This window comes from Diospyros lotus, unplaced genomic scaffold (genome assembly GCF_014633365.1).
Source record: "Diospyros lotus cultivar Yz01 unplaced genomic scaffold, ASM1463336v1 superscaf1, whole genome shotgun sequence".
NCBI lineage: Eukaryota > Viridiplantae > Streptophyta > Magnoliopsida > Ericales > Ebenaceae > Diospyros > Diospyros lotus.
The window spans coordinates 887979-948926 of record NW_026267104.1 but is presented as its reverse complement, the minus strand read 5'-3'; the positions used below and the strand labels follow the sequence as shown (position 1 = coordinate 948926).

Below are 60948 nucleotides of genomic sequence, written 5' to 3'. Positions count from 1 at the left end.
AAGGATAGTCGACTATGCTATTTCATCTGTCGACTATTTTTGTTCTGTAAATTCAAAATTTTCTTCACATTTTTGCAATAGTCGACTATGCATATGTATCTGTCGACTATGAGATTTTTGTGTTATAAGATAGTCGACTATGCTTTTCTGTCTGTCGACTATGGCTAGTTTTATTTGATAAAATAGTCGACTAACCTAGTTGATCTGTCGACTATGTGTTTCACAGAAACTTACAACGGCTAATTTTTCAATCTCCAACGGCTAGTTTCTCATTCTCCAACGGTCACAAACGACCTCATTTCTCTTCAATCTTGTGAGAAGCTTATATATACATATCAAGGAGATCAAGAGAAGGCTAATGGACGGGAACGAATTGAATTGAGCTTACATTTTATATTCATTTGTATTTACAGTGTTATGTGCTTTCATTGTTAGACTTTTCTCTCCAAGATTTCGTTCTATTATTGTTAATACATTCATTTAAGCCTTGTTTAATTTTGAGAGACGTTGTAACTAAGAGATTCATCTCTTAGATTCTCTCTCATTCTATATTTCTTATGCTTCCTAGCTTGTGTAGCTGGAGGGCCCATTTTGAGTGGGAGGTTTTGTATTTCCTAGCTAAATGCTAGTGGGCTTGCTTGTATAAGCAAGAGGTTGTAATTCCTAGTCTTGGACTAGAGGACCTACTTGGTTTAAGTAGGGGGTTTTAGTGGATGGTTTGAAAAATCCTTAGTGAGGAACTAAGGTAGTGGATTAGGCTTGGTTAAGCCAAACCACTATAAATCCTTGTATTTTCTTATGCTTGTGTTCTTTGATATATTTATCTTTCCAAGCATTTCATTATTCCTCCTCGGTTCTCATATTTATCTTTATTCATTTGTCATTTTTATGGTTTACGCTTTAAAACTTTAAAACCTCAATCTGTATCAAAAAAATTTTTATTTTAAGTTCTATCATTTAAGTTTTTAAAATAACCAATTCACCCTCCCTCTTGGTGTGTGCCATAGAACCTACTGTTCTAACAGTTCCTTCTAACGATCAAATAAGTTGTTTTTTTATTTTTTAATTTCAATTCAATTAGCTTAATTAAGTTTAATTAATTTAATCTAACTTGTTATTTGTGAGAGAAGGGGCTGTTCATGTAAAAAATTAAAACTAGGACCTTCACAGTCATTTATAAGGCTTACGGGTTTCTGTGAAAACTATTCAAACGATACGGTTTGTGTGCAATTCATTCAATATATTATATATATAAGTATAGACGTATAGATGAGTATTATAAAATGACAAAATTGAGAGAGGCGGATCCAGCCCATGGACAGAGTAGGTTTCAGCCCACCTAATTTTTTTTTTAAAATAAACTTTTTGACCTATAATTTCTGTTTCCAAGCCCCCAACAGCCCAAGCCCAACTCCAAGGGGAGCCAAGCCCAACTCCCCCCCCCAACCCTTTCTTTCTTGTCCTTCCCATTACAATCTCTCTGTCTCTCGTTCATTCTCTTTCAAGAGCACGTCTGTAAATCACAAATTTTGTTAAATCGAACCTTTTGATCTTGAATCCGACCGTATTCTCACCGTGAAAGCAGCCCCAATCTACAAGAAGGTAAGTGTTTTAGTTTTATCAGCCTTATTTTCAGCATAAATACATGATATATATACGTATATACGCGCGTGCTAGGTTTGATTGAAAGTTTAAACTTAAAGCTATAGAGATTCGGCCGTTGGATCTTGCTGGTTTGTTTGTCGATGGGGATAAGGGTGTCGAGTGGTTACCCCTGATCGCCGGAAACCATTGTCTATGGTTGCCGGTGGCGACTGCTAGTGTGTTTTTCAGTTCTAGCCGAAAATTAAAAAACAGATCTATGAAAATCCAACCGTTAAATCTGTCTCATTTTTGTGTATGTTAGCCCCCTTGGCTTGGTGTTTCTAATGCTAGGCTCTGACCGTGGAAATCTCCGACCAACGGTGGTCTTCGGTGGCTGCTGGTGGCGGCAGTTGAAGCTCACTGTTGGGAAAAAAAATTGAAGCTCCGCCAGATTAAAGATCCTAGCTCCGCCCTGGATATACAACAAAAATGTTCTCTAAAACTCAAACCTTAAATTGAGTTTTGGCCTTAAAACTCACTTTACCACATTTTGGGTTTGATTATAATGAGTTTGACTTAGCAAACACACAAATTTGATGTTCGGAAACAATCTCTCCAAGCGTTACTTTCAAACTTAATGTCAAATACACTCCAAATGTACTAATAATATCTCTCACTTCACCACATTTTGGGTTTACTAAAATGAGTTTTGAGTTCAGCCAACACACAATTTTGATGTTTGACCCCATGGCCCCACCGTACTTCCAAACTTAATGTCAAATGCACTTGAAATACACTAATAATATCGACTAGAAAAGTTTGGTAGGGACTCACAAGTTGGATACGAAATATATTTCTTATATCCATCCCAATGTAGCATTTTTGTAATACATTTATGGGGCAAAGCTCAAACACATTGAGTACACCCTATCCTAACACATGTATTATAAACTTTTAAGATAAAATTCTAGAAGTATCTCAATATTTCTGCCAACTGAGTGGATCACATTAAAAAATAAGAATTTAAAATAAATATCCTTAAATTTTTAAAAATAAAATTTTAGAAGAATCCCAAACTTTCTGCCAAATCATCATTTTAAAAGTATCTCAAGTCATCATTTTACTGAGTCGGTTGCATTGGAAAACAAAAAAAATTAAAATAAAATATCTTGAAAATTGTAAAAGAAAAAAAAATCTTGATATTTCAAGAGAGTCCATAGGGTAAAAATTTCATTTAAGAAATAATTTCCGTTTATAAAATCGTGGGATTTTAGATTTACACTATGTCCCGTTTAGAAGAAGTGCAGAAATCTGAGTCCCCTCTGGAAAGCTCTTTGAACTCTCTCTCCAAATCAATGGCGGGAAAGCAGCCCGATGGGGATGGTTTGCCAGCGAACTTCGTTGGAATGTCAAAGAACCAACTCTACGAGATCATGTCTCAGATGAAGGCAAGTATCCATTCATCTTTCCGTTGAATTTCCTTGTCATCTTTCTTGTTCTTGCTATGTTTCTAGAAAATCGTCTCGCGTGTTGAAAATCGTCTATGTGGCAGACTCTGATTGACCAGAACCCGGACCAAGCAAGACAAATTCTTGTCCAGAATCCTGCCCTTACCAAAGCTCTCTTCCAGGTATCTTATCTAGGGTTTCAATTTTTTTTCTTTATGGTATTATCTTTTTAAATTCCGTGCATAATTTTAAATCATTTTCAATTGAATGTTCCACGAGGACTCGTGCGTATTTAGGGTTTGAAGATGAAAGGCAGCAATCGCTGCATACTGGTTCTTAATTCACAAAACATTAATAACTCATGTTTTACGTCGGAGACCTAGGCCTTTATTCAATACAAATAGTCTGGCATGTTTAGTGGAAATTACTGCACCGCAGCAAATTGTTTAGATGAATTTCTAGGTCCCTGTTGTCAATTTTAAGATTTTTGTTCCCAGTAAACCTTGTACCAGTTTGACTGTTGAATTTTTTTTGTCATGGCACATGGAGACCCTCTTAACAAGGACACTTCAGTCTATAGAATTGGTTATTCTCCTCTGATGTTGTCTAGAGCTGTTAACTGCAACTTTTCTTCTCACTAATTTTCCTTTATTAATGCATCCACTAGGCGCAAATTATGCTTGGAATGGTGAAGCCTCCTCAGGCGGTCTGTCCTTCATTCCTTCTGTGGGCCCTACTTCACTTGGTTTAAATTTGTATAGGAGCACCTGTTTAATTAATCCTTCAATTTCTTTAGGTTCCAAACATCCAGCCAACTGCATCACAGTTGCAGCCTCCTACAGAATCATTGCAGCCAGTTCAGCAGGCACATATTCAGGCCAGTCCTGCTTTGCCCGGACAAAATGGTTTGCAAGACCAAACTAGTGCATCTCAGGCCCCAGTTCCCATAAGAAAGCAACACAAAACTCCACTTATGCCAATTTTATCTACTTCGCCCCCTTTAAACCTCCCATCACAGTCCTTGTCATCACATGGCTTACAGTCAGCACAGCAGCCCAAGGGACATATTAGTTCCCAAGCATTACCTGTGTCACTTTCACAATCCTCTCAAGTCCTGAGCATTCCTCCACCTCCACTTCATTCTGTTTCACAGCCTCCTCCACTTCAACCCCCGATGCCTGTTGGCTCCACCCAGTTGCAGCAACCATCACAGACAAGTGGCATGCAGCATCTGGCACTACAGCCCCCACTGCCACCACAACCCAGACCACCTTTCTCCCATCAACTTCACTCTCAGATGGGACCAAACATGGGTTTCCAGCAGTCTGGTGCCCCTCAGCTGCATCATTCACAACCCATGTTTCATGTAAGTTGCTTGCAGTTTGTTGGATAAGCAACTAATTAAGTTTTCTTTATACGACATTTTTTAAAATATAATTTTTTGTTCCTTTATTCAGGCAGGTATGAAACCTCCTCTGGGCATGGGGCCTTCGTTTCCCCAAGGACAGCAACCACTTCCTAGTCAGCCTCCAATTCGGTCACTTTATCAGGTGTGACATTAATTATTCACTTACTAAAGCTGTGATCAAGATGAATTGGATCTTTAAGGAATGTAAACTTGTGAATGCCTAAGTTTGTTCTCATGACAAAACTTGGGTTGATTGATCCTTGTGCATTACCCTCATTGTGGCAGCAAGGTTGCTGGAGCTACAAATTGCATGCTTTCCTTTTTATGTATATGATATCTTATCAGAAAGCATGTTTTCAGCCATATGGTTACCATGTACTCTATGGAATTTCACCGTAATAATAGTTGTTATCATGTGAATAATTCTCTCTGCTAGTGAATTTTCTGTTGGACCATGATTGTTAATGATGATTGGTCAAACTCCATTCTTCCCCCCACCCCACTACACACACACAACTGAGAAGATGAACGGCCTGGTAAACGAGAGTGAGAGAAAGCCTATGGCCTTGAACATGCGTATATATTGAGTTTGTTTGCATTTGGCAGGCATATATGATTGGTCAAACTCCATTCTTCCCCCCACCCACCACACACACACAACTGAGAAGATGAATGGCCTGGTAAACGAGAGTGAGAGAAAGCCTATGGCCTTGAACATATGTATATATATTGAGTTTGTTTGCATTTGGCAGGCATACCACCTAGACTTACTTTTTGCTAATCCAACAAGGCTTGTGATCAGAAATTATTATATTGCGATCTATACAGAAATTATATTCAAAGATGCAATTAAAATTAACATGAGGCCCTCTGGGAATGAATTTGCTACTTAAATTGCTTGTTTAATTTTTATGATGCTCATGGGTAAGTATGATGGATGGTCAATGTAGGATTGTTCGTGTTGAATTGAATTCAGCCCTGGGAGGTCTTGCTAAGGGCATGTACTCCTGTTGCAAGTGCCTTATGTTCCTTGAGCCTCACCTCAAAAGACTTTTTAGTTTTTGTTCCTCATTTTGTCTACCATAAACCTGTTGTATATTTTTGTTCCATGTGCCAGCAATCTGTTGGGCTTCATATGTTAAAACCTCCATTGTGAAAATTACTTTGTTCATCCTTCAAAGGCTGGAAAATAGTTCTATAGTTACAAACTAAAACTTACTATTGACTATGTTTTATTGGCCCCTCTTCATCAGCAACTGTGATTTCAAGATTCCCAGGTGAAACTTGAGTTCTACCATCAGTCTAACACATTTTAATATGCATTTTACATGTCATTGTTAATTTATCACGTGTCTTCACAAATCTGTAACACACACCATTTGTTTTCAAATCTGGACCTAGCATAAGGCTACTTTCTCTCTAATATATTTGTTTGTTTTGAACTTCACATATAATCATAATGCAATTGGAGAAAATCATTATTTGGAACTTTGTGTAGTCATAATGGATAAGCTTACAAAATTAACTTAATGTGAGGGCTCTGGGGCCTGTATTTAAAGCTTCATAGCCATTTTCAGCCAAGTGATATCATGACCCAAAGGAGCTTGGTTGGATATTTGATTGTCTTGTATTTTTCTTTGTACTCCTAACTGCTTGATGCATGCTCATAGAAGCTTATGCAAGAGTGCCCAGTTGAATTGTATTGCCAGTAAAGCTAACCCATCCATTTAACTCCAGCTGCTCAGTTGACACTTTTACAAGATAAACACAGGCACCTAGTAAAACTGTTGAAGTATGATTCAGAAGTAGCTGATTTGTGCTTTTGTCTATGGGATAATTATGGTATTCATTTGCTGATAACATTAAAATTGCCATGCTCTCCTACTGATGTACACAAATGTTGCAATTTGTTTGATACTTCACTGGCAGTTCACCATGGTCCAACAGTAAATCGCTCTTTTGCTTGATTTTATTTTATTTTTCCAATTTTGGTTGGAATGATTATAGATCTTTGCTGTACTTGTAGTTGTAGAACTAATAGTTAGGATCTATGGTGAATGCCTTTATGCTGCAGGTGGGAGGTTCACATTTGGGGTCGGAGTTCAGTCATGCTGAAAGCTCCATGCCACCCGACAGAGGGCCAGCATGGATACCCGGTTTACAAGATAATGCAATGGGAACACATATGCCAGGGCCACCGCCATTGGCTCCCCCTCCAATGGGCCCGGGCAATCAGCCTGCTCATGCCGCATCAGTAATTTATCCACTTTTTTTTTTTGGCCTTCTTAAATATCATGACGATTTCAAGTTTTGTAAATGAGATCGTTGATGTTTCAGTTAACCCCTGAGATGGAGAAGGCACTCCTTCAGCAGGTCATGAGCCTTACCCCAGAACAAATCAACCTGCTCCCACCAGAGCAAAGGCATCAAGTGCTACAGCTGCAGCAGATGTTGCGCCGTTGAGGGGTAGGTAAATTACCCTTTCTCACCCAAAAGCATTGCTTCCTTTGTGGGGGCGTCATCTCTGGCTTATTCGGCTAATCCTATCAACCTGGGCCCATCATCCTTGCAGACTCTGGCAGTTTTGGTTGTCAAGTATGAGACATTTCATAACAAATTTGGGGATATGTATATTTTGTTTCGTCAGTTTAGGCATGGCAGCATGCATGCTGTGGTCAAATTAAACATACGAAATTGGTATCACCTTGGTTATTGCATTTGCAAGTAACTTGTGAGAGAATTTGTGTAAAATGGGAAAGCCTCTTCTTTTTTTTTTGGGTTTCCTCCCAATAATGAAATTAGAAGTTAACTGAAGACTTAGATGTTGTGGCTACTTTTTACCTTGTTATGGTCCCATTAGTAATGTCATTTGACATGTGAAACTACCTGAACGTTAATAGGGCCAGAAAATGAAAAGCTCATTCGGGTCATCTGATCATTCCTCCATAATAGAGACCAGACAACTGAAGCGGGCAATAGTGGATACAAGTCAACAGCTTTCTACACTGCAAAATAACATTTTCAGATTTTTGAATGAGCTATTTTAAGATTACATTATGGTAAAAATAATACGGCATAACAAATAGCTGATATTCAGATGCAACTCAGATTGGTGATTCTCCTGTTTTCTTTGAATTTTTGGTTAATGGATTGTGGATTGTTCCCCTGAGCATATACAATTAAGAACATGCAGCAACCTTCCACGGAGATTGGCATTTCCCCATGAAGAATTGACGAATTGCCACCTTACATAAATGGGACTTGAATCAATCGGCCAAGCATTTCAGCCCCATTGCAGAGTACCCGAACCATCAACAAATTAGAATTTGATGGGAATAGATGATCTCCTTCAAGGCATCGGCCTGTTGGGAATAGTGGAAAAAAATTAGAGAGAATTGTAATATACAAACTGTGAATAAAATTTTCAGCTCAATTGATGCCCAGTGAATTCCAGTTCTGTTATTATTAATTAAGAAAAAAGTTGCATGCTGAATAACTCATGTTTGGAATCTCTTCATACAAATTTCACCGAACATTAGTGCATGTCTATTAAATGATGTATAACTTGAAAATTTTTCTCATTCAACACTACCATCTAGATTGCTTCCTAATCTCTCCAGATTGGTAGGAACACGTCATCAAAATAGTCCTAGTCTGAACATACTCCCATCGTCCTAGAATGTGGGAGTAAAGACCAGTCCTCCATTCAGGTTCAATGTGTGGCTCAGCAAGGAAGGTTTTGTGGAGCGGCTTAGAAGACTAAAGTTTGGACTCTCATTTTAAGGATAATCTCCGGAGCCTTACTTGTAAATCATATATACAAGTTCGGTGTCCTCTTTTTACAGGGTTTACCCCTAAAGGCAATTCTCCTATTCATAACCACATTGTTACTGAACAAAAGAAACTTCACACTCAATGACGGATTTCCTACAATGGGAAACCAAAATATTTATTTTGTTGTATTTTTTTTTTTCTTGTCATATAAGTGTAAATAAAGACACAAAACTCATACTTTACTCAATGTAGCATAGCCCATGAAAGAAAATCTAACCAGTTACTTCACTGAACAGGAATCAAGTCATCAACTCTTGCGGCCAGAAGAACAATCATGGTTCTGAAGGCTCAATTAAGGCTGTCTTCATTAAGGAAGATGATTCAGATTCATCTTCCCAATTAAGGCTGTCTTCATTACCATCAAAATGACAACGCGAAGGGTAGTGGTCTCCACCCTGCAAAGGAAATAATTAACATTTTTCACTTCTTACAGTTGAGCAAATATTTCCACAGCTACTCCACTCCCACATCAAAAACATAAAATAACTAGATAACCAAATAAAACACAAATAATAAAAGAAAAATTAGGAACAAGTAAAAAAAGGGAATAAATGAGGGGTCTTTAGTGGGATGAGTTCAACTGTTACCAAGCGACAATAGCACTAGTCTGTATAAATAGCCATGAGAACTCACTTGGTCACTGTCTGAGATGCGATCAAAGTCATTGTCTTCTTTTTCAGTATTCTCGTCTTGCAGAGATGTGTCTTGTACATCCTTACAATCACCCTGTTGCAAATTAGCAAAATTATCTTCTGATAATCTGACTTGTGAACAGGTTTCAGATGAATAAAGATGATGATGGCATGATAAATTAACAGGAATCTAAAGGAACCATTCAAGTAATAAAAAAACAATACATCAAGCCTTAATGTCACTAGGTGGGATCAAGTACAAGTAAAAAAATAATTATTTGTATCTTTAACAAATTTGTCAAAGTACTTTGTGACCCAGTTAAATCCACTGTGGCTATTTTCATAATCAAAACATTAAAAAAAAAAAAAAAGGTGTCCTCTTTGCACGAGGAACAGTGTCTACGTCAAGCTGTATTCTCAGCTCAAAAAAGGCAATTGTTTGGAAAGTGAATATCAATAAGGTAATGATCCAAGAACATGCTTCAGGTACGTGCATTTGAAAAGTATAATAACATTAAGGTTGTGAGCAAGCACAACTAGGCTCCAAGTTACATGGCAACTTCAAATAACTTTAACATGAGTACAAAGGCAGTCCGCTAAAGCTTTGTCTCTGACTTTTAAGATGCTTCTGCATTCAAGTAGATTTTCTTTTCCCTGAACATCAACTGCATGCCTACAATGTGCCTCACCATTTAAGATGGGACCTTGCAAAAGTAATGTTGACCTGTGTGTGTCAGTTATCATCCCAAAATTTCAAAAGATGTGTCCTCAATTTGGCAAGAGAATCATAAATCCTAGTCCACTTAGAGGCAGATTTCCCATTTAAGGTGGTTATTTGGATTTCCAAGTAATCACATTTGAACCCATTTCTCAAGCTTGTATTCAAATTAACTTCCATCCTCTTGAGAGGCAGTGGTGTGATCACACTTCTGTAGTGAGGGAGGCTACACCAATATCTTTTGGCTGTCAAGGTCATTGCATGATCCAGCACAGAAATTACCAATTGGTGAAATGGTCCGGCAGGATAGGCATATTAACAGGAAATAATAATGTCTGGCACTAAGTACACCAGAAATTGGCTGTAGGGTCAGTTTTTTAGGATACCATATCTGGAAATATTGATTAGACAGACTTTAGTTAGAGTAGTGGAGGGGTATATGAATGTTACTCTAGACCTAATTGTCTCTCTTGTCTTTCTTATTCATAAATGCAGCCCTGTAGGCCTGTTACCTGCTAGGAAATAAAACCAATGAAATCTGCCAGCATTTTCTTTAGCTTATCTGTGAACACTTAGTTTAGTTAGCAAGCATCATCAGTATTAATCTGGTTATCAAAACTGGTCAATGAGGTTTCCATTTTCTCTTAGAGGTGTTCTTCTAAAAGCAGTTCATTCCACTTGACGAGAAAAGCTGCACAGGGAACCAAATGTATAAAAATAATAAGAACTTAGGTCACTGACCTTGGAGTTCAGTAATGACTTAGAATTAATCAAAAAGGTCTAAATTAAGTAAAGCTGAAAGAAAATATTATTTTACTTGGCCCAAAAAAAAAGAAAGAAAGAAGAAAAGGTAAAGGCCTATGGAAATATATCTGTTAAAGTTTAAGTCATTATTATCATCATCCCACTGTGAACAACAGGGAGATTAATGGATTTTTAGAGATAGCATTAAACCAATCACAAATAACAAGCCAAGCTCCATGGTCAACGTATGCACAGAACTAATTGAGCTGGAAAAAGTAGCACTTACAATTTCAATTTTCATTTGCTCAATTGTTTTCTCCAATTCAGATATGTGTTGAGCGAGAGCCTGAAAAGTAAACATTTCAAAATTAATGTACAGGACATCGTATGGAAATTGTAAAGGATTATTTGTGAATATAGAACCACAGTCAACAAAATAAAGCAGGACAACACCTCATGTCGCTGCGTGGCAATTGAACGCTTCAATGCTTTGGCCTTTGTTAGAAGGTTTCTTGGCCTCAAGCTAATTGGTCGCCTATAGTTCTTTCCACGATAGTAAATAAGAGCATGACCTTTTGGGACTCTTTCTATTGCCACTAAAATTCCACCACTTTCATACTCCAATAATCTTGCTGTTTCCTCAACAAAAGCAAGGATTTTTTGCTTGGATATCAACTTTACAAGTTCTCTATGCTTCCAATGCAAGTGCATGTTCTCAATAACACCATCAAAAACACCGCGAATGCCTAGAAAAATCAAACAGACCAACCATCAATTTTTTAATTTGGTGTAGAAAATTAATAACAAAATAAAGACAACTCACCAAGAGGTAAGTATGCCTTCATTCTTAATCCAACCCTGCGAAACATCGAGCGTTCCTCCTCAGTGATTGTTTCCTGGTCATCAGAAGGTCCAACAGGAACCATAGATGCTTCCACCTTTGCTAACATTTTCTCAGCTCTAAGCAATTTGTTCTGGGCCTGTTAGCATTCAGTCCCAACACATCCAATTTAGATTGATTGAACCATGAGGTACTTCAACAGAATGACAACAGAGCAAATGTAGGCTCCAATATTAGGCAAAATGATAAAAAGGAATTGGCAATTACCAACCAGTGACTAGGACACTGCAATTCCTTAGAAGCATAAATATTAAAACGCATGATAAAAAACATAAATATTAGTCTCCGTAGATTTTTCTTTTAAAAAAAACTGTTCAAATGCACTCACACTTTTCCGGATATTACAGAATGCAAGTGTCTAAGAAAAATAGACACCAAAATATGACCACATGTTCTAAATTATGCTGGCCTTGGAATTGCAGAAATGAAACAATCAAAGGATTGTTTGCAAAGAACCATTCAATTAGAAATGTGGGGTGATAAGATTTTGGTTTGATTGTTGGTGTAGCTCCAGACCTTTGAGTGAATTATCTCCTGGTTTGTGTTACTTAGCTAGATAGATAGGCTTTTGTGAGTAATTATTTTCCTCTCCTAACTGGTAAAGTTGTTTCATACCCTCAACAACTAGGAGGTTGTTTACACATTGATTTTCTTTTGAGTCATATCACACTCATGGTAAGGTAGGGGAAAGATGGGCAAATCAGTCTGAGTCAGTCAAAAAAGGAAACTTAGGCTCTTTGTGACAAAATATAAATTGGTTTTCTTCAAGTTTCTTCATACACATATGCTAAGGCAGGGGAAAGATGGACAATCAGTCTCAAGTCTAACAAATTAGGGCACCTAGGTCTTTGTGACAAGAAAAATTGGATTTACCATCAAAATTTGTGGATGCTGAAAGCTCATCCCAAGCTTGCATTTATTTGTTTGGACCGCCTTGCATGGTGCCATTTTTATAACTAATAAGAAGAGGAGGCTTACTTTGGTCATTGGTGCCACATCTGTAAGAATTTTTTTTTTTTTTTGCATTTCATGGGTGACACAAGCATGTTCTTTAGATTTTTGCATTCATGAGACTGAGTTTGCGATATTTGATCTAATGGATGCAACCCTCTTCTATCCAGGCTCGGGACAAGCAGTAAATAGGAGGAACACCTCATAAAAAATGAGAAGAAGTCTGAAAGATGCATCTATGAGGCAAGTAGATGAAACGGAAGAAGTCAGTAACAAATGGGGGAGATGAAGACCAAAGAAAATTTGGTGGGAAACCCTTAAATTTAACATAGGACATAATGGCCTTACAGGACATGAGTATGAATAGCGATGACTAGAGGTCTAGAATTCATGTAACTAACCCAACCTAAAGGGATTAAGGCTAGTGGTTATTGTCATTGTTGTTGTAGGGCTTGATCTTGTCCATGTAGAATTTTTGAGTTTTGAATTATTATTTCTTCTATTTATGTGGCTTAATTGGAGAGGAAATCTCGGAGAGCTGTTGAAAAATTTAAAGTTTACTTTTTGTCTTAAGAGGATCATTTCTTTGAGTGTAAGAAGGAATTTGTCTTTATCTTTCTAGTCTTCTGTAAAGTTTTTGATGATCCTCCTGTCTTAATAGTTTTGTGGTTGCTCTTGTAAAGTTTGCATCCTCAAGGTGGCTTCTATGTATATATTTCTATTTTCAGGTAAAAAAAAAATTTAAAAAAAAGTTACAGAGAAATCTATGGAGAAAATGTAAGAAATCCCAAGTCATTATGAAACTTTAATGAATAGAGAAGTCATTATACTGTCAAAATATAAACTACCTCTACACCTGGATTAAAACCAAGTGTGATACTTGTATCGAGTAGAAGAGCAACTTTGTACAAATGATAAAAGCAACACTTCCTGTATGGCACAGAACTGATGCAAGTGCTTTAGCAGTTACCAAACCACTTACTATTTTTAGCTTATGTTCCATCCGCTTGACTACCCTAGCTCTCTCAGTTCTTGAAGCTTCTCCCACCATCTTCTCATGTTCTTCAGCAGATATTTCTATTCCCCACTGGGCCTGAGCATCGTAAAATTCAGCCAAAGTACCTGCTTGCACCTGTCCATCTTCAACTACAAAATCTGATTCTATCATACCATTCCGCACTTTTTCTTCAACATCTTGAATCTGCTTTGTCATTTCCTGTCTTTCTGCTAAAGCAGAAGCCACACTTGTTGGCAGGAAATCCTTCCCACGATATATGACTATAAAATATTTGTTTCTGAGCAGTAGGACACCTCCTGTAAGTTTCTGTAATAGTTCAGGAATTAAAATGAGTTTTTTTTTTTTGGGGGGGGGGGGGGGGGTTCCCTCATTTATTCAAATTTGAAAATCTAATTTCAAATTCAAATGAAAAAGTATGGACATCAGCTAAAATAACCATAATCATAACATGTTTGATATTACAGGTGAGAATAAATATCTTTCTAAGGCTTCAATTCAGATAGATAATGCTTAACCTTCCTCCCCATTTCATTCATGTTTGTTGGTGAGCAACCTAATGGAAAATTGCCATGTGTTGAATTTCTTTGACAGAAAAAGGCGTAGAAACAAAAGAGTAAAAACAACAAAAAATAATTGACCACATTCCATTGTTTAGTCCTGTTGACGTTAAGTCCATATCACAGCTTCAGAAAGTGATAACAGTAGATGTTACCTCTTTCCAAGTTCCAACCTAGCTTTTTAAGCAATAAAAGGTTTTGTAAATTAAGACAAATAGGTGAATGCCTTAAACTCCAACAATTGACTGAGAAAATAGTTTGATAAATAAAACATAAGGACGAGGGACTTGCACTCAGACAATGGATACAGAAAAAAACTCTCACCTTCATGCGGGCAAAACAAATTGGCATATCATTTAGTTTTGATCCACATAAAGAAAATCCAAGGTCAAGTTGGGTTGAAAATTAGCAAGTCAAACTTCAATGCATTCATTAATACTTTGACCACAGTTACAGCCAAGCTCCAAACAAACCCATGGTCAACAGAATCAAAATTATTCAGCTTGACTCTTTATCAACTCCAGAACACACTGCAATCAGAATGTGCAAGTTACAACTTCTACAGCACCCCAAAAGCCTCCCCAGACATTTTGCCAATAATTTTACTAACCTGATCCCTATAAAAAGTTGAAATTAGGGGGCACATCCTTGTCCTACTGTAATGTTTGGCAGCTTTATTTTGGAACAGTGGCTTCAACTAATAAGATATATAATTGATTATACACACTGTATAACATACCTTAAGCTCCTCTGCCATTAACTTGTTGTTTGTGTTCTGGATTCCACGTTTAACAGCAATTTTTGCAACTAGACTTTTCTCCCAAAGCTTGATTATAGCAGCAGCCAAGCCCTGATGATTTCTGTTTCTCCCTTGTGAAAGAATTAACCATGAAATTTAGTATCAGAGATAAACATAGCAGCAAAAAAGCACAAATTATGTAAACAATACCAAGGGCAAAATGACAGGGAAGAGATTTTGCAAGTTTTCGCAAGCTGGTCAGTTCTGCATTGGTTAGTCGTGGCCGCATTCCAGTAGGAAGAAGCCTGAAAGGTGTTTTGTAGCCAGGAATAGTCTGCTCGAGCAAATCAGCATCAACAGGAAGTATTCCTGTTCCCCACCAATCCTCAAAACGTGGACCTAAACCATCTAGAAGGCTATTGAACTCAGCTTTTTCTTCTGTCATGCTCTCTGCATGATTTGAAGAAACAGGTATTTTGCTCTTTTCCATAATTGACGGAGAACCATTCACCATGCTGTCCTTCAGGTTGGCAGCACTAGAGACATCTGGCACAAAAAGAGAATCACCTTCTCCATCCAAAGGTTTTGGACTCTGCGAGGGCCCTTCATAGTTATTTCCCCGGTACACCACCATAACACTCCCAGACCTCCATAAGACTAATCCTCTACTACGACGCTGACCATCAGAACAGGAAGTTAGTAAAGAGTATAGAAATTCAAAATGGCTTTCAATTTTGCACAAGTATGATGGCTAGTAACTCAGAATAAACAGCACAAGATGCTACAGAAGTCATGATCATTATAAAAGACAAACAAATATAAGAACCCTATTCCAGCAAATGTCTCCTGGTAGCCTAATGATCGTGATACAGGCAAAGGCATAAAAAGTGCTGCAAATGAACAGAGCCACTTGCGAGTGGCCCGAAACTAGGCTCAATCTAGGCTCATTCTAACTTGTTTATTCAGTTAACAACAAGCTTGAGCTTGATTCTTTTAGCTCAGTTAGTAAAGAAGGTAAGCTTTGAGCTTTAGGGTGCTCAAACCAAGCTCGCCTCATTTGAGCTCATGAACAAGCTCGGTTGTGGGCTCACTCCTAAATAGTGTGTGTTTTTCACAATTGATATTCTTATCATATAATTTTTATTATTTAAATTTTAATAATTTTTTGTTTTTCCCCCTAAGTTTTCTATTATTTTATTATTTTTTAAGATTTTGGATGTTAATAGTATTGGTTATTGATTTGAGCTTTAAATGAGTCCAAAATCAAGTTTTAAATTTAGAGCTCATGAACAAGCATGTTTGAAGCTCCCGTATAAACAAGCCGTGCCTGAGTCTGACAAAATTCTTACTAAAACAGCTCAAACCTCAAATTTGAGCTCAAGCCAAGCAAAATTTAAAACAAACAAGCCTGAGCCTTTATGGGCTCGGCTTAGCTAGGGTTTTTTGCAGCCTGAGGCATAAACACTCATTTCAATGGTCTCAGTTGGGGGGGGGGAGGAATCTAAAAACAAAGCTTTATCTTAAAGACTTCAGCATATTAAGAAACTAAGTTCAGTTCCAAAAAGGCAAGACCACATCTGCATTTTGTCAGATAATTCAGTTATCAAAATCAACCAACCTCGACAATTTCATGTGCAGTCTTCATGTCATGTGCCAAGCTCTCGTGGAATTTAAGCCTAACCAACTCCGACTTCCTCCACTGATCGTGAATCTTTTCCAGCACCGCCCCAGTAACCCCAGCCTTAGGGACACTAATCCTCTCCCTGATCATCATCCCAAGACGCCTCAGCCGCCTCAACTCAGCATCCTCAATGGTCAACTCCGCCAAAGTCGGGGCCTTCACCGTCCTCTTCTTCTTCACCTCTTCCTCACTCTCCCTATCCTCCGCCCTCTCCCACGGCAGCACCCCCTCATTCTCGCCGTCGTCGATCAACATTTTATCAGGCCTCACCCAGTCTCGGCTCAACAAATCCCCCAACTTCTCCTCGCCAGTCACCGGCATTACCTCCTTCTCCTCCTCCTCATCTTCATCGTCCGAACCCAACCCTAAATTCCGCAACCGAAGCACAATTCTCTCAATCGCGCTAGTCCCGGCCCTGGACTTCCCGTCAAAGTACCGGCTTTCCGCCGCGTCCTCGGGCCGCTGCGTATTTAAATTCGAATTGACCGGGGCCTCCGACGAGGGCCATTTATCCAGCCAAGATGAAGAAGAAGGCTTGGGCTTGGGCTTGGGGTTAGGCGTAGGGTTTTGGCTAGGGTTTCTGTCGTCCCAGGGATAGTGCGTACTAGGGTTATCGGTTGTCGTGCGGAGAGAAGAGAATGACTTGAAGAGAGATAAAGACGACTTCTTAGTACCGGCTGTGGTAGCGGAGAAGAGGAAGCGGAGGCGGAGTGAGTACGAGGAGTTAGAGGTGAGTGGGACCGTGCTTCGGAGTGGCATTTCCGTTATTCTCGCTGTTGATACGGCCATTCTTGCTCGTGATATCCCAATTTAAGCTGTTGCGTCTTCGTCTCCTTCCCTTAGCTTCTGTAGCCACATAGCTTCACGCAGAGAGATTGAGAGAAGAAGAAGAAGGAGAAATGACGATAAGATTTTCCCGCAATGGATATTTCATTCGGCCCGGCGCTAAACGCAACAGAAATAAAAAGTAAATTACGTTACCACCCCGATATTTTTTTTGTAAATGCTATTTAAAAAGAAATAATATTATTGGTACACTGTACATCTTGGACTACACAAAAATATACCAATGATAAAAATGTCCCTCATGAGACGTATAGAGGTGAAAGGTATTTTAGTCATAATACCCCTTTATATAGTCTAAAATGTATAAAAATGATGTCTTATACTATGTGTTTTAATCCTTTCCCGAGAAAAATTTCTTCTAGAGAGCGCGCTGAGAAGAAGTTTCTCGAAATAATTCTTCTGAGATAAGAAGTTCTTTTAGAAGAATTTTTTTAAAAAATTAATTTTTTTTATAGAATTATTTTACACAGCACACTAAGTCAAATCATTATTTTGAAAATGTTACAATAGAACTCGTTTTCCACACAACTCTAGCCCACATTGTCTTGCACAACATGACCCTTCTACAATAGGCCATCATTCATTCGAGAGCTTTCTCTCGATAAAGTTTCTTATCAAGGTCTTTTGAATTTAACCCCAAAATAATTATATGTTCCCAAAAGAACCACATGTCCTACAATTTGAGAAGTCACTTGTCTTTTACACATTCATATCACGTGTCCTAGATATGACCCATGGCTATAAATACTCATCAATCATTTGTGTTTTGGGGGAGTTTTTACCAACTTTTCATTCTCAAGCACTTGCACAAGTCATGTTAGAAAAATCCTTACTTTCTCTTAAACGATCATTATTGGATACTTTATTTGCACAACATCTGTATTTTTATTTTACTATAATAGTATGTGACTTAAACATTAAAGACTTCGTGTATGACAAATTCTTACGTGTCTTTAAACTATTTTCTATTTTGTAGACACTTATTTCAAATTCTTCTTAACTTTCTCAAATAATAGATCAAGCATCTCCACAACTACAATATAATTCTTTTAAATAGGTCTTGTATTATTGCCTGGCCTTGCCGACTTCTTGTCAAGTTTTTTCAAAAACAAATATTAATGTTGTATTTTAGCTACAACACTATATATTATATTAATATAACATATTAATGTATGATATCAATAAATATGTCAAATTTAAGTGTTTAAATAAATTTTTTTAAAAGTAATGCTAACCATGCCTGAGATAAAGGTTAAGTTTTTATAAATACACTTTATTTTGGAGAAAATGTAATTATTATACTTTATTTTTAATTTAAAAATATTTTTATTAATTAATAATAAATACATTATATTTTATAATATTTTATCAATTAACAAAATTTATTATAACTTACCCGTTAGCTTATGCATTATCCTTTTTTTTTTTTCATTGCACAGTGGCATTATTTAAGATACAAAATATTACCTTGATACCCTTATTTTTCAAAACTATTGCATAACCTTCCTTATGGTGCTAGAAATTGTATACCTCCCCTCAAAATGGCTTTTCTCATGCAAATTAGTAAATACTATTTGAGCCAAAAAAATTATTAACAAATTTTTACAAATAAATTGCAAACTAAAATATTGCAATATGTTAAAAATATAATAAAGTTGTTTTTTTATCATTGAAAAGTAATAGGTTATGATACACAAAAACGTTTTGAGAGTGCTATTTCAACATTTGTTTTCAAAACGTTTCTTGTATCAAAACGTAGAAATATCAAAAGAAGTTTTTGAGTCATTTTTGTAATTTCAAAAATATTTCTAAATCATCTTATAATATTAAAAAAAATCATAAACATGCATAGTTTACAAAAATTTTATCTCTAACCTAATTATAGATGAAATTTTTGTTCATCTCTAATTTAATTTATTTTAAAATTTATTTGAATATATTATAAAATTTATATATTTTTTTAAATTAAAAAAATATTTTTTTATAATTTGTTATATTAAAATTATATTTACTAAAAACTCCTATTTTTTTTTCCAATTTATACATTTCCCTTGCATTTTTGTTTTTTATTTTTTTTAAAATATTATTTCCTCACTTCCATTTTATATCATATCTATTTTCTGTTTCCAGTGTAATTTAAGTCGTAGATTTAAGTTGTGAAAATACTTTACTTATAAAAAGATAAATAAGATATTACATATAAATAAGAATCTTTACCAACTCTTCCAATGCACAATCGGTCGAGATCATATAATGTTATTTAGAACACATCACAGTATCTAAATGAATTACCTAACTGGCATCAAACAATAGTTGATAGATGTGCAAAGACAAACCCCAATCACCACCAAGCAAGAGGCGATCTTCACTTCCATAAGGCTCATATATAGCCTAGCTAGTTAGGCTTCTCATATCTTGATTGCTGGCACAGAATATACACACAATTCTGAATATATGATCACATTTACACAGCATAAGGGCTGCACCGATGCTGAAATAAATCACCTAACTTAAGTTAAAAATAAGAAGACATTATTACCCAACAAAGAACTTAAAAGTGATTATGGATTGAAATCCTATCGAAGAACCAATGCATGAGAGTAGCATTTGTATCGAGCGTTCAATTCGTGGAAGATCTCCTGCTCAGGCTAGGCGACGAATTCAAGATTTCCTGGCCAAGCTCGTTAATCTTGTTGAGTAACAGCGTCTGCTCAGTCTCCAGCTGTACCACGTACTCCTCTTGCATGTCATGGAGGCTTTCAAGCTCGCTCAAGGTTGTAGATAGTTCATCAAGATTATCATCTTCCATTAGAGATTGTAACTTGATCATCATTTGTTTCATCTGTCAAATGACCATTTTGAACAGGAATTGTAAGACAGCAATTATGCAGTAGTAAGAAGCCATTGAGCATGCGACAATGAGGCTAACTTTCAGTTGCACAAATCAAAAAGCATTTTGAAGCAAAAACAAAAACAAATAAAGTTCGAAGACCCAGCAATGCAGATCCAAACTATAAAGAAATCTGTAAATTTTCTTCCAAGTTGTTCTGATGAGATGTTATTAACACATAAGTTCAAATGAAATAAGACAAGCATAAAAAAAAGATGAAAAATCATAAAACGGTAGGACCGGATAATATACCAATAAAAGCATGAAAATGCTTGGGAGAAGAGGGCATCTCTTAGCTAACAAAATTATTTAACACGATCCTTAAATAAAAAAAGATACCAGATGAGTGAAAAAAGAATACTTTGGTTCCTATATACAAGAACAAAGAAGATGTTCAAAATTATGAAAATTACAGAGGAATTAAGTTAATGAGCCATACCATGAAACTCTGGGAGAGAATAATAGAGCAGAGGCTCGGAAAAGAAACAGATGTCTCGGAAAATCAGTTTGGTTTCATGTCTGGTAGGTCAACAATGAAAGCTATATACCTACTGAGGAGCCTAATGGAAAGGTTTCGAGATCATCATAATAACCTGTATATGGTGTTTATAGATCTAGAAAAGGCTCATGATAGGGTCCCTAGAGAAGTATTATGGAGGGTTTTAGAGAAGAAATGAGTTCGAATAACCTATATACAAACTCTTAAGGACATGTATCACGGTGTAGAGACAAGAGTCAGAACCTGCGGATGGATACTGAACCGTTTAAAATTACAATGGGACTGCATCAAGGTTCTGCACTAAGTCCATACTTATTTGCCTTAGTAATTGATGAACTCACTAAACACATTCAGACAGAGGTGCCATGGTGTATCCTATTTGCAGATGATATAGTGTTGGTAGATGAAACAAAAAAAGGAGTGAACACTAAGCTTGAGTTGTGGAGAAACAATTTAGAATCTAAAGGATTTAAATTAAGTAGAAGGAAAATAGAATATATAGAATGTAAATTTAGTAGGAATGCAAGAGTGGAGGATGTTATAATAAAATACCAAATCTTACAAAGAAAATACCATTTTCAATATTTGGGATCAGTGATTCAAAAAGATGGAGAAATTCACAAGGATGTTACGCATAGAATTAAGGCAGGTTGGCTAAAATGGAAAAATGCATCGAGGGTGTTATGTGATGGTAAAATCCTATTAAAACTGAAAGGAAAATTCTATAGGACAATTATAAGACCAGTCTTGTTGTATGGCTCAGAATGTTGGGCAGTCAAATACCAACATGAGCAAAAGACGAACGTAGCGGAGATGAGAATGCTACGATGGATGTGCGGCCATACAAAAAAAGATAAAATTAGAAATGAGGTTATCCCTAATAAGGTAGGAATAGTGCCAATCGAGAAGAAAATGAGAGAGACTAGACTAAGATGGTTTGGTCATGTGAGAAGGAGACTAAGAGACGCTTCTGTGAGGAGAGTTGATGAAATTGAACAATTAGTCAAAAAAAGAAGTAGAGACAGACCCAAGAAGACTTTGAAAGAGACATTAAAGTTTGATATGAAATATATGAGCCTAAATGAGAATATGACAAAAGACAGAAATACATGGAAATCTAGAATTCATGTAACCAACCCCACAAAGTGGGATAAAGGCTGGATATGTTGTTGTTGTTGGTGGTGTTTTGTTCTGATGAGATGTGGCATTAAGCCATAAAGTTTTCTATAATCCCGCAAATGGTCTCACCTGGCCAGAAATTTCACGTGCTTTAGTTGCAGATGATTCCGACTCCAAACTGGGTCTCTTCCCTAGTTCTGGAACTTTTCTTGTAATCTGAACATGGATCTCTCCCTTTTTCACCCCTTGAAGGGGTATCCACTTGTCAGACGTATGGTTTGGAGGCAACCTTTGATATTCTACAATGCAATCGCCGATGCTTGATGTGGGCAGCAGGGTGTTATGGTCTTTCACATGCAGCAGCAGGGGACTGCCATTATCAGGGAATTCAAAGGTCTGGTGCCACTGCGGATTTAGAGTTTTATACATCACCTGCAAGGAGAAACTAATGAATTTGCAGTTGTAATAACTTTGCATCAGGAAGTCAGGAATTATCATGAATTTATTTATTTATTTTCATCTCATAGGTAAGTATTAAGACAATGTTCAACAAGCACAAAAACAGTGGATTGAGGGTGTCTCTCGAGTAAGGGGCCTCCAGCTTGAAGGTAGGTGTAAGTGTTCTTTCATAACCATTAGTTATGGTACTTTGTTCAATCGAGCTTTTAGGATAATTCATGGTTTTTCCCTTGATAACACGTGGATTGCACATTCATGCTGATTTATTTATTATTTGTACTAATAAAAACAATATTATTATTAATCAGTTCCATATATGTTATTTGATAATAAATCCATGATGTCAAAAGAAAAAAGAAAAGGAACCTCCAAGAAGAATATTACTGATGATACTAGTGGCCTTTGCAGGATATACTTTAGTTCGAAACAGTAGTAGTAAATTTTAAGATAGGATATTGCAAAGATACTATAGTATCTAAAGAGTTAGGTTAAAGCAGAGATAGAATATGTGAAATGTATCTTAAGCGAAAGCAAATCCACCTGGATGTAACTTGTGAGGTTAAAAGATAAACATATGATCTCATCATATATTGAAATTTCAACCGTTGCAAGTTTAGAGATCACAATCAAGGAATTTTAGGAAATAAGCAGCGGCGGATCTACACTTGAGCTGCCCTGGGCAGCTCACAATTAAAATTAATTTTTATATTAAAAAAATAATTTTTTAAATAAAAAATATTTTTTTAATGTAAAAAAATAATTTTTAATAATAAATTAGTCCAAAAAAAATTACAGCCCACCCCAAAATCTGTAATGTATAGTTTTACATCTTAAAAATTACAGCCCACCCCAAACTATATATAGAAATAAGACATTCTATATATAGTTTTCACATGAAATGTGGTCAAAGGTCATGAAGATCAAGATGCTTTTGGCACAAAATATGTCCCCTATGTTAAATTGTTTAGAAGTTGTGCTTCAGGGACAATTCTTTACTTGCCCCCAAAAAGAAGAAAATGAAAATGAAACAGCTAACAAAGAAGTGTGAGGGGGCACTTCTAACCTTGGTTCTTCTCTTCACATTTCCATATTGTAGCCTGACATACGGATCACTTGTTCCCCTGAGATCAGCTGCAACAAGGTCTTTTGCTTCAATGATAACAAGCTCAATCCAGCCATTGCTTGAACTGATGTTTGAACCCTGAAGATACCAAGAAAGTTGAATTAACAATTCAAAATATTGAACTTTAAGATCAATACGTTGACGCCTATTGGTGCATGCATCAAATAGAAGAACAAAATGAGGATGAAAATTGGACAAACTATGCCAGATTCTTATTTTGTATAAGCAATTATTGTAGAACCAACACAGCATAACTTGATAGGAAGTTTCACGCACCAAAATGAAGGACAAATGAGGCTCTCTTTTTTCTAAAGAACCTATAGTATAGTTTCAAATGATAGCACTATGAAATGATTTGAGCCCTGTACACCCCCATTATCTACCAAACTTAAAACTTCTGGTTACCACATGAAAGAACTGGGTCCATTATAGCAATATTATTGCTCAAGGCCTGGATGGCAACATAATGAGACTAAATTCCTAGCCAGTCTGTACACTGAGCCGCAAAGCAGGCCGCAACTTAGTTGAAGAGATTAATAAATATACATACAGCTAAAAAGTTGATCCCCATTGAGAAGAATTTCAAGATATGCCTGTTTTTGTTTCATTTCATTGTATTGGATTTCATAATTGAAACTTTGGCAACATGATTAGATGCCTACAACACATACCGATGATCCTTCATAATCATCAATTCGCAATGCTTCTATCTGAAGTCTCAATTCTCCAGAATTTACTTTTTCAAGGGGAACCCACACATCTCTTATTGAACCCTCTTTGAGTCCTTCTAAATTAACTCGTGCACTACCAACGTTGTCGTCTGAAAAGGTTTCTTCAGTATAGCATCTTATCCGAAGATATTCACCACCTTCTATCTCATCAAATTCAAACTTCTGGTTCCATAAAGGACTTGGAGTATGTGGAACAGATCTTGTTTTCTGGAGAGCCTGAAAAGAATTTTCAGGCCTTGTCAAAATTCAAGTGTTCAGTTATCCAGCAAGTACTTTAAGGTTTTATCAAGGAATTGTACAGAAAGACACAGACTAAAAGATTAAGGATTAGTATTTCTTTAGGGAGATTTACCTTCCCATACTGTACTTTAACATAGGGGTCAGACTTCCGAATTTTGTCTTTTAACGCAAGGTCCTTCCCTTCAACAATAGTCACACAAATTTTCCTTCCAGTTCCATGCAGAAGATTTGATGACCCAGATAATGAGTGACGAGAGTCGAGTTGGAAACCATTCAGGGTATATGAACCATCAGAAAACTGCCATTCTTTCAAGACAAGTTTCACCATCAACTGCAAAAGTCATTTCAACCAAAACATTACAGTTAAACTGCTGTACCTTTCAACATTGTAGACTACAGGAGATTATAATACCATCTATTCCTTTCATTTTAAACGAAATGGGATCCCATTTTGATGCAAATGCTCAACTTCTGATGACTAAATAACTAAATCCTAAGTAAATTCAAATCTATGAAAGTAACAGATTGTGACAAAGACCAGACAGTAATAATCATTTGGTACTAAGCTATTGAATCTTGCCATTAGAGAAGAAAAGTTATCGTTGATTTATAGAAAATGATAGCATAATTTGTACTTAAAAATCTGCCTTTCACAAGGTACAGCAGCTTGTACCTCTCCTGAATTTTCTCCCTCAAATGGAACCACCATTTCAACTTCATTTCCACAAAACTGAGCATGCTTTGCTATAACACTAGATTCAGGTCCTATTGCCCAAAACACAGTGGAATCATCTGCGGCATATCTCATCTGTTCATTGGAGAAAAAAACATATATAAACAATTGTCACAAAACAATATAGTATCACTGGGGAAGGAAGAAATAGTAAATTTAGAAAGTCACGAGCATTCAGATTGAAGCTCTTAAGTATTGTTTGACAAAGAAGTGTTCTTGGCGTATATAAGAAACCATGGGAGAGGCTTTGGGAGTAGCTTGCTAGTGTTGGGGCTAGGCAGGGTCTCCAGAGGTGTTAAGGTGGTGATTTCAATGTGGTCGGATTTCCTCATGAGATATGCAAATGAGAGGTGTTTATCAGCTCCATGAGGGCGTTTTCCAGCTTCATATAGGAGTTGATGTACCCTCCTTTGAATAGGTGGTCAGATTTCATCCATTGTACAGGTTTTAGATGATTGTTATTTTGCCTCTGATTTTCTAGTGCAAACTCTTGGTTTCCTGCCTATTATTTTATCCAGGGTGCACGCACTTTAAGTGTTTTCTATACAAGGTTGTCCTTTAAGGTGTTTCTATTTTATACACCTTCACTTATCATTTAAAAAATACAAATGCCATAAATGATAATTCACAAGGAGACCCTATCCACCATTGCAAGTCCATAAAACAAAACCACAAAAAAAAAAAGCATTTTCTGAAAGTGTGCAAGGAAACTAATGTGACCTTGTTTGCCATTAATAGCAATATAAGCAGTACAACACACGTCAAGTGCAAATATTAGGTTCCAAGTAAGATGACATGTCTGAAGCCATGTTCCACAGAGTCTAAAATTGAGATAAATAGTAGCATTCTGAAAGGAAATACCTTAATTTCGCAGCTTGTTATATAGTCATAATTCACACACCCTTGAGTACCTTCATAGAGATGGAATCTGCAGATTCCTGAATCTCCATGTATAACCATATTGAATGTTGAGTCCCATTTAGGATTTGAGCCTGGTCTAATCTTTGTCCTCCTGGTTAGTTCTTCAAGTTCAACCTCTACAAATGTGTGCAGATCTTTACTATCATGGGGCTCCTCTAACCTACCATCTATCAATAAATTCTGTGGCCTTCTAGAAGGGCTTCCCTTCAACTTATTCCTGGCAAGTTTGCTTGCTGAAACGACTGTCACATAGATTATGCCACCAACAGCCTTCTTCCTTAAGTCTACTGATGGCAAATAGTAACACATACGACGAGGTTCAACCATTGTCTTAACTAAGGTGTCAGTTAAAAGTTTAACCTGTAGCAAAAACCAAATGCATCAGTAATCAAAGTCAACTACAATACTTGGGCATGAAATCAAGACATATCATGTGTAAACTTAAAGTAGCACAATATGTAGTTTCATCTTCTTTTAGTTAAATCTGATTGACAATCAACAGTAGCACATTAGGCAGGTTTCAGAATCACATCTTCAATGGCAAACCTACTATTCTGAAGTCATAAGATGGGATGAAATAAGTATTGGATCAATGACAGTTTTGAAAGCTTAAGCTGTATAGAAATGGGTTCTATAGTGCAAATCAAGTCAATACCCCACACATTCAACTCTATGTTTCATGTAAAGTGACAAATAGGCTTTGACCAAATCAAACAATGTCCACATGCACATACAAAATATAGTGCACAATGACATAACAGGTGGAAAAAACATAAATAATAACAAAGAAATATTACCACATTTGAATGTAGGACATCCTGGAAACAAAACTTTGATACCCAACTAGATCACTTATAGAATTAGAAGTTTAAGTTCACGGGAAATCAGTTCAGTAATGTATGTTAACTTTAAGGAGGAATTAAATTGATATCACTAATCAAGTTTGGTAGCAAGACAAGCTAGGTTGGAAAAGGAAGGAAACTAGACATCTATGTGAATAAGATTTGAACTCATAACCTCTAATATCTAACATAGAATCAATTTAAAACCAATTTTACCACTGCACTCAAACTACCACCACCAATGCCATACTTTCATCACTTCTAAGTCCCAATCTCTCTCTTTCAACTCCTCAAAGCAAATTTGCCAACTTTAGAGCATTTAATTCTTTGGTATGAAAAGTAATATTTTTCTTCATTTTTCTAAAATTCAACTCCGCCCGTGAATTCTTATCTACTGCCAGTCCCAAGCTTGAATAAAGGAGGGTTGCGCTAGGTAGCTAACAGTCAGCGCAAAACTCGTCATATCAAACAAAAGGGCCATAGATAGAAATGAACGGAAAGCTAGAATTCATGTAGCCAACCCCACATAATGGGCCGAAGGCTTCATATAATATTTTTTTTTCTTAAAATCAACTTTTGTGCACTCCAAGAATGATCAAAAATAAAAATTAGAAATCTATCTTTGGAGTTCAATATTTTTAGATAAAATGTTGCTATTCTACGTAAATTTTGTAATCCATGCAAAAACAGTTGAGATGCCAAGTTGAGTAGCAAGGCCAAAGAAATTAATGTATCAGAAGAGAACAAAAGAATAAAATCTTCCACCAGTCCTTGTATTGTACGAGTTCAGAAACATACCAGCCATGATGAAACACCAGGCAATTCTGTTGCAGGCAGAGATTGACTTCCACCACTACCAAATGCAACACCAATTCTCACCTCAGGAGTTGATAAAAAAGAGTACAACATTGCTTTTCCATCCAGAATGGGCATCAGTAGAACCTGTAAAACATGATAAGAGAGCCGTATAAGCTGCCCCATTTTGGTTTGGGCATGGATTGAATACATCAGAATCACTTAAGGATACATCACCCTAGAGGTTGGACAAAGTCTATTTCTTCAAATTTTACTTAAGAACTACCGATCAAAATAATGAAACGTGAAAGGATAATAAAATATGCCATTAAATAAGAACATATGGCAAGCAATCGCAATAGAAGAAACATAGTTGCAGCAAAGGAACAGAAAAACTAGGGCTGAATAGCAGACAGAAAAAGGAGCAGCCAGAAGAAAGGTATAGTAACAACAGAACAACAGAGAAACAAAGTAGCATAGGAAGGAAGCAGCAATAAGCAGGGAGGACAAGAAAAGCATGGTGAGAGAAAGTAGATGTGCAACAGAAAGCAGATAGAGAAGAAGAATTCAAGAGGGGCAGACAACAAAAAATTGCGGAAGGAAGCAGCAATGAGCAGAGAGGACAAGGAAAGCATGGTGAGACAAAGTAGATGCAACAGAAAGCAGATAGAGAAGAAGAATTCAAGAGGGGCTAACAACAAAAAATTTGGGGGGTTTGGGGTTGGGGAGGAAGCAAGACTATAGAGCAAAAGAAAATTACAAACGCATGCAAATAAGCACATATATTTTCTTTTCATTTTTATTTCCAATAAAAAATCTTGGTTGTAAAAATACCCTAAGTTTCAGCTCTTAATCAAAGCTAAGAAAAGCCTACAGTCTCAGCTAAAAAGTGTAATAGCCATTCATCTGTATGCCAAGCAGACATTCATAAAAATGTAAAAAGGGCATTTTATGCTATTCAACTCAAATATAAAATTTTCCTAAGAGAACTGGTAATATGACCCACAGCCAAAAATAGACACATATATGAACAAAACATTCGTTAAACATAACATCTCTGGTGTGGAGTTGACCCCCAAATGTCAAGGTTGGGGATTCAACTGCATACCCATCCAACAGTCACACACACACAGAGAGAGAGAGAGAGAGAGAGCTACACACTTCACCCTTGATGTGGATGCTGTTCACAACTATTCGGGCAGTTCCCATTAATGGCTTTGCCAACTTAGTAAGTAGCATGATATTCATATCCGTGGAGTCCCAATCAAAACCGAAATGCATGGTCCGCTGTCAAACATACAATTTGAGACAATGAGCTTTCTTTCATTCACAAATACATGAAAAATATAATGAAATGTGCCAAAAGCTTCCAAAATCAAGTGAAAAGGAATGCTAATTGCAGCACAATAGCTAACCTCTTGATGCCCTACAACATGCAAGGAAGCAGTAATTAAAATTATGCTATATTAATGAGATTACTCCTTTTCACACCTATTATTGTTAAGTCATATCATCTTGAGATCCTATAATAAATCGCTGATTAAGCTATCTGCAGTATAAATCTAAGCTATGCTTTTGTCCCTAAAATTATGTGATCCTGGTAATTAGATGGGCTGGATCTTACAGGTAATGTAAGAAGCTAGGATTTCTCAAGACTGACTTAATAGGCATTATTGATGGATGATATTGTTGATCAGCAACTGATGATATCTCCACATGAACTTTTGTTTTTCCCTCCCTCAACTTTCATATCTTTCTTTTTGTCGCCTATTGGTACAACACATATTGATCTCATAAGAAAATTACCCAGTCCAACATTTGCCTCTAAGTTTCATGTGGAGATATTTATTCACAATTTTTCCTCATAAAACTTTGCTCAATTCAAGCTAAAGACACTTCTAAAGTATTGTATATCTTTTAACCAGAAAACAGACCTGATCACCTGAAGTTGACCAGCGAGTACCATGAAGGCCCAAGATAGGAGAGCGTGAACCTAGTGAGAATTCTTGTAATTCAATGCTTTCCTACAAAAACATAGCTTCTTTCTTAGTGAAAGTGACTACACAGGAAATGCCAATTTATAAGTAAAATTTAAAAGAGAAGGCAGCACGTACAATAAGCTTTGATTTTAATTTCTTCAAACGTTTCTGCAGGAACAAAAGGAATCATAAGTGCAACACATATAAAATTCTGTTAAGACATTTAAAGATGGTAACAAGGAAAAGATGTAGGGATACATCTGGTGTCAATAATGCAGTCCCAACAAAAAGAACCCCATTTTAGATGTTAAAGATAGGAAACAATCTTTCAGATACCCCTTTGGCCAACTAATGTGAGGATATCTCTGTGCATACCACATTTTCCACCTAATGTTCACAAAATAGTTGAATAAATTTCATGGATATCTTGACTGATACTGAGAGGATGTTATCCATTGTAACATGAATAACCCACAAAGATACTCATGCCAATGCAATGACAGTGAAAACTTTCCGGGGGGTTGGGCAGAAATCTAGAATTAGAGAGAACATTAAATTATCAATAAAAAAAAAAAAAAACACGACAGTCACCTCAACCATGGATGAGAATCTCATGGACAGCTTTGGGTTAATGTAGTTGGGCCAAATTTCCATCAATAACTTGTTCAGCCACTCACAGTGCTCCAATGGTGTCACTGGCTGTGCAAAAATGCAAAAGCTGTAAATCAATTTGATGAAGCCAAATGAAATGTGGAAGAAGAAAAGAGATAACTCACTGATGTGCGTAGTGTGACTTGTTTCCATTTTTTGTTCAGGTCCTCCACAATGATACCGCGTTGATAGCTACCATACTGCCAATGAAAAGAGTGAAATTTCATGTCAGTGCATTCAGATAGATACTGTAAGTAATTCCTCCTGCCACTCAATGATATCTACCTAATCTGAAAAAGAAGCAGACAGATGAAAAGAACAGACAATAAGTTCTGTTACAGGAACACTAACTATTCACTTCTTCTTTTTTTTGTATGTGACACTAACTATTCACTTTTAACCCATTAGACTGGTAGTCCAGAAGGTTCCTAATGTAAAGGTCTGGGAATGGAGCAATTAATGTTCAAGGTACTAGAATATAAATGTAACTCCCAGGTCCTGGAGAACAGCTGCGAAATTGAAGTTCCAGTCATATTCCAACATTAAGAACCATAGATAAATGCTTATGTAAGAGAAAAGGCAAATGCCAACAAGGAAATACGGGAGTCTGCATCTATATCTAAAGTTCATAGTGTCAGGATTTAGATGTCCCTTGCAGATTTTGCATATTTCATAAAAGCTGAAAATATTCATGCTCAGATTGTAAACTAGTTACTTCACCCTTGATAAAAATATCAACAAGAAAATTAATTACAACTTAATAGACTCCAGAACACTAAAATACTAAACTAAGTATTAGAGCATTTGAAAAGAAATTGATTCCATAGTTAGAAAGTAACAGAATTTCACTGTTTTCAACGTGTTAAAGAATATAGGGAGCTGATTGCGTGGAATTTACATCAAAAAGACTAAAACCTTTTGGCCACATTACCTGATATTACTGAATATAGCAAAACACAAGGAAGAAAAGCAAATGAAATGTGTATACGCATAGATGCGGATAAGTAAAAGTGAAGTGAAGGAAGAAACAAACACATGGTATTGTCATAAACTCACATCATAGTTGCAAGAGAATTGAATTAAATCATCAATCCAAGACATAAAAAAGAAAAAGGGCAGAGAGAAGAATACTAAATCCATTTACCACACATGACTCGCCAACAGATCAAACCAACAATCGGATTGTTAGGATCGTATCCACACATTCTAAAAACAAAAATCAAGAGAAAACAGAACAAAGAAAATTTAGCGTGGTTCAGCCTCAATGCCAACATCCATCCTCCTATCACAAGGGGATAATCCACTAAATGTAGTTTCGTGAAGAAACTATAAACCCTCCCACACACAGCTTTTGCAAGGACAAAACTGGAAACCATCCCAAGGAGTTATCTAACACGGATCAATCTCTGTAAACTAAAATTGTGCACCCACAAATTCATATGAAAACTTGGATATCTTAGAACATAAACGCAATACAACTAGCTGCCAATAACTAAAAGCCAGCTCAGGGAATACAAAAAATTTAGAAAGTAATCAAGAAAACCAGTTGAAATTGGAGAAAGTTACCTGAACAGCAGCCCAGACGGCAACCACGAGAGGAACCCAAGTAGAGAGAGAGAAAACCCATTTCTCAATCGCCCAACCGATAAACAGCACAGGAATCAGGAAAGGAAACAGAGGCTTTTCCGCCAACAAATGGTTCAAAAACTCCACGGCTTGAGTCAAATCAAAATTCCTTCTCTTTCTTCTGCTCATTTTTACGCCCAAGATTCAAAGTGAGCCCACAGCCGGAGACTTCACTTAGGCAACACCAGCATGGACTGCCAATTTATGGCTTTAGACACTCGCAGAAACCCACAAACCCAACTCTCAGTTTAGAGATCAAAAACGGCAAACCCAGAAATCAGGCTTTCCGAAAGCAGGAAAAAGATTTCCCGGTCCAAACCAGAGAGAGCGAGAGAGAGAGAGAGAGAGAGAGGAGGGGGAGGGAATTCCCAAGTCAGCGGGAAAGAAATCCAGAACCAGGGGCGAAGCCAAGAAGACCAATGTGATCATAAGACGAAAAAAATAAAAGTGTTCATTTTTAATTTTCCGTTAATTTTCCGATTTCATAAAGTCAATTATCTTGGTAACGGTCAATGACCCTTGACTAGGAATAGAAAGCCCAACTCTTGTAGCTCTCAAAGCCTCCTGTTGAATCTTAATCGCCGCTAATTTCTTGTTGATTTTTTTATTTTATAATATTCATCAATAATTTGATGATTCCATTAATTAATTAGATTAAGCTATAACTAATTGATGTTTAATCTCAATATAATTGATTAATTAATATATTAAAATAATGCAGGCACATGGTAACACGAGTTTGGTCCACTTAAGGACAAAAAGTGCTTCAAAAACAGCTCAAATTGACGAGAAAACCGTACGCCATGGAAGATTGAGCAATTTTCTTATAATTATACTGTGGTCCCAAAAGTTTGTATGAATTATAGATTCTATTAATTATATTATTATTGTTATCATTTCCAATAATATGTTATTAAATATAAGTGTTTATGGGCGACGTTATGTGTTGGGATTTTCCCATGAAGTGGTCCAAAACCATTCAATTCAATCTTAATGCTTAGGAGTCTTTCTCTTGAATTATTAAAAAATTAAATTATAATAAAGTTTTGGAATTAAATTAAACCAATGTTTACCTCTAATCTGATGCACTAATCGAGGATTTTGTCTCATATTTACACAACCAAAATACTATTTCACTGCATGAAAGTTTTTGTAACAATTAATTGATGTATATTTTATTTATGAGGAAAAAAATAAAAAAAATAATTTTACTTATCACGTGGAGATCTTCTATTTACAATCATACCATGATTAGTATACATGCAAGTCATTTACAAATTTACGACTAAGATTAATGAAATGTTAGCTCATCGCCATGTCATCAACTCTAACGTAATCTTTGACGAAAAATTATAAATATGACATTGTGAAGAAAATCAAATATTAATGATTTATTTGTAGCAAATTAAATGTTAGTAATCAAAATAGAAATAAGTACAAATTTTAACGACTTGTTGTTTTTTAACCACTATTATTTCATACTAACTACTAGTTGTTAGTATGTTAACGAAAGAGAAAAAATTAAAATATAATTTATTGACAAATCCAATCGACTATGACTATATTTGTAATTTCATAAAATAAAATATTACTAAATTATGTTTGCTAAGGATAAATGTTAAAAGATAGAGTTTGTGTACCTAATCCCATCTTACGAGATTATGGTTTTTGATAATGATGATTCATTAACACATAAATGGTATTAATAATTCTAAATTTATTTTCTTTTTTCCATTGTGTAAACCGGGGAGTGTTAATTTGGCGTAAATTAGTTAGGGTTGGAATTGTCCTAAATAGGCCTCATCTTAATTTTTTATTTTAATATCAAATTTAAAAATTATATGCATATTTAAACTTTTAGATTTGTATATAATATAATTTAAAATGTAATATATTATGTGTATATTAACAATAGATAATAATATTATATTAATTACAAAACGTATCGATAATGATATTGGTGTGGATTTCTTTTTCTTTTTTTTTACATACCTATGCTCGATACTAGAAAATAAGACAATAATAAATTTTAATTTACATAATTTATTTTATATGATTTTTGTAGGGAAGAAAGGAAAGAGGTTTTACAGTGGCGCCAAACGCGCAGAGGGAAGACACATACTCATAACTGCTTCCCAGTTCCCGCAACTCCTCTCTGCTTCCACGGCGTCCATTTGTCACCCATCCCAACAACTCTTCTGCTCCACCCTCATCTTCCTATCTTCTCCATCTCCACCACCCCTACTCAGCTACTCTCTCTCTCTCTCTCTCTCTCTCTATATATATATATATATGTCATCGCTCCCACCCCATTCATTCTGGATTCTAGCTAGCAAGCGATCGAGCGAAGACGACACCCAGACAGCCACCGAGCAGACTCATCCATCGATTGGGACTTAGTTCTGAAAATGAGTCCAACTACGCATTCTCACGAACACTTTTCGGGCAAGAAAGAGGGGGACACCAAATGCGGTAATAATAATAAAAATATTCTCAAGATTAATAAAGACTCGCATTTGATCAAGAAGTCCTCGTCGCCGTCTCCGTTGCCGCCGTCCTCCTCGTCCTCCTCCGCCCCAAGCTCCGCCAAGTCGCAGCCGCAGCAGCAGCAGCGCCACCACCCGGTCATCATCTACACGCATTCTCCCAAGGTTATTCACACTCATCCTCGGGACTTCATGGCCCTGGTCCAGAAGCTCACCGGCCTCTCCCGCTCCGACGACAACCCGCCCCGCCCCAAACCCGGACCCGACGCTTCTTCTTCCGAGGACAACACGAACAAGAATCAGAAGGCGGCCGACGACAACGACTCCTCGTCGTCGGTGGTGACGGACGAGAACTGCGGCAGCACGGTGGTGGGGAACTTGGAGATCAATTCGTGTTTTCCGGCGGGGACTCATCACCATCCGCTGATTTTCGATGCGCCGAATCCTTGTTTCAGCAACATTCCGTTGTTCAGTACGAATTCCTCCGATTTCTTGTGCCCGGCGACAGCCCAGCCGTTTTACAACAATTACGCAGAGTCCTTGCTATTGATGCCTAGCATGCGAACCTCCATCTCCCCTGCTTCTTCATCCGCCTTGGAAGCCATGAACGAGTTTCGTGAGTTCTGAAAATTCTTTCAGTTTTGGGTTTCAAACTAATTTAATAAACATAACTTCACTTTCTTCTTGTTTCCTTCTCCAAAGCACAACACAGCCCGTCCAGCACAAGAACTTGGCAATATATTAACCACCAGTTACCAGCAACACCAACATCCGTGGGTTATGATGTTCGACTCTCGCCTTGCGCAGGAGGTGCGGTGAAGCTTTACCCTTCCGATTTATATCTTTTGACACATGAATATCGAAAAGTGTACAAGAATAATCATCTCAATAACTATTAGTTGCATAAATGTTAAAGTTTATCAGTTATGTCAACTATAATAATTTTATCTTGTATAAGACTCTTATAATCTATAATGCACAAAAACACTTTAGGAGCGTCGTTTTGACGTTTTTAAAATATTTTTATTTTTAAAATTTAAAAAAAATCTAAAAAAAGATTTATGGGCTATTTATATAATTTTAAAAATATTTTATAAATATTAAAATAGTATCAAAAACACATTTCCGTCAAATAATTTCTATTATTTATGCATTTTCCCACTTTTTAATTTTCTACATTTCTGAAAATTATATTTTCTTCGTTCCTGTTTCATATCATATTTGTTTTATGTTTTCGTTTCCATGCGACCAAAGTTATAACTAATATTATACCTAAATGCATTTCTTATCAAGTTTTTATTGATCATCTTCTACCTTTAGTATTGAAGCATAATCAAATTATTTTAATCATGTCTCACATATTTCATCTTTAATATAAGTCAATATGATCTTATTATAAATAATTTTTTTTTTATATGATCCCACGTCCATCTTAACATTTTCACATCCATTACCTTCTTAATTTGTTTACGTTGGTGTTTTACTAACCAATATTATGTATCATACAATAAATTTGGACTTATAAATATTTTATAAAATAAAATATATCAACAAATCTAATCAGTTATTTTTCATCTATGACTATTTTTGTAATTCCATAAAACGAAAGTTTATTAAATTATGTTGGTTAACGATAAATGTTAAAAGAGACAAAATTTGTGTAAACAAAATAACTTTTTTTAAATAAAGACTTATTTTTAAGGATGGCATTATTAGTTGTTTTTATTTTTAGTAAAATTATTTTTATTTCATTGTTATTTAGGGTTTGTTTGGCTCTAAAGTAAGGTATATTATAAAAAATTATGAGTAAAATATTATTTTTAATTATTTCATAAAGTGTAAAATTATAATTTGATATAAGGCTTCGCGCCATTCAAGTAGTTAGGATGCAACCTCACCAAAATTACAAGGTCGGTTTCAATGTTTTAAAAATTGGACTGGTTTGTCCACTTCGATCAATTAAATCAAGAATAAGTTTGTCATTTGGCCCAGATATATGTATGTTATTGAGTTTTATTTAAATCGATCAAAATCAGGATAACCCAATGAATCGGATCAGAATCGAGAACCAGGTTAACTCCAATTTTTTAATTGCTTTGGTTAATTATTTATTTTGTTAGGATGATTAATTATAATTTTTTGTTAATTATTTATTATAGAGTATAAATTATTTTTAATAACAGTAGTAATTTGTATGTGTGTGTCCATATATATATATATATGACATCATCCAATTGAACCATTCCGATTTAACTAGTTGGATCAACTGACCCGTAACTCAATTAATAGATCTATTAGTTGTTCGATCTAATTTTAAAACATTAATTGTTTTGTAGCCCTCAACCCACCCCAACTAGGGTGTGTTGAGTTGAAACAAGGATTTGACACATCAAAAATCAATGGATGTGATGGGTCACTTTTGGAAAACACAAATTAATTTGCACATTCCAAACTACCTTTGAAGCTTGAAAACGACAAAGATAACTTGAAATTTTTTTGGGGGTCATTTTTTGTAATTTGTGAAATATTTTAAGGGTAATTCATAAATTAAAAAAAAAAAAAACTGAAAACGCGTTTTCGATAACTTATAAATTTTAGTGTTCAGTTTTTTTCTTTTTTTAAATTTTTGCATTTTTGAATCCCAAAATATTCATTGTGTGTCCGAACTTGTTACTCTTTTGTCGTTTCTTCATTTTTGGTCATCGTTATTTATTGTTGTTCGTGTATATATATATATATATATATATGGGGGGGTGGGGGGAAGGTTATTGTGTTGCCGAACGAGAGGAGAACAACGAAAGAAGTAGGGGTGTACATGGTGCGGTTTGGGCGGTTTTTGGCCAAAAAAATGCGCCAAACCGCATATGCGGTTTGCACCTATAATCAGACCGGCGGTCTGATTTGGTGCGGACAAACCGCACCAAACCGCACCGCATAATGCGGTGCGGTTTGGTGCGGTTTCCGCGGTTTGCTGAAACTTGGTGTTTTGTGTAATTTAGGTGCGGTTTGGTGCGGTTTGGTTTGGTTTGGTGCGATTTTTGGTTCCAAAATGATAACAAAAAATGATTTAAAATGGGACTGCTAGTCTACTACAAAAAATAATCTAATTATTTTATATATTTCATTTTTTATTTTTTATTTATTTTAATTATTAATATAGTCGAGCGGTTCGGTTTGGAACCGAACCGCCAGCACCCCAAACCGCATAAACCGCGGTTTGGGTATTTTTCAAACCGCACCAGACCGCGTCCTTAAAAAATCACGCGGTTCGGTGCGGTTTGGTTTGGTGCGGGTGGTTTCCACGGTCTATCAATTTTTTTGAACACCCCTAAAAAGAAGGCACATAATTGGAGGAGTTGAGAATAGAGGTTAAGGGCGTTGGGGCTGTTGCCTTATTTTCTTAATATAAAATATATTAATAATATACTATAATATATATTTGCATGCAAATCTCGGTAGCCAAGGAGGGAACAATTTCTCTTATCCAATTTCTTCCTTGCAAGCGCAATAATGCGCCTACAGCAGCAGCCCATCTCCTCCGTTGTCTTTTTTTCTTTTTAATTTGATTGACAATTTCAAAACCCTCTTACAATTAATTAATTAATCTTTATAATATAATACATGTGTAATAATTATACACAAAATATTATATAAAAATTAATTATACATTAAGAACATTTCTCATAATATTAGTTGTACATGTATTATCAAAATAAAATTTATTGACAAATCCAATAAGTTATTTTTCATATATAAATATTTTTGTAAGAAATAAAATTATACACTCACTCAAAATACATTTTTTTAAGTCACATAGAACCTATACATTAATTTTCAATAAGGAATTATTCTAGAAACATTGGGAAGTTGAAAAAAAAAAAGAATGTCAATTTCAACTTATTGTCTGATTTTGTTTATAATTAATTATATTATTTATATTTGAAGTTAAGACTGAGTTATCGAAATAGAAATGAGAGATTGTTTAAGAATACATATTTGTAGATTGCAATTAGAGTTTAGTTTTAAAAATGAGTTCAACCTCACATTTTCTTGAACATTTTTAAACAAGAGGAGGTGGAAGACCGACGATGACGACGATGACAACAATAATAATCTTAAGACTAATAAGGATTCACATTTGATAAAAAATTCTCATTGTCATCTTCTATGTTGCAGTGAAATAAAAATAAAAAATAATATGATATGAAATGAAAATAAAGTAATAATATTTAAAAAAAATAAAAATATAAAAAAATACGTTAATGAAAAAAATATGAGGAACCTTTTTTTGTAAATATATATTTTTAATAAAAAATTATAAAAAATATTTATTTAATCTAAAAATAGATATAAACTCTATAATATATTCAAACAAATTTTAGAAATAAATTCTAAAAAAATAAAAAATTTTGAATTCACATTTTCGATTTTTGATGATTTTCTAATATTAATCAACGACTCAAAAATTTTGTTAAAATTATAAAAATGATTCAAAAATATTATTTTTAATGTATCTCAATGTTTTAATTAATAATATTAAAATAACACCCCTAAAATATTTTGGTGCAGCAGACCGTCACGGCTGGCGCCATCCTCCTCGTTGCCATCTTGATCATGCAAATTATAAAAAATAAAAATAAAAAAAATATAAAGAAAATGAAAAGAGGAGTAGATAAAGAAGAAGGTGAAGTTATGTTTATTAAATTAGTTTGAAACCCAAGAATGAAAGAATTTTCAAAACTCACGAAACTCGTTCATGGCTTCCAAAGCGGATGAAGAAGCAGAGGAGATGGAGGTTCGCATGCTAGGCATCAATAGCAAGGACTCTGCGTAATTGTTGTAAAACGGCTGGGCTGCCGCCGGGCACAAGAAATCGCAGGAATTCGTACTGAACAACGGAATGTTGCTGAAACAAGGATTCGACGCATCGAAAATCGGCGGATGGTGATGAGTCCCCGACGGAAAACACGAATTGATCTCCACATTCCCGACAACCGTGCTGCCGCAGTTCTCGTCCGTCACCACCGACGACGAGGAGTCGTTGTCGTCGGCCGAGGCGGCGACCGCCTTCTGATTCTTGGTCGTGTTGTCCTCGGAAGAAGAAGCGTCGGGGTCGGGTTTGGGGCGGGGCGGGTTGTCGTCGGAGCGGGAGAGGCCGGTGAGCTTCTGGACCAGGGCCATGAAGTCCCGAGGATGAGTGTGAATAACCTTGGGGGAATGCGTGTAGATGATGACCGGGTGGTGGCGCTGCTGCTGCGGCTTGGCGGAGCTTGTGGCGGAGGAGGATGAAGAGGACGGCGGCAACGGAGATGACGACGAGGACTTCTTGATCAAATGCGAGTCTTTATTAATCTTGAGAATATGTTTATTGTTATTACCGCAATTGGCGTCACGCTCTCTCTTGCCCGAAATGTGTTCGTGAAAATGCGTAGCTGGACTCATTTTCAGAACTAGGTCCCGATCGATCGATCGATGAGTCCTCTGGCATGTGCTCGGTGGCTTTCTGGGTGTCGTCTTCGCTCGATCGCTCGCTAGAGTCCAGAATGAATGGGGTGGGAGCGATGACATATATATGTAGAGAGAGAGAGAGAGAGAGAGAGGGAAAGTAGGGGTGGTGGAGATGGAGAAGATAGGATGATAAGGGTGGAGCAGAAGAGTTGTTGGGATGGGTGACAAATGGACGCCATGGAAACAGAGAGGAGTTGCGGGAAGCAGTTTTGACATGTGTCCTCTGTCTGCGCGTTTGGCGGCACTGTAAAACCTCTCTTTCCTTTCTTCCCTTCCAATTTCTATGGATTTCATTTCCCCCATGCCCAAAATGTGCTTCTCATTGTGCTGCAGCTGCTGGCATCCACCTTTTTATTCTATGTACACGCTGTGGATACTAAAATAGTAAATTAGTAATAATTAGTACGGGTGTTCGTTCGTGTTCATGTAAAATCGTGAGTCTCCCCCCCATTGTTAGATCATTCGATTCACTTAAACGAGACACGCATTGCATTTGAACCAACCCCCATGAAGGATAATGCTACACATGACTTCCTGACACTCTCTCGGTGGTTACACTGTCCCACCAGAGAATTACACAGCTTTTTTAGTCCACTCGATCAATGCATTTCTTGACCTTAACTTTTAAAATGAAAACCCAACCCCACTCGATGAATGCATTGCATCCCCCGACGCATACTCGATCTCGCTCGCTTGTAACTTTTGTTGGAAGAACCAAAAAATATATATACATATATATATATATATATATGAAAAGAAGAACCTTATCCGAACTCTCTTACTTAGTATCCATCCACAACTAACAATGGGAATGGGATAGAAATCCATCAACTATCATTGTGTTCATATTCAAACAAATATCTTAATTATGTGGAAATTACACTTTTAGTCTCCATCATCAAAAACATAAAACAGACGAGGGCTTCTTCCATCATCCCCTCTCTTCCCTTACAGAATTTAACTCATGAACTGAAGACGAGCAATCTCATATATCTCCATTGGAACTGTGAAAACCAGTTAAAATCCATCCCAAACTACAAAATCTAGAGCTGCAGGGCAGCTTTTGCTTCTGAATCAACTTTAATTACATAGACAACAAACAAGCTGAAGCTCGTTACCTGTCGGGTGGGGTGCAGTGCAGGCACTATATAATCTATAAAACCAAACCTAGATAAACAAGAAGCATCTGTACAATCTGAATTCATAGAGACAGATACAAAATCAATTTCTCTTGATTGATGATATATATATATATATATATGCAAACATCAAATATCAAACATAAAACATTCTCACAGGCTGGCACATAAATATCACATTCCAACCAAGCAAGCATGCATGCATGCATAATTAGAGACTTCTTGGGATGATTCTCTTCTGCTTTTTACTATTTGGATATGGGTGACTGGTAATCAGAAATATTGCTTTACAAGAAGGAACTCTATACGATAAACATTGATATGTATGTACATGATCACCTCCTCTTTTTGTCATCTCTTGCTCGTTCGATGACAACAGGGGCAGCTGGTATACTAAACCACCATTCTCTCATCCTCCTGGTCCACCGCTCTGTACTTGCTTTCCTCAAAGGCGAGTACATGGTAAACGTCTCCAAGAAGACGAGTAGGATTACGTATTTACTTGGTAGGAAAGCCAGAATCAAGGCCATGCAAACAAAAGCAACCACGAGTCTCTCACTAGCCTGAAGATAAAGATGTTGTGATTTATATTAGATACCTAAACACAGCTTGAAAATCAGTAAATCACTAGAGAAAAAGAAGAAAATATGGAGAATGCTACAACTTTCAAACCAGGGCACATACAGCAGGCGCGTTACTAACAGAAACGTCAGACCCAACAAAAGTGCATGTCTTAAGGAATAGCTTATTACGAAGCACAGACAAGCATCCCACGGTAATGCGTCCAGTCCTAGAAATTCAAAAAGAAAGATCCTACCGTTTTTTAAGTAGATGCATGCACATTTCAAAACAAGAAACAACCTCTATTGCCTAACCTTACCAACACGAAGGGGTCAAGGATTATGCATAGATTCTTGTATATTACTTATTTATTTTTTAGCCATTGGTAGCCATGATCCCACCAAAATGACTGCTTATCCAGCAGAACAGTATTCCTTAAGAGCAAAGACACAAGAATACCTGGAACAGGTGAACTATGAAAACTAGGAACAGAGAAAGTGCATGAAAAACCTACCACTCAACAAGAAAACAGAAACTAAGCAGCACTAGTAGTTGAGATATTAGTAATAACAATAATATCAATTGACGATATCAATTGGCAAAAGAAAAGAAAACAAACAAAACCTGAGGGAAAATGGATAACAGTAGGGCACGGAGCTTCAGAAGAACAATGTTTCCATCCTGGATCAGCTCTTCAGCTTGAGATATTGCATTCTGAACAGCCAGAAGCTGTTCCATTGCGTTCATGGCAGGAGGTGCTATGACCTTTAGCTCATAAACACTTCCTTGGCTGCAAAGTCGGCTAAGTACCATAAAAATAGCCATGAAGACGAGCAGCAATGCAGCAGCATAACCCAACCATCCCCTGCAGAAGCACAGTTTGAGATTTTTTTTTTCCCCCCCAAATCCCCAAAACAAACTCTTATAGCTGTTTTGCTGGTAAGGATAGCACTGGCCCCTAAAGACACTGAAACAGCATAACTATGCAAGCAAACATAAAAAGAGGTATCAACACATTTACAAGCAGCACATGGCAGTGTTTGGGGTGATGCGTGCTAGAGCTTCTTGGTCCTAAGATGCATTACATTCTCATGGCTTCTGTTGGTGAAATGTCCATAATTCACAGACCAGAAATGCAAATCTAGAATAGTTCACTGACTACATGAAGTAAAACAGGGGAAAGAAAGAAGAAAAAGCACAACACAGCCTGTCCAGCACAAAAACTTAAGTGTAATATATTAACCACCAGGTATCAACAAAAACATACCAAGCTTTAATCCCACACTATGAGGGGTTAGCTACATGAATTCTCGCTTGCTAATCATTTCTGGTTATGATCTTATCTTCCATAAAGCCGTTGTAACTAATATCATACCTAAATGTCTCCCTACCAAGTTTTCTTGGTCTTCCTCTATATTAGTAATCTTCTAACATGATCAAACCATTTTAATTGTGTCTCATGCATTTTATCTTCAATAGAAGCCAATCTGACCTTACTACGAATAACCTTATTTTTAATTTTATTTATTCTTGCATGATCCCACATCCATCCTAGCATCCTCACATCCATTATGTTCATATTTTGCATAAGTTGGTGCTTTATTAACCAACATACTGTGTCATACAACAAATCCGGGCTTATAGCTATCTTATAAAATTTTCCTTTTAGCTCTAATGGAATCTTATTATCACATAGAATGCCAAATTCACTTTCCATTTTAATTTTTATGCCTTAATTCTATGGGTAATATCTGCATTAATACCCTCATCTTTTTGGAACTGGGCACCAAAACCAACCAAAATTAATTTGTACTCTTTATCACCAAGGAATGCACAAGGAGCCACACACGCAACACTACAAATTGGAAAACATACCAGCAAAACACTTTCTCTGCTGGAGATGGAATATACACTCCCATGATGCTCATCCTTTTAGGCCAGTATCTTAAACCACCAAGGGTTGAACTACCCTTCTTCTCCAAATAGAAAGGAATAAAAAGGCACTATTTTAAAAGTTTGGGATGGTATTCTTCAATGACCATTTTGCTTTACAGCAATGATTGACTCTAGCACAATAGCATTTCCTAAATTCAAACAGTGCCTTACCATAAAAAATGATGGAAATTTGCTTGCCATGTACAAGACTCCTCTAGTGCACCAAGACTCCCCTCTCAAAATTTTAGATTATAACTAGCAACACTCCAGATAGGTCATGGAAATATGTTTTATACCCCTCAAAATGCTTACAAACAAGAACTTGAGGAACTAAGCTTTCTTCTTTGTGCATCTTTCAAGCCAACCACCAGAAGCATCGTAGTTAAGTTATAGCATGTTAACTGAGCCCAACTAGAATTAGAGGCAGACACAATCAACTGTGCCAATGTCAACCACATTATAATAAGATTGATGCTTTGCATATGTATCATGATCCACTGATGCGCAAATAATTAGCAGTCAAAAGATAGGTTGACTCAAAAAGGCAACATTACCTGAAAATGATGTAAGAGAAAAACAAACAAAAAACTGAAGATTTCAGAGAATCTTCCCAATATGCCAAAGAAAGAAGCCATTTCCCAACTGCTCTAACAGGAAATAGTAACTCCTGTAAGTATAAGTGAAATTTAGAAATCAATACAAAGGAAATATCATGTAAATTTTAGCTGCAGCTCAATAAAAGAAAAGAACAGAACTTTACACAATCATATGCACTTGCATGTGTGTGCATGGGAAGTTGGCATTGTTTTTTTTTTTTTTTTTTTGGGGGGGGGGGGGGGGATGATCAGTCAAAATGCTTATTGAAATAAAAATAAAAGCAAACAAATGTATGATAAGAGCAATATTAGCAGGACCTGCATCACTGCTACATTAGTGTCAATACCATCTACTTTAACCCCATCAACTGTTGCTTGTGCAACCACCACTTTTTTATAGTTGCTTCTAGATTCCTTAAGTGCTCTTTCCAGTGGAGTCATGTCTCCCACAGTGACCTCACCCACGCAAAGTCCAGCCTCATTATCATTAGAACTTGTACCAAACACAAATCCTAAGCTAGAAGCCATGGCCAGAGTTGACATTGAGTACATTCTGCTTCCAGTTTTGGAATGGTTAGTCCGGTCTAATTCCCTGGAGGATGACATGTTTGCAAGTGCTTCTAGTATAAGGTCCCCACCTGGAAGTTGATCACAGAGATTGAACATAAGAAGAGACTCATAGCAAGGAGAGCTTGCAGAGCTTATTTCTTTAAGGGCCTGTACTCGCACAATTCCAAGCGTAGCCTTTAGAATTGCCTCATCACGTTCAACTCCTGTAATCCTGTATTTGTGTATAAATCTATGAACATACAGAATTTCTCGGATAATAGCTAGCCAGTAATCACGACGAGTATGCCCTTTAAGCTCAGGAAATTCCATCACAACTGGTTCTGATCTACAGAGGCAAATGCAAAAGGTTATATAAGATTCTAAGGCATATGCAGGGTAGTTTTCAGATGATATAACATTTGCAGCAACCAGAATGGTAATAAATAAAAAGATTTAATGAACTACAATAAAATAGTTATAATTATCAAATAAATAATTATGCATGATGCCTTACAGGGAAACTGATTTGTAAAAGACTGCCTTGTCAAATAGTCTAGTTCCCCACGGTCCTGTCAATTCGGGTTTTACCACCTGTTTTAGATCTTCAGACAAGTCATATCTTTTTGGTTTATCAAATGACACCACCCGAAGAGCTTCAAAGTAGAGTGCATAATCTGTAAGAATCAATCGACCTGCAATACACATGACATGCTACCACATGAATAACAACATATGGAAGACAATGCATACTAGGTTAACAACAATATTAGCTTAACAAGATGTGTAGTTAACATTAAGTTTTCTTTTTTCTTATCATTAATAGGCTAAGTATCCTAAGAACCCACCAGGCCATGTGGAAATTCCAACATGTTGAAGAACCGGCTGGGTGGTCACTGTTCCATCAACTTCCAAGATCTTTTCTCCTTGTTCCAAACGCAGTTTGGAAAGGAGAGATGACTCTGATTGGGTCCTCAATTTTCTTATAGCCCTGGAAAAAATAAAGTTACAGGTCAAAAATTGGAGCTATCTCCCACCCCAAATGACAATTCAAAATGAAATACAAACCGGATCATAATTGAACGGGTACTAATCTAAGAAAGCATCACAAAATAACAGTAGCATATCTACTCCCAAGAACAACATACCTCCACTGCCAAGGGGAGGTTCCTCGACCTTAAGGAGATAATGGAGGTAAATGAGGCTCATATGGTCATAATATCAAGCATATAAAAGTGATCCCCAGTGAAAGAGGCTCCCACTTTGTGAGGGTCATATCTGTATGCAACCTTTCCCTTGCTTTTTTTACAAAGAGGCTGCTGTCACAATTCAAACCTGTAACCTTCCAGTCACAAAGGATCAACCCTTACTGTTGCTACCAAGAATACCTATAGAATTAGAACCTCTACAACCAATTCCCATCAGCATGTCTTCACAAGATTTAACACTAAGCAAACACATCAAGGAAACAATTGATCCACAACTGGAGACTCAAAGCAAAAGCTGCATGGTGCTGGCCCCTGGAACCTCCAAGAATGCAAAAATCCAATACAAAGTCTGTCTAGAAGTCTCCAAGTTAACCACATGATCCATAAGGAAGCCAACAACCATCTCGTTACCATTCATTATCAGTCTCCTCTTCCTAACTCTACCAGCCTGACATATATGAAGCACACCACACTTCAGTGGAGTATCCAATGTTCACCCAAATTAACCACATGATTCATAAGGAAGCCAACAACCATCTCATTACCATTTATTATCAGTCTTCTCTTCCTAACTCTACCAGCACACCATCTATGAAGCACACCACACTTCAGTGGAGTATCCAACAGCTAGCCAACTCTTTAAAAGATGATTGATTGAAGCCTCATCTAGCTTCCATGTAGACTCTCTGTCCTTTTTGTATGCTTGTGTACTAATAACCACAGGTACAACAAGACACAAACGCATTCTTGGGAAAAAACAGGACAGAGAAGGCAGTAAGTAAATACACATTCGACATGTGTATGAAATAGTACCTACTTTTTCATTATTTTTAGCAACATAAATTCATATCTTACTGTATCACAAGACCTCAGATGGACATAACACCTTCTAGGAAGTGTTCACACTTTTCAGGCAGTGTTGATAATGGTCTAAGACATAACTGTGCAACCACACTCACAATCTCATGGCACAAGAGTCAGCTTGCATATGTTAGTTTAGGTATGGATAATTTGAACATCTACGTCATGTAAAAAGGATAAACTTCTTTTTCTCATCAATGCCCATTACAATTCAGTCAATTAGACAAAACACAAAGATTATAGAGGGAAAAACCAAGCTTCTAAAGGAAAAGTAACTCGCTTATAAATTTATAATCTCATAAATGTCTCCGTAGTTCAGCTATAAAAGGAAAAGATATGAACAACCAAGTATTTTGAGGTTTTTTCTTTTCTGGCAAACTGTTCAACAAAATAAAGAAATTTAGCATGGGAATATCAGATTTCAAAGGAAAAAAATGCATTGAGACCCACACACAGCAAGATTAGAAAGAAACAAAAATAGTTAAACAGAGAGGCAGGTATTACCTTTCTAATCCGCTGAGGTACTTATCATAGGCAGAAAATTGAAGTCGGCCACCACTTGATGCTGTAAGCACCTCAAAGAGATTATCACTTATAATTACATTGGCAATGACAGGAACAGCTGGAGCAATTCGAGCAAAGGCCTCCATCCCGACAGTCACATCGTCACCCATCTGGAACGAGTTCAAGGACCAGAAGAGGGAAAATCAATGTCAAAAGGCAAATGGAGGCAAATGCAATACCTTCTTAGAGGAGCATCTAAGAGAAGGCTGGTACCAAATGGCAGGAACTAACATATATATATGACCCCTCAAACAGTGCCACTGGTTGGTAAGCTATAGATTGCAATGACTAGAAAACATACATTGACAAATGGTTGGCTAGAAGCAGCTGGAAACTCCCAAGCAAGCATCATATCAAATGTTAAGCGCCGGAAACTCCTGTCTTCCAGGTAACCTACCACTTGTGTAGACAGAGCCAGAGCCCTAAAAGAACAGTATTCCAACATGTTTCTTGCATACTGTGATGGATGCTTTAGAGAATCAGAGGCCTCCAAGTCGAAGTTTTCTCGGAGTTCATTAGTTGAAATTCCCAGGATTCTGCATCATTTGCGGTTTGCCCTCCATAAGTACGGTACATGCATACAATGTTCATATAGACAAATTCAAGTGCACAACTAAATGTAGTAAGCTTGTGTCCAGCAACAGGAACATCCTAGAAGCTATGTCCTAGCATTTGATTCACCATTAGGATCAGACAACTAGGATGGGAATTACACTAAGAACAAGAAGGTAAAGTTTTTCTTTTTTAAATTATTGCATAAGCATGTATCTTATAGGTGGCAAATGAAGTAACAAATGATCAGTATTTGATGTAGTCTTTATTCAACTCCACTAATGCATGAGGTCTTTCTCCTTTCCCTTCTAAGTTTACATAGCCAAAAAGAAAAAAAAAAAAAAAGAGTATCATATGCAGAGTAGAATTTGCATTGCAGCAACTTACTTTGAACATCTACGAACTACTAGATTTGCCACCGGGGAGAGTTCTGGTATCCAATTTCTTCCACCCGATGGGGAGTGTTTCATCTCCTCAAACTCTTCATCAAACTCAGTTCGGTTCTTAATCAACCATTTGAATGACCCTTCTCTCACCAGTCCTTCAAGCATATTCCTCGTTTTGCTTACCATAGCCATCTCCGATTTTACCCACTTTCAAACAAAAACTTGAAAACCAACAACCTATCTACGCATCCATGAAGTTGCCCGCCAAATTGTCATGAAACCCTTGTACTTAACCACCGCCTCAGTTCAAAACCCAAAACCCTAATTCTGAAGACAAATGCTCAAACTCAGCCGTTGACACTTAAGCTTCTGAAAATCCAAACGTCAAACTTCCAACAATTTCACATACAGAATCCACAAACCAAATCACCTGGAAACGTAAGATCAGATCACCGACATTAATTCCCCACACGAAATTCTCCCATTACAGGAAACATCTGATCAAACCCACCTCAGATTACGTACAATTGATCGTTCTAAACCCACCCAGTTCATGATCTTTGAAGCCCAAGCGGCGAAGCGGTAAATACAGACGAGTGCCCGCAGTAGAAGGGAAAGTCCAATTTAGATGCTGTCGTGATTGGGTTTTTTTGGATATAGATGGGGAAACCTTCTAGTTTCGATAAGAATAATAGGGATTCGTGAGCCTCGTGATGGGAACAAACAATCGAGCCCCAACCCAATTCGTGAACCTTCGCCAACTCGCTTTACGGATGGCTTGCGCCTTGAGCTTCGGCTTCGTCCGTCGATCTGTGTATAATTTTACTTGGACCCCTCAAGTTTGAGTCTTAGCACTTGGACCCGATTAATATATATGTATATCTACACTATGGTGCATTATTTAGTATTTAACCCTTCAAATAGGACTTATTGTTTAATAGTTTTGATATAAATAGAAATCGTATGCTATTAATACTTGATATTTAAAAATAGAATAAAATTTAAGTGTATTTATCTAATACTCTTACCTATTTATAATAAGATAGTTATTAAAAATGAGTTAATTTATCTTTAAATAATCAACAAAATTTTTTGAGATAATGACATTTCATCACTAATTGTATCCTTATTATTATTATTATATATTTATCTTTTATATTTTACAATACTTTTATATTTATATCCTTGTACTTTCAAACGAGGCTATTATTTCTTATTATTTGATGATTACATCAATAAAATTACTTTTAGAATTTTGGTGTTTCAAGAAATACAAATGACACATTTTCACGTTATTCTATTTTAAAAAAAGAATAAAATACATTCTATATTCATAAAGTTTTATTAAATTATGGTATATTCTCATATTCTGAAATTACATTTATCACCTTTTAATTAAACAAGTATTAAAAATTTCATGTAATATGAATTTATTAAGAAGGGGTAATTCGATACAACATTTGAATAGTATAAATAGTATTGTAATTTTAAAAAATACAAAGGATACTCACTGTGTTTATACAAAATTAGTGTACGTCATGTAACATATATTTAATAGAATGTGTGACACTATTTTTAAATAAAAGAGATAGTTAATATGTTTTAAACAAATTTTACGGGTGGTTAGTGTAAATAAAGAATTATGATTAATAAATTCAAAACATGATTGTATATAATATAAGTATATATGAAAAGAGATGGATTTAACTAAAAGTAACAGGAACATCTATTAGAGGAATAAAATGTTAATTATTTTGGTTAATTAAAATATATCTAAAATATTCTTATAGAATATAATTATTTAATACTTTTTTTTCTTGTGACTAATAATCACTCTAATTTTTCTTAATTTCATTAGAGCAGTACATACTTTAGATTATTTAATTATTTTTTAAAATCCAAACTGTTTAGTATTTAAAATATAATTTATAAAATTGTTCAAGGTGCAATAAAGCTTCATATGATAACCAAACAAACATATATCTTCAAAGGACAATTAATCCATGTTTGCTCTTTTCTTCTTGGCCCCAAATCTTTGATCCTGTTTCCTTAAGACTTTTGAGCCCTAGTGGTCTATTCTTCATGTCCAAGAACTGAATTGGGCCTATTGATCAAGAATTTAGTTCTTTGAAACATCTTCTAATTGGGTTAAAGAGTATCATTAGTTGCGTTTAAGGGGTTTTTAGGTCTAAAAGGATAAATTACGATTTATTTAGGTTAATTAGGTTGATTATTATAGAATAACTTGATAATCAAGTTGAGTTAATTATACGTAACAAAAAAAATATAATCAAAATTTTAGAAAATAAATTTAATAAAAATAACAATACGAAGAAAGTTCAATAATTCGTAACTTGAGACATTTTAGGAGTATAATTATTTTCATAAGTGTTAATTTATATTTATTTGAGTGGTAATCTATAAATTGTCTAAAATTGTTGATATTTTGAAAACAATCATGAATTTTGTTTATTTTAGTCTACTTAATTTATAAATTGAATTGTAATTTTCAAAACTCAACCAAAAAATAAAAACCAAAATTTTGAACACTTAAAAAGCTTAACCAAATTAAGCCAAAAACTAAAATTTGTTGATTCAGTTTGAAATTTTGATTTTTACTTGATCAATGGAGGTTTGGTTTGTCATAACAATAATCAAAGTAAGATTTAAAATAAAATATAAGAGTAATTTTGTAAATCAAGGAGAAAAAGGATGAGAAGGCTAATGTCACCAACCTAAGGTGGGGTATATAAGAAAAATTATAAGAGGGGGCTATACAGACATTTTATACTTTGAAAGTTCTCAAATACACGATTCTAGTATTATTGCACTTGATATAAGTTTTTGAAGATTGATCTAGAAACATCTCGGACAGTTTACTCTATTTTAATGTTCACAGGTTGCTCACGATAAAAAGAGTACTAGATTTAAAGAAGTTTGAATGAAAAATTGAGATTGGATTGATGGTAGTGTAGATCTAACAAATTTTATTGGTGTAAGATCTCAAATCGCATTGTTATCGAAACATGTCACCCTTAAATGTATAGATTAAATATGTGGATTTAGGCAGTATGACAAATAGATAAGAAAAAAAAACTAAAATAATAATTTTTTTTTTAAAATATGATTTCTCTTTAATGGCATTAAAATAGATTGCAATAATGGTTCACTATAAAATTGCCAACATTTTGTTTATTCTCCAAGGATCAAACAAAAGTGTCAAAAGGGAGAAAAGAAAAGAGACAGTATAAAAGCAAGAATCAAAGATTCTCTTCATGGATTTGGATTGAATAAACAAATGGAACATTACACATTGGCATCAAGAAAGGAAATTAAGTTCTCAATATCATAGGATTGCACCATATTCTAATTTGTTCCTTTTGGCAAGCAACCAAAGATTGGGAAATATTTAGTGCAATTCCATGCATCATATTGCCTGCCAAATGCATGAATGTTCCTTCTCTTTCTCAACTGCTCAGTTGTAACATCCCGCATCGAGCGATAGGAAGAACCGGAACAACTTACCCTGATGGGCCTACACGAACTTCCCAGGGGGTCACCCATCCTTGGATTGCCCCAGGTCAAGCACGCTTAACTTGGGAGTTCTTTGCCAACATTCAGCCCAAAAGGTATCCAGCTGGTGTTGTTTCCTTTCTTACACTATCCTCGATATATTCTAACTTATCTGGGCTCTCGGGGTATTACATTCTCCCCCCCTTGAGCACATGACGTCCTCGTCATGCGACCTTACAACTGGTCCCAGACCTTCTCCCCTTGGGGGCTGCCATCCTAGAAGCCTGCCAGAAGTCGCTCCTTGTACAGGCCCTCAAGCCCCGGCGCCACTCCCCGCCCTCATCGGACCGCTTTCGCCAAGGGTCGGCTCTGATACCACCTGTAACATCCCGCATCGAGCGATAGGAAGAACCGGAACAACTTACCCTGATGGGCCTACACGAACTTCCCAGGGGGTCACCCATCCTTGGATTGCCCCAGGTCAAGCACGCTTAACTTGGGAGTTCTTTGCCAACATTCAGCCCAAAAGGTATCCAGCTGGTGTTGTTTCCTTTCTTACACTATCCTCGATATATTCTAACTTATCTGGGCTCTCGGGGTATTACATCAGTGCTTTAGATTATCTTATCACAACAAAGTATGATCATCCCCAAATATGTTGATAAGTCGAACTTAGAAGAAAAAACACAACCCCGATACATCATTGTTCACTCGGGTTCGTTTCATTTTGAAATGAGATGTAATAAAATTTAATTCGTGATATAATATAACCTATGTAGATGAAAATAGAAGAATGACTCAAAATCTACTGCAAGTTACTAAATAAGTATTGGCCAAGGTGTAGGAGTATTCAGTAAAATCTAAAGATCAACTCAAAATCTACAAATTCTATCCTAATTTGAAGTTTTGAATTGCCTTTTGTACACCATCTAAGGATAAGCCGTCAAAATTTGGTAATTGCTAGTCAAGTGACAAGCTTGGGGCAACTGCCATTGTTGACTCAAGTCGGCAGCCATTGAATCAAGCTTTTACCTTTTCTTTTTCCCAAAGAAAATCTGAATTTCTGCGAAAAAACACGGATTAGTACATAGATAATATCAAACATGGTATCGACAAATTTAAAGTTTGGCCCCAAAATGTGTGTTTAGGATAGGGTCAGCAAGGCGATTAGCGAGTAGGTGAAGATGGAATGGACGATAATTCCCACTTTGTCGGAATAAGAATGGCACTAAGCAAGATTAGTGACAGGCTAACAACCCCCCCTACTACTACTACCACCTGAAAAGGCAGCATATATTAGGGACCTTGAACTTGCCCATATTAGTTACTTGTTATCTATCCAACTAGAACCAATATGTGACCCTCAATCTGTATTGGGAATATGACTCTATCCAATTAGACAAAATGGTGGACCCAAAAAACCCTGTTTGGAACCCTGCCTTGTTCATGAATGCTCCGAGAGGCAAGCAACAATATTTGGTCAAAAGGGGGGGTCAAAGAGAAAGATTGAGAGCGAAAGAGGAGCCAATTGAAAGTAGCTTTAAAGGCTCATAAGTTCTTATCATTTTGAGAAGTTGGGAGAGAACCCACATTGCCCATGCTCTCTTGGGCATGCCCTGGCCCATTTCAAGCTGTCTTCCTCTGCCATGGATGCAATGCATCTGCCTCTTTCGTTCGATTTCTTTCTTTCTTTTTTTTTTTTTTTAAAGAAAAGCCCGGAAAGGAACAAGAACTTGAGAGAGAAATCTTTCATTATAGGAGCTTAACTTTCCCTCGTTAATCATTCACTTCTTGAATTGGCAACATCCATGGGATCTTATGCGCGCATCTATTTGTGGGTTCCATTGGCTTTTATCCCACATGGAACTGGACATCTTTTTTCCTTTCTCTTCTGTTTTCCTGGAAAATTGACTCATTTTAGACCCCTTGCTGCTGCTGCTGCAAAGGCTGTGGTGCCAAAAGGAATAGCTGCAGCCTCCTAATTATTCCGACAAATGGGATTTTTTCATCATGCTGGCACAGTAACTTGGCTGTCATTTGGCCCACACGGGTGACCATGATCCATTAGCCGACTTGCTTGTTCCTACTGACTGCTTTTTCGGATAAGAGATTGGCAAGAAGGATCGAAAAATTTTCAAGATACCAACTCTTTCTTAGTCTAGTAACTCTTGCATGGCTGCACCAACTGAGGAACTAAAAGGACAAAGAAACTATAAATTCCTCGATCCATTTTTCTTTTCAGAGTCCTGTTCCCAAGACAATATATATATATATATAGCAATGGACAAGAGCATGACGCTTTGCTTATGAAGTTAAGTCTGCCATCTTAGTGTCTTGCAATTGTACACAACTTAGTGCCAGAAATTTGTTCTTCTATTATTCTGCCTTTTCTAGCATCCATCTTAGATTTAATCATGGGGAAAAAAAAAATCCCATTTCATTACCAATGAACCCTTTCTTGTTTTTCAACAGAAAAATGACACCTTCAAGCAACATAGATAGCAGATTACTCTAGTCCGGCCAAAATGTGTCCTTTCATGGGATTAATTATGTTTTGACTCTCTCTCCCTTGTTTGATTACTGTTTGTCTGAGTGCAGATGCAGCAAATCAATTAAAATCCAATCATGTTAGATAGTGTTTAATTATGCTTTGGACAATATGCCAATATATACTGATATTTTTGGTGCCATTGGGTAAGGTGTTGGGCTACCAACCGAGCTCAAAAAGCCAAACCCAAAACCACAAGCCTAAACCATCCCAAATTCAGAACAAATGGTTTTACAAAAAAATTAGGTTGTCTTTTATTGCTAATAATCAGTCTCCCACATATATGTGAGGGTTGATACAATTGTAATTTGCTCTTTCTCATTCTATAGCATTAGGTGGGGACAAATTTGATTCAAAAACTTAAAAAAAGAAAGAAAGAAAGAAAACAGAAGCAAATGAGACATTTTCATGTGTTGTATGGCAATGAAGGGTAGCTTCCAAAAGTGTTGTCTAGGCAGCCAATAAGTTGAGTGGAAACTAGCCCTTGATCCTCTTCTGCCACAAGCCTCTGCATCTTCTGTGCTTCAATCAACTTTGCCCTCTGCAACATACAACATCATTAATCAAAACTGGCATTAACATCGAAAATTTGTTGAGTCTCTCGTTTGATCAGGCTGCCAGTTTATAGGATTTTGAAAATAAGAAGAGGGGTTCTGTGCAAGCACCTGCATTGCTTCCATGGCATCTGTTTCGGAGCTGAAGTCGTAGTACCGGCTTGCTGCAGTGAGCTTCATCGACAGAAACTGTATTCGAAACAGAAGAATTGGTAGGCGTTAGTCCTGGCTGGTTTTTATATGCTTACTATCATTGGCAAAGATGTTGATTGATTTGTTTTTGTTTCGAAAGCTTGCCTCGACTTGGTTTTGCAAGGACTGCACATAGTTGATGATCTCATCCAACATTACTGCCATCCCCATGGTCTGCAAATTTAACCCACATGAGAATGCAAGAGAGAAGAAAATTTTCCATCCATTTTCTCTTTGGCAGGAAAAGGAAAAAGAAAAAACATGCCCTTAAAGCCCTTAATTACCTTGTAGCATCCTGGCACAATGCCTTGCAAGCATTTGAGTTTCTCATTGATTTTCCCTCTTCTAACCTGGTGAAAACACAGCAAAAACGAATGAATCAGAAACAGTAGAAATCCCAAATTGATCAGTTGATGTTTTACTGTGACATGCATGTCAAAGGATTGAGAAAAACTTGATTTCAACTCACTCTTTCTGCTAAACTGTGGCTGTCAGTGGCTTGCCCTCTTCTAGCTCTAACATGAACAACTTCCTTCTGCTTCTCCTCCCCCTTCTCGTTTCGCCTCGATCGTTTTCCTCTTCCTGAACTCTGAAAACAAGAACCCAATCTTTCATTAGATCAAAACTGTAACACCAAGGGTTCCTCTCCCCAGTAAACGAACTCCCGATGTGGGATATTGGATCACAGAAACACAAAGGCGGCGAAAGACGAAGAAGTTACATTTTCTCTCCTAATCCCACCCTCAGAAACTGGGGGAGAAGAATTCCCGGAGCTGCTTTCTGGGACATCCACTACTGCTTTTCTTTTCTTGCTGTCATGGATTTCACTGGACTCGGCAGCGACAGGCAGCGAACTCTTGGCATCATTAGGATGGAAAATGCCTGGAAAATTTTCTGCCAAGTTTCCCGGAAACTCAGGTGGCTGCTGCTGCTGCAGCATAAAGAAGCTGTCAACGGAGAAGCCCATGAGGCTCTGGGAATTCAAGTTTGGATTCTCCATGGCACCTGCGTTTAGCTCTCCAAAGTTGCTCACCATCTCCATGCTTGGATCAATATCAAAGATCGAGAAAGGTCTGTAACTCTGCTGCATATCTGTTGTGAATTCTTCCATTGATGATGAAAACTGTGTTTCAGCCAACTGTGGGTGTTTGGATCATAGAGGTTTGTGTCTTCTGCTTGCAGTCTGTGTGTGTGTGTGTGTATATACATATATATATAAATAATAATGCAAATATTAGTCCAAATCCGATCTTATACTTCAACATGACATTTTTCTTTAGAATACTTTACTTTTATTAATTATTATCAAAAGAAAAATGACAAAAGTGAGCCACTTGGAGAGGGCCAGGTGGCAAGCCCAGCCAGCCTCTGTGGTTTTGTTCCCCTTGTGGACCCCACATTCGGAAGGTACATACATCAAAAGGGATGGGCCCAGAAGGCATTAACTTTTAATTTTTTAATGTAAGACTTAGGAAAAGTTACAGATAAAATAAGGTGAAAACTTTCTCTCCGCTTCTTCGGGTTCAACCGTCTTTAAAAATAAGTTTATGCACAAATTATTTTATATATTTATTTAATAAATATATTCCTACATTATTATTATTATTATTATTATCATACGTGCTCCATAAATTTATCAAATTTTGGGCGTAGAGACGATTTAGTATCTACAGAAACAGAAATGAAAAAAAATGAGAATATGAAATAAAAATAAAAAATAATAATTTTTAAAAAAATAAAAATAAAACTTGAAAAAATACATAAATGAAAAAATATAGAGATATTTTTGTAAATATAATTTTAATAAAAATAATTATTTAATTTAAAAACAAATATAAAATTAATAATACATTCAGATAAATATAAACATAATTTCTGTTATCCATGAATAATGACCTACTAATTAAAAATAAATAATAATTTTTTTTAAAAAATATAATCAAATATAATACAATTTATAAAAGTTCCTCCATTTCATTATTTTTTTTTTCTCTATAGTCTCATTGCATCTTCATCAATGAGTATGCTCTCCAATTTTGGTTCAATTTAGATTTAAAAAATTTAAGTTAGAGACGAATTTTTTCCTCCTTTGACCTTTTTGTGGACGGAAATATATTTTCAAATCAAAAGTGCTTTTATGATATTTTTTTCATATTATAAAATAGCTTCAAAATATTTTTAAAATTACATAAATGACACGAAAATACTTTTTAGTATTTCTCAATATTTTGATAAAAAAATATTTTAAAAATGTTAAAATGATATCTACAAAATGTTTCTATACATCATAAATATTGGGAGTAGAGATGAGGGGAAGAGTTTGGAAAACGACATTGGGTTTGTGGGCAAACACTAGTGGTTGTTTTGTTCAGCCTATTGGGTTGTCACCACTTGTTTTGCAATTTCAATGTGTGAAATTCCATGAATTAATGATGGCTCTTGTCACTACAAAATTTCACTATGTGTACCATTTGGTAGTGCCAATGTCATCTTTAGCTTTTGGGATGCTTCGTGTCAAAATCAAGCATGGTGCATTGCATTTGTGCAACCATCCAGTTATTCAATTGATTCCTTATTTATTTTTTATTGGGTTTTTAATTTTTTACGACTTGTCACGCACTTAAGATAAATAATTACTTGATTACTAATCTTAAATCACATAAAGAATAAATTGAATCAAAACCTTGTACTTGAAGTACATTCGTTTAAATCATTGATGACATTAGATATTTCGTCACCAAATCTTATTGGGTTTTAAGTTAATTACTTTTTTTCTGAAGACATGTTGGGGTACAATTTTTGTTTTCGTTTTTGTTTTCTATTTTCGTATTTAAAATTTTTGAAATGAAATAAAAGATAATATTTGATTACATATTTTATTTTTAAAAGATGTATATATATTTTTTAATTTTTAAGGGGACAATAAATTAGTTTTCTTTTTCAATTTTTTGTAAAAAGAATAAAATTATCAAATTGCTAAACAGACTACTATTGATATTCTTGCAAGAGAAAGAAAGAAGAGACGACAAATTTGTAAAGTGTCTCAGTGATCATTCTCATTATTTCTTAGCTTAAATACCTAATTAAAACTAATACAATGTTGAATTATAGAATTGCCACTTAAGGCAAAATCGAAATATAGAAAATACAAAGTAAGCAAAACAATACACAAACAATACAAAAAAAATACACAATAAAATCTATTACTCCCCCTAAAGATGGACCATGAGGATTAACAACAATCATCTTGAACAATAAGGAAAACAATTGAGGAGATGGGAGAGATTTAGGTTGCATTCTCTTTGCTGTTTTTAAGTCATTTTTAGTTTTTATTTTTCTAAAATAATGAAAACGCGTTCTCTTTATTGTTTTTAAAAATGCATTTTTGAAAACCAAAAAACAAAACTTGTAAAGAAAACTCAAAACAATAAAAAATTGTTTTGAGTGTTTTCATCCAAAACAAACTCAAAAGTCAAAACATATTTATTTCTTCATATTTTATTATTATAATAAAAAAAATATTATAAAATTCATTAACTTTAAAATGTAGATTTTTTTAATAATTTATAAAAATTAAATATTTTTAATTTACTTAAATAATTAAATTTATTGAATAAAATATCATTAAAATTTATTTTCAAAATTTCAAAAAAAACGTGTTTTCTAATTTTCTGTTTTGAGAAATAGTTTTTCAAAATGACAAAGAGAACGCGTTTTCAATTTTCTAAAAACAGATTACCAAAACAGAAAACTGAAAATGAATTCAAAACTCAAAACTGAAAATTGAAAAGGAAAGAGAACGCAGCCTTAATAAACAAATTTGCTAATTGATGATGAGACCTGATGGGAATAAGCTTGATGTGATCGGCAACCACTTTGTCTTGAATAAAATGGCAATCAAGCTCGATGTATTTGGTACATTCATGAAATACGGGGTTGTTGGCAATGATCAAGACATTGTCATAAATTTACTTTGTTTGGTACAACCCCGTATTTCACCCTCTACTTTGTTTGGTACATTCATGAATTTAATTGAAAATAAATTTACTATTTGTACCCACTTTTAATTCAAAATAAATTTACTTTTTATATGAAAAAAATATATATTTATATCATAAAAATATTTTTGTTATCATCAAAATCGTATTTACTTATCCTTGAGCTTAACAGTAATCTTGCTAACAGTAGAAGCTAAAGCATGATACTCAGCCTCAGCTAAGGATCGAGTCACTGTGGTTTGCTTTTTAGATTTCAATGAGACCAAAGAATCACTGAGGAATATACAATAACCAATAATTGAACGATGTGTATACAAACTGTTAGATATAAGCCCTTAAGACCAGTTCTAATGACACAATAAGACTTGATCTTGTAATTCTTTAAACACTATTTAATGGCAAGTTTTATGTTTAATTTAAAATGCAATATGGTTTGAATTGAACATACAATTATCCATTAGTATAATAAGGAGTGGATACCATTCTTAATTGTTAAGAATGATCGAGACGGATAATCCACAATACGTTATACTACAAATATGTTCCTGGCCATAGAGTTCCTCATCTGGATAATTAGTAACTCGCAAAAGCCGACACATCTTTTTCCTCCTTGTTCGGTATAAGATACAAAAAGACAAGATTGGTAGGTCTCGTACCATTCTGTATAAGATACAGAAGGAAGATGAGTGGGTGCTCGTTATAGGAACGAGTTCACTGAACGAGACTGTTAATATTGAATCACATGGATTTTATCTCACGGGTCAATAATTCAATATTAACTACGGATTTGCATTAGTCCTTAGACCTGAGATAACATGGATATCTCTGTGTTGGTGGATTAGGATATCAATGATATTATATGGTTGTCCTAATCAGGGATAGCCGCACGTATCTATGTGCCTAGTTCAGTGACACACGAGGTACGTGTGTATCAGATATGAAATCTATCACTTCGAGATATACGGGGAGGATATCCTATGCGATCCAATGGTCAATTGACGATAAATCCTTGGCCGAGGTAATATGACGACGGAATTTGGATTTCGTAAAAGTTGTGTCATATTAGTCAAGTGTGATTATTGGATTTGGTCATACGACAAGATCGAGAGATTTGACCTGCTGACTGTGATTTCATATCTCGTCGGGATATAGTATGATAGAGAAACTATATTGCAAGGCACCATAGTGTAAGGTTCACATTCCCGCTTCACATTAAATTGGGTAATTATGACATATTGCTAGATGTCATTCATGATTTACGAGAATTAATGATTGGATAATCATTAATTCTCGTTGCCAATTTAATTGTGAACCCAGAAAGTCCCACTCAATAGAAATCGTTTTAAAAAAAAAAAGGAAAATTTAGTAATTATGGAATTACTAAATTATAAGTGCAATTATTTAAGAAATAAGAATAATTAAATAAATAATATGATTATTTATTTAATTATTAATTTAGATTGGGCTTTTTGCTAGTACCTAAAGCCCGGCCCAATAACACTTAGGATTTTAGGGTTTTTTGTCTATAAATATAACATTAAATCTAGAATCCAATTAATCAATTAGTTGAATTAGAATGGAAATTTTAAAGAAAATTTTCGTATCCCTTTTTCTCTCAAGTCTATTGAAGTCTTAACGATTTCGGGTGGACCGACTCGGCATCTCACTCGTGGAAGATATTAGGCGAGTTATCGGCTACGAAATCAGATTTCGTTTCGAGGTAATTTTTCGTTTTATGTTTTCGATTTAACCGTAAGATTTGAAAAACGTGATGCCAATAAAATCAGATTTTATTTTTTCGATGCATATGATCAGATCATGTTTTCTAACACAAACATGACCCTTAATCCGCATCCGAGAATGCCTGAAGTTGTAAAGAAGAGAAAGCTGAAAAAGATAAGCCTTGGCCCAGAGTGGATTTGAGATACTATAACAAGTGATGGACAACATCTAAATGGGGTTTGTAAGGATGAGGTACAAATTGACTAAGTTTATGAACTGCGAACGTGATATCATGTCGAGAAATGGTGAGACACAGTAATCGACCAATAAGACGTCGATAAATTAATGAATCCTCAAGTAGCTCACCCTCATGCATACTCAGTTTAAGATTATGAACCATAGACAGATTA

At 35.9% G+C, this 60948-nt stretch overlaps 7 protein-coding genes across 10 annotated transcripts; 2 read left to right on the top strand and 5 right to left on the bottom strand.

The window, feature by feature from the left end:
* Nucleotides 1–1437: 1437 nt before the first annotated feature.
* LOC127792936 (cleavage stimulating factor 64-like) lies at nucleotides 1438–7254 on the top strand. 3 transcript variants are annotated; one of them, XM_052323616.1, is made up of 8 exons: nucleotides 1438–1602; nucleotides 2881–3032; nucleotides 3137–3214; nucleotides 3700–3738; nucleotides 3829–4398; nucleotides 4490–4582; nucleotides 6515–6694; nucleotides 6778–7254. In XM_052323616.1, the coding sequence occupies exons 2-8, from the start codon at nucleotides 2940–2942 to the stop codon at nucleotides 6901–6903; spliced, it is 1179 nt and encodes a 392-aa protein (XP_052179576.1). In that variant the 5' UTR covers nucleotides 1438–1602; nucleotides 2881–2939; the 3' UTR covers nucleotides 6904–7254. The 3 variants fall into 3 exon arrangements, with proteins under 3 accessions (XP_052179576.1, XP_052179577.1, XP_052179578.1); XM_052323617.1 differs by having other exon boundaries at nucleotides 1439–1602; nucleotides 2884–3032; XM_052323618.1 differs by having other exon boundaries at nucleotides 1441–1602; nucleotides 2892–3032.
* Nucleotides 7255–7333: 79 nt separating this feature from the next.
* On the bottom strand, nucleotides 7334–17136 carry LOC127792934 (CRM-domain containing factor CFM3, chloroplastic/mitochondrial). 2 transcript variants are annotated; one of them, XM_052323615.1, is made up of 10 exons: nucleotides 16153–17136; nucleotides 14745–15210; nucleotides 14535–14665; nucleotides 13203–13544; nucleotides 11192–11348; nucleotides 10822–11114; nucleotides 10655–10714; nucleotides 8908–9000; nucleotides 8492–8669; nucleotides 7334–7805 (listed from the first exon to the last, which is right to left on the bottom strand). In XM_052323615.1, exons 1-9 carry the CDS (start codon nucleotides 17002–17004, stop codon nucleotides 8547–8549), a joined length of 2517 nt encoding a protein of 838 aa, XP_052179575.1. In that variant the 5' UTR covers nucleotides 17005–17136; the 3' UTR covers nucleotides 7334–7805; nucleotides 8492–8546. The 2 variants fall into 2 exon arrangements, with proteins under 2 accessions (XP_052179575.1, XP_052179574.1); XM_052323614.1 differs by having other exon boundaries at nucleotides 7334–7802; nucleotides 16153–17135.
* Nucleotides 17137–19425: 2289 nt separating this feature from the next.
* LOC127793169 (synaptotagmin-5) lies at nucleotides 19426–32093 on the bottom strand. The gene is made up of 14 exons (XM_052323955.1): nucleotides 31610–32093; nucleotides 30169–30243; nucleotides 29984–30091; nucleotides 29528–29560; nucleotides 29348–29437; nucleotides 28575–28700; nucleotides 27417–27560; nucleotides 25717–26136; nucleotides 24796–24930; nucleotides 24235–24453; nucleotides 23823–24098; nucleotides 23092–23229; nucleotides 21699–22001; nucleotides 19426–19903 (listed from the first exon to the last, which is right to left on the bottom strand). Exons 1-14 carry the CDS (start codon nucleotides 31796–31798, stop codon nucleotides 19682–19684), a joined length of 2478 nt encoding a protein of 825 aa, XP_052179915.1. The 5' UTR covers nucleotides 31799–32093; the 3' UTR covers nucleotides 19426–19681.
* Nucleotides 32094–33784: 1691 nt separating this feature from the next.
* LOC127793073 (VQ motif-containing protein 20-like) lies at nucleotides 33785–35109 on the top strand. Its single transcript, XM_052323842.1, has one exon. It carries the CDS (start codon nucleotides 34078–34080, stop codon nucleotides 34780–34782), a length of 705 nt encoding a protein of 234 aa, XP_052179802.1. The 5' UTR covers nucleotides 33785–34077; the 3' UTR covers nucleotides 34783–35109.
* Nucleotides 35110–38829: 3720 nt separating this feature from the next.
* On the bottom strand, nucleotides 38830–40223 carry LOC127793049 (VQ motif-containing protein 20-like). Its single transcript, XM_052323814.1, has one exon. The coding sequence runs from the start codon at nucleotides 39964–39966 to the stop codon at nucleotides 38890–38892; it is 1077 nt and encodes a 358-aa protein (XP_052179774.1). The 5' UTR covers nucleotides 39967–40223; the 3' UTR covers nucleotides 38830–38889.
* Nucleotides 40224–40877: 654 nt separating this feature from the next.
* LOC127793067 (uncharacterized) lies at nucleotides 40878–48775 on the bottom strand. Its single transcript, XM_052323832.1, has 9 exons — nucleotides 48013–48775; nucleotides 47375–47609; nucleotides 47014–47183; nucleotides 45289–45431; nucleotides 44958–45135; nucleotides 44213–44789; nucleotides 43853–43965; nucleotides 41988–42228; nucleotides 40878–41365 (listed from the first exon to the last, which is right to left on the bottom strand). Exons 1-9 carry the CDS (start codon nucleotides 48201–48203, stop codon nucleotides 41138–41140), a joined length of 2076 nt encoding a protein of 691 aa, XP_052179792.1. The 5' UTR covers nucleotides 48204–48775; the 3' UTR covers nucleotides 40878–41137.
* Nucleotides 48776–54350: 5575 nt separating this feature from the next.
* Nucleotides 54351–55986, bottom strand: LOC127793117 (transcription factor BEE 3). The gene is made up of 6 exons (XM_052323901.1): nucleotides 55540–55986; nucleotides 55288–55407; nucleotides 55103–55168; nucleotides 54924–54992; nucleotides 54738–54815; nucleotides 54351–54613 (listed from the first exon to the last, which is right to left on the bottom strand). Exons 1-6 carry the CDS (start codon nucleotides 55927–55929, stop codon nucleotides 54479–54481), a joined length of 858 nt encoding a protein of 285 aa, XP_052179861.1. The 5' UTR covers nucleotides 55930–55986; the 3' UTR covers nucleotides 54351–54478.
* Nucleotides 55987–60948: the final 4962 nt, after the last annotated feature.

Bases quoted from the DNA above. Each gene is read 5' to 3' on its own strand.
- LOC127792936 (XM_052323616.1), top strand. From the start codon at position 2,940: ATGGCGGGAAAGCAGCCCGATGGGGATGGTTTGCCAGCGAACTTCGTT. The intron at 3,215-3,699 runs GTATCTTATCTA...TGCATCCACTAG, and splicing joins TTACCAAAGCTCTCTTCCAG to GCGCAAATTATGCTTGGAAT. The intron at 4,583-6,514 runs GTGTGACATTAA...TTTATGCTGCAG, and splicing joins CAATTCGGTCACTTTATCAG to GTGGGAGGTTCACATTTGGG.
- LOC127792934 (XM_052323615.1), bottom strand. From the start codon at position 17,004: ATGGCCGTATCAACAGCGAGAATAACGGAAATGCCACTCCGAAGCACG. The intron at 14,666-14,744 runs GTATTGTTTACA...TTCTTTCACAAG, and splicing joins TCCCTGTCATTTTGCCCTTG to GGAGAAACAGAAATCATCAG. The intron at 11,115-11,191 runs GTGAGTTGTCTT...TGATTTTTCTAG, and splicing joins GAAGGCATACTTACCTCTTG to GCATTCGCGGTGTTTTTGAT.
- LOC127793169 (XM_052323955.1), bottom strand. From the start codon at position 31,798: ATGAGCAGAAGAAAGAGAAGGAATTTTGATTTGACTCAAGCCGTGGAG. The intron at 28,701-29,347 runs GTCTGTTTTCTG...TATGTTTGACAG, and splicing joins GGTCAACTTCAGGTGATCAG to CGGACCATGCATTTCGGTTT. The intron at 19,904-21,698 runs GTGAGACCATTT...GTCATTTGACAG, and splicing joins CACGTGAAATTTCTGGCCAG to ATGAAACAAATGATGATCAA.
- LOC127793073 (XM_052323842.1), top strand. From the start codon at position 34,078: ATGAGTCCAACTACGCATTCTCACGAACACTTTTCGGGCAAGAAAGAG.
- LOC127793049 (XM_052323814.1), bottom strand. From the start codon at position 39,966: ATGGGGGAAATGAAATCCATAGAAATTGGAAGGGAAGAAAGGAAAGAG.
- LOC127793067 (XM_052323832.1), bottom strand. From the start codon at position 48,203: ATGGCTATGGTAAGCAAAACGAGGAATATGCTTGAAGGACTGGTGAGA. The intron at 45,432-47,013 runs GTAATACCTGCC...TATTTTTTCCAG, and splicing joins TACCTCAGCGGATTAGAAAG to GGCTATAAGAAAATTGAGGA. The intron at 42,229-43,852 runs GTAATGTTGCCT...GTGCTTCTGCAG, and splicing joins TTCTCTTACATCATTTTCAG to GGGATGGTTGGGTTATGCTG.
- LOC127793117 (XM_052323901.1), bottom strand. From the start codon at position 55,929: ATGGAAGAATTCACAACAGATATGCAGCAGAGTTACAGACCTTTCTCG. The intron at 55,408-55,539 runs GTAACTTCTTCG...TCTTGTTTTCAG, and splicing joins GTGGGATTAGGAGAGAAAAT to AGTTCAGGAAGAGGAAAACG. The intron at 54,614-54,737 runs GTGCTTGCACAG...TGTATGTTGCAG, and splicing joins ATGCCATGGAAGCAATGCAG to AGGGCAAAGTTGATTGAAGC.